This window comes from Pelodiscus sinensis, chromosome 9, assembly GCF_049634645.1.
Source record: "Pelodiscus sinensis isolate JC-2024 chromosome 9, ASM4963464v1, whole genome shotgun sequence".
In the NCBI taxonomy this organism is placed as follows: domain Eukaryota; kingdom Metazoa; phylum Chordata; order Testudines; family Trionychidae; genus Pelodiscus; species Pelodiscus sinensis.
In genome coordinates this window covers 3,493,358-3,565,446 of record NC_134719.1, presented here as the reverse complement: position 1 = coordinate 3,565,446, position 72,089 = coordinate 3,493,358, and positions in this window count along the sequence as shown.

The window sequence follows — 72,089 nt, the reverse complement described above, 5'->3', positions numbered from 1 at the left end:
AGGACATGGGGGATAACTCTGTGTGTCAAGATTTTGTATGAGAGGAGCCTACATCCTTCAGTAAGTGCCCTGATTTCAGTAAGCGCCTGGCATTTGTCACCGATGGACTCTCTCATCAAAGTTCTTGGCCTGTGGCATTTGTACCAACAGCCAATGCCTGGCTTTGACAGCAGATGTATCCTATCCTATAGAGTCCACTGGAAGGTGTCATGTGACCTCTGTTGCCTTTTCTTGAGACCTAACATGGGCCAAAACTTGATCTGAGCGCTTTTGTTTTGCAAGGGGATGCTGAGTGTGAAGATCAGATAGAATCATAGAATACTAGGACTGGAAGGGACCTCGAGAGGTCATCGAGTCCAGTCCCCTGCCCTCACAGCAGGACCAAGCTCTGTCTAGACCATCCCTGATAGACATTTATCTAACCTACTCTTAAATATCTCCACAGAAGGAAATTCCACAACCTCCCTGGGCAGTTTATTCCAGTGTTTGACCACCCTGACAGTTAGGAACTTTTTCCTAATGTCCAACCTAAACCTCCCTTGCTGCAGTTTAAGCCCATTGCTTCTTGTTCTATCCTCAGAGGCCAAGATGAACACGTTTTCTCCCTCCTCCTTATGACACCCTTTTAGATACCTGAAAACTGCTATCAAGTCTCCCCTCAATCTTCTCTTTTCTAAACTAAACAAACCCAATTTTTTCAGCCTTCCTTCATAAGTCATGTTCTCTAGCCCTTTAATCATTCTTGTTGCTCTTCTCTGGACCCTCTCCAATTTCTCCATAACTTTCTTGAAATGCGGTGCCCAGAACTGGACACAATACTCCAACTGAGGCCTAACCAGCGCAAAGTAGAGCGGAAGAATGACTTCTCGTGTCTTGCTCACAACACACCTGTTAATGCATCCCAGAATCATGTTTGCTTTTTTTGCAACAGCATCACACTGCTGACTCATATTCAACTTGTGGTCCACTATAACCCCTAGATCCCTTTCTGCCGTACTCCTTCCTAGACAGTCACTTCCCATTCTCTGTGTGTGAAACTGATTGTTCCTTCCTAAGTGGAGCACTTTGCATTTGTCTTTATTAAACTTCATCCTGTTTACCTCAGACCATTTCTCCAATTTGTCCAGATCATTTTGAATTATGACCCGATCCTCCAGATTAGTTGCAACCCCTCCCAGCGTGGTATCATCTGCAAACTTAATAAGCGTACTTTCTATGCCAATATCTAAATCATTAATGAAGATATTGAACAGAGCCAGTCCCAAAACAGACCCCTGAAGAACCCCACTTGTTATACCTTTCCAGCAGGACTGTGAACCATTAATAACTACTCTCTGAGTACGGTTATCCAGCCAGTTATGCACCCACCTTATAGTAGCCCCATCAAAGTTGTATTTGCCTACTTTATTGATAAGAATATCATGCAAGACCATATCAAATTCCTTACTAAAGTCTAGGTATACCACATCCACCACTTCTCCCTTATCCACAAGACTCGTTATCCTATCAAAGAAAGCTATCAGATTGGTTTGACATGATTTGTTCTTTACAAATCCATGCTGGCTGTTCCCGATCACCTTGCCACCTTCCAAGTGTTTACAGATGATTTCCTTAATTACTTGCTCCATTATCTTCTCTGGCACAGAAGTTAAACTGTAGTTTCCTGGGTTGTTCTTATTTCCCTTTTTGTAAATGGGCACTATATTTGTCCTTTTCCAGTCTTCTGGAATCTCTCCTCTCTCCCATGATTTTCCAAAGATGATAGCTAGAGGCTCAGATACCTCCTCTATCAGCTCCTTGAGTATTCTAGGATGCATTTCATCAGGCCCTGGTGACTTGCAGGCATCTAACTTTTCTAGGTGATTTTTAACTTGTTCTTTTCTTATTTTATCTTCTAAACCTACCCCCTTCCCACTAGCATTCACTACGTTAGGCATTCCTACAGACTTCTCGGTGAAGACCGAAACAAAGAAGTCATTAAGCATCTCTGCCATTTCCAAGTTTCCTGTCACTGTTTCTCCCTCCTCACTGACCAGCAGGCCTACCCTGTCCTTGGTCTTCCTCTTGCTTCTAATGTATTTATAAAAAGTCTTCCTGTTTCCTTTTATTCCCGTAGCTAGTTTGAGCTCATTTTGTGCCGTGCCTTTGCCTTTCTAATCTTGCCCCTGCATTCCTGTGCTGTTTGCCTATATCCATCCTTTGTAATTTGTCCTACTTTCCATTTTTTATAGGGCTCCTTTTTTATTTTTAGATCATGCAAGATCTCGTGGTTAAGCCAAGGCGGTCTTTTGCCATATTTTCTATCTTTCCGACACAGCGGAATAGCTTGCTTTTGGGCCGTTAATAATGTCCCTTTGAAAAACTGCCAGCTCTTCTCAGCTGTTTTCCCCCTCAGTTTTGATTCCCATGGGACCTTACTTATCAGCTCTCTGAGCTTACCAAAATCCGCCTTCCTGAAATCCATTGTCTCTATTTTGCTGTTCTCCCTTCTATCCTTCCTTAGAATTGTGAACTCTATGGATTTAAATAAACATGTCCGCCGCTTTTTTCCGGCTTGGGGAAAAGCTGGAAAAAAGCATCTAGACTGGCCCGATCCTCCAGAATAAAGCCCTTTTCCGGAGGATCTCTTATTCCTACTTTGAAGTAGGAATAAGAGATCCTCCGGAAAAGGGCTTTATTCCGGAGGATCGGGCCAGTCTAGACGCTTTTTTCTGGCTTTTCCCCAAGCCGGAAAAAAGCGGCGGACATGTTTATTTAAATCCCGCGGGGGATATTTAAATCTCCCGCGGATTTCCCTATTACGAAGTTTAAAATTAGCATGCCCCTTTTGTAAAAGGGGCCAGTGTAGACGTAGCCTATGATTTCATGATCACTTTCACCCAAGCTGCCTTCCACTTTCAAATTCTCAACCAGTTCCCCCTATTTGTTAGGATCAAATCTAGAACAGCTTCCCCCCGGTAGCTTTTTCAACCTTCTGAAATAAAAAGTTGTCTCCAATGCAGTCCAAGAACTTATTGGATAGTCTGTGCCCCGCTGTGTTATTATCCCAACATATATCTGGATAGTTGAAGTCCCCCATCACCACCAAACCTTGGGCTTTGGATGATATTGCTAGTTGTTTAAAAAAAAGATGTAAAGAGCTGGAGAGAGGACGCCATTTTCTGGATGCACGGCAAGAAGTTTTATGGCCCCAGCACCTCCAGGGACATTGAAACATTCCTGAGCGACCTGTGCATCCCCTGGGCTCTCTCTGTAGTCGCCAGCGAGAGCAGCCACTTTCTGGTGTGGCTGCCCAAGGCGCTGTGGAACAGGGTTGTGCTTTTAGTACTGAGTTTATCCCCCCCCCCCCCCGAAAATGCCAGGGTCTGTGTGCCAGTGGCCGCTGAGTGACGGGCTTGATTCTCCACGTTTAGCCTCATCTTGTGACGCCAGGCAGGGTTGTTATTCCTATGTTACAGATGGGAAACTGAGGCACGGGGAGGCTGAGTGACTTGCCCACGGTCACAGGGAGTCTGCAGCAGAGCAGGGATTTGGTCCAAATGTACCACATGCCAAGTTACTGCCTTAGCCACTGCATCGTCCTTCCTCTGCCTATCAGCGTCTCCCATACTCTGTCCCTCCCCGGCCATAAGTGCCTGACTGATCCCTAGCAGGGGTTGTGTCACAAAAGGTCTTCAGCAGGGGGGTGAGCGAGGACAGGCAGAAGCTCCAGCATGGCATTCCGAGCACTGCAGAAAGCTGGGAGGTTGCAGGGAAAGGGCAGGGCCTGATTTAAAATGTCAGACCTGCAGTCTCTGGGGTTTGCGGTGGACAAGGGACTCACCACCAAGGTACCTTGGCCCATTTCTGTTACAAACACCATCGTGGAACCAGGCCCTGAGGCCCAAAAGGGCCATAGACGAGTCCTCCAGGAGGCTAGAGTGGCGACAGAAGAAAGCAGCCAATCAGGGGCCAACAAGGCCTCTAAGAAGCAGCAGCAGGAGCAGCCTCAGCTCAGTGTCGCTGGAGCCCTGAACTGGTGAAGACAGGCTGGCTGGATGCGCAAGCAGCTGCACCACGGAGAGCTCCGTGTGGTGAACCAGTGCGGCGTACGGTGGACTCTTTGTGGAGACGGAGCAAAGGCCCTGAGGTAAGGGCCAGGAAGCCGTCTCCAGGAAGGGAAGCCCTGGAGGCACCACTCTCGAACAGAGCGGGGAACAGACTAAGAGATGGGCCCCTGTTAAGCGTGTACCACAGAAGGGGGTTGATTTCACACAGGAGTGTGACTCGGCCGGAGGGTTGAGCTGCCGAAGAGATTTTGGGCTCTCAAATGGAGGCAGAGCAGGCCCGTGTCCTCATCCTGATGGGGGCACACACAGGAGGTGAGTGCCACCCTGTTACACCAACCTTCCTCTGGCTTTCTTTGTCTTCCCCCATTGGAGGGGCTCCTCCTATACTCCATATAGTTCCGGTGTATGCCGCAGGGGGATCAGGTTTATTACGGCAGGAGTTAAATGGCTCAGCACATGATCACCTTGTCATGACCATGCAGGCTAGGGGGAGAGGGATAACTCAGTGGTTTGAGCATTGGCCTGCTAAACCTAGGGTTATAAATTCAATCCTTGAGGGGGCCATTTAGAGATCGGGGCAAATCTGTCAGGGATGGTTCTTAGTCCTGCTGTGAGGGCAGAGGACTGGACCTGATGACCTCTCAAGGTCCCTTCTAGTTCTATGAGGTAGGATGGGCACTAAGGCTATGTCTAGACTGCAGGTTTCTTTCGAAAGAGCATCTTTCGAAAGATCGCGTCTAGACTGCAGGCGGATCTTTCAAAAGAAAAATCCGCTTTTTCGAAAGAGACCCAGTGAGTCTGGATGCTCTCTTTCGAAGACGGCCTCTTTACATTGAAGAATGCCTTCCTTCGAAAGAAGAACTTTCGAAGGAAGGTGTTCTTCCTCGTGAAACGAGGTTTACCGCCGTTGAAAGAAAAGCTGCGTTCTTTCGAAATAATTTCGAAAGAACGCGGCTTGAGTCTGGACGCAGGAGAAGTTCTTTCGAAAAAATGGTACTTTTTTCGAAAGAACCCCTGAGTGTGGACACGGCCTAAGAGGTTAACCTAGCCAGGTATCTGCTCAGCCAACAGAAATGCAGATAGTGATTTCAAACTAAGACAAATTTTAGGGTTTTTTCCCTCCTTTGTCTCTTGAGCCAGAGTTTGTGCTCTAGATACTGGGGGAGACAGCAGACATGTCTCTCTCCAAGAAAAATACTCTTCATAATGTGTAAGTAGAGTAAAGTCTGGATAAATCCATCAGGTTTTATTGTTTTCTGGTCTGGGAATTTGGATCTGATGTCTGTGCTGTTAGAAATGGTTTTTCCTCTCTTTTGCAACTAAGTCCTGAGCCCATGGGAATCCTTCATGAGTATATTAATTGGTGATGCTTACCATCTAGCTATTCCAACTATGCTTGTAACTGGGGCTATGTCTAGACTGCAGGCTTCTTTCGAAAGAGGCTCTTTCGAAAGCATCTTTCAAAAGAGCCTCTTTCAAAAGATCGCGTCTAGACTGCAGGCGGATCTTTCGAAAGAGAAATCCGCTTTTTCGAAAGAGAGCACCCAGCGAGTCTGGATGCTCTCTTTCGAAGACGGCCTCTTTACATTGAAGAACGCCTTCTTTCGAAAGAGGAACTTTCGAAAGAAGGCGTTCTTCCTCGTAAATTGAGGTTTACCGCCATCGAAAGAAAAGCCGCGTTCTTTCGAAATAATTTCGAAAGAACGCGGCTTGAGTCTGGACGCAGAGGAAGTTCTTTCAAAAAAAGGCTACTTTTTTCGAAAGAACCCCTGAGTCTGGACACGGCCTGGGGTATTGTTTTAATAATAAAAGTTCTTCCTTTTTTTTAAATCAACCTGGTATTGGTTAATTTCTGTATCCTGGAAAATCTGTCTCTGGATATCTGCATACCTCTAACTAGGGGACTCCAGCTGTATTTTCTCTTTTCTTTTTTAAACTCTTTTGGGGAAAAGAGCTTGGAGTACCCCTGGGGTTGATTTCAAGTTTCCACCCCTTGTTGTGGGTTTAAAAGCACTTGATGGTGGCAGCGGATTCCCCAAAATCCAGAGATTAGGATTTGGGGGGGAGTTTTTGTACCAAAGCCTGTAGAGATCAGGTTTGGGGGTTGCTTTTGCAGGACCCCACATCTGCGTTCATTGTGCCAGAGCGGGGAATTAGCCTTGACATGCCTTTTAAAAAATGAATCTTTTCTGACTTGACCTGCCATTGCTGAGTCATTTGACAACGAGGAGAGAGACTGAAATGTCTGGACTAAGAACACAGACTCATGGGCTTGTCAGGGACTCTAGCCCAGATGGCTCGGTTCGTTGTCTGACCTCAAAGAGACAGGCAACACCAGCAAAGTCCAATCACAAGCTTTTTATTGAAGAGTGCACACAACAATAGAGAGCGGCCCGTTTCCAAAGAGAACCAGCCGCGATTTTAGTAACAGGTAGGCTTATAAAGACAGTTCCATCGCGTCATACGCTCTTCACCCAAGCAACCCACTCTCCTTTCTAAAACTTTTTGTGTTTATGCCTATCTTGGCCAACCATTCATTGTGGCCAGAAGCGCTTCATAATGCATCAGCAACTTTCTTATCAATCACAAAAGGCAGGTACCAGGAACAAGGAGACAAGGGAGTTGGGCACAGACAACGGGCAAAAGTAGGAAGGTAAGATTAGTGAAGGGGAACAGAAACAGGGAGTTACTTATCAGTTCCCAAACAAGCTGTTCTACTTACTGTAGGTACAAATATGTAATTTATCACTTATCTTACTTTTATAACCAAAGCCAGCATGGAGCGTGTGCCTCTGTTTGAACCACATTCCTGGTTTGTCGCGAGAATCACAGGTCCGATGATAAATACCCAAGGGGAGAAGGACAGAACCAGGTGGACAGTTTTATCAAATAAAAAATATTTATTTATGACAATGGTGAATGTATAGTATTTATTCTAAGATTTTTAATAGACCGTGTTAATAATGGATTTACAGTATTTATTATATTTATTCTATGGCTTCTAGTAAAACGTGTCAGAGATATAAGGATGGGAATGGCAAGGGGAATAGTCTCTAATCTGAAAATATCCAGCTACACTAATTAAATAACAGTGATAACTACAAACTCTTATGTACTACCCCAAAACAACTACAACACTAAGCTTATACAACAGGAAAAAATCAAATCATACATACCAACTTACACAGCACATGGAACATTTCACAGATATCGGTTCGGTTGCGAAGGCCTTGGTTACGCCCGAGAGTCGGGGTAGGTGGCTGGTCGGCTGATCAGGCCGGCAGCGCTTTGAAGTATACGAGAAGGCACACGCACGGTGGTACGTGTGTTGCGAAGACCTCCTAGAGCAAACTGTGCCATGGGTATTTATCCGCAAATCTGCACATCGCTTTCCCGCGCTTGTATATTACCATATATGGCCCAATGGTCACCAAGTGGGGGGGAGGGGTCTGTGTCCCAGGGGTTGGGCCGAAACTGTGCAGGTTTCATGCGACCAGGTAAGCCCCGCAGTCCTCACGCCAAGGTGACTGGTGGGAGAGTCTGAGGCTATTTTCCCCTTTTCACACCTTTCCTTTTTCTAAAGGCAATGGTATGCAGGAAGGGTGCGGCCGGTTTCTCTCAAGGAGTACTGCAGAACAAGAGAGGCCTGGCCAAACTTTTTTACTGGGGGGGGGGGGGCAGTTTCTTTTCTCTGACAGTTCTGGTCAAGAATACTCAGAGGCCTATGAAATTAGCCTTTGTTAACTTTTCTTAGCATAAAGTTGACCAGGCCTTGTTTTTCTGGGCCCAACAGGCTGATGATGGCTTTTAAGAGATTGTAAGAGCCCAGCAATTTTGTGAACCTGGCCGACAATTTGGCGGCTCACTCGCTAATACCCCTTTTGCTTCTGATTTAATAAGCTGAAAGCCTAGCCGTTAAGGCAGAGGTGAAACTTGTAGCTGACAAATAGGTGGCTGGCTGCTTTTCCCGATGTACGACGGGCATCACAACGGGACAGAGGCTCAAAGTAAATAATAACAGGATCTTAGAAGCTGGATATTCGGTCAAGGTGGACAAGACCAGCTAGATCGGGGTGGGCAAATACCAGCGGACCTCCACTGCTATATTTACATGCCCTTAGGCAAATACAGGTGATCATAGCTCCCATTGGCTGCAGATCGCTGTTCCTGGCCAATGGGAGCTGCAGGAAGTGGAGTCCCGCACTGCTTCCCAACACTCCCATTGGCTGGGAATGGTGATCTGCAGCCAATGGGAGTTGCGATTGCCAGTGCCCACGGAGGTGCACTGGGGAGGGGGAAGTGCGGCACTTCTGGCTGCCAGGCTGCCTGCGTGCAGCTCCGGCGCAAGGAGGCGGGGCACGAGCCAGATGGCGGGACACCGGCAGATGCTAGGACGCTGGCATGACGTGGTGTTGTGATGTCATGGCCAGCGACCGCCGGTTCAAAAAGGCTCCGGCAGCCCCGCAAACTGAAAGGCAGAAGCCAGGTAGGGGAGGGAAGGGGCTTGTGCTGAGGGGAGGGGGGCAGGTCAGGAGAAAGGGGAAGGTACCAAGAGGCAGGGTGCAGGAGAGACAAATGCCAGGGGGCCAAGTGGAGACAACGAGGAAAAGGGCAGGAGGGGAGGTGTTAGTGGGAGAGGGGACAGGGTGATGCTGGGAGAGGAGAGGGTAAGGACGTTGGGAGCCATATGTTGTACAGGCCTGATTTAATTGAAAAATTCTTAATAACGTATCCCCCCCCCCAAAAAAAACCTACCCTTGCAGCCCACAGCTGTTTTTGTTGGAGTAATATGGCCCTCGCCGCTTTCTGAGTTGTGCAGGCCTGGCCTAGAGATTATTCAATTGCGGCAAGAGAGGTTTAGGTTGGACATCAGGAAAAACTTCCTGTCAGGGGGGTTAAACATGGGAATAAATTGCCTAGGGAGGTTGTGGAATCTCCATCTCTGGAGATATGTAAGAGCAGGTTAGACAGACACCTGTCAGGGATGTTTTGATGCTTGGTCCTGCCAGGAGGGCAGGAGACTGGACTCGATGGCCTCTCGAGATCCCTTCCAGTTCTAGTGTTCTACAATTCTATGGATGATTTTAAGGAGTCATGTTGCCTTAATCCTCTGGCTTTAGATCCTTCTAAAAACTGCCAGAGGTTCTCTGCTGCTGAAACTTTAACCTTATTTTCCGGTACAAAAGCTGCTGTGACAGAGAGCGTTCGTTTTGTACTCCCCTCCCTGACCCAGTGCTAGAAGGATACGTGGCGAAGTTTCCTTTGAAGTCAGACATAAGCTGATTTTTTTCTTTGCTGCTGTGCGGAAAGCATGGCAGCGGCTTCTCAGACAAATTCTCCCGCCCCGTTATCTTGGCACAAAAAGTGTGTGATCTTTAGGAAACCTTCTTATCCCGGCCTGAGCCAAGCAAGCGTGACTCCATCTTTAGAGGCTGATATTTCCTTGCTCATTGTTACAAACTAGCGTTTTATCTCTTAGCTGTAACTGGGCATACGCTGCTGGGTTTTAGCTTTTCAGATGGACTTAGTGCCCTGGAAGGCCATCGTGCTGATGGCCCCAGAGAATCTGGATTCTGCGTGAAACAGGAGGCGCGTGCATGAATGGGCGTTGCTATTCTGCAGATAGAGAGACTTAGTTGCCAGGCGGTGTATCTGGTCCCTTTCATCGGAGTGTTGAGTTTGCTGGGGGAAACAAACAATTCTCAAAACGCAGCCCTGGAGCTGCCAAATGGAGAGCCAAGCTCAGGGAAAGATCTTTCCTTGCAACAGCTCATGGGATGAGATCGCTGTCTAACGAGGCATAGCTCTGTGGGGCATGCGATGTTGAGCATGAAAATCCTTGATGACTCCCCTGGGCTCATAAGTGTCTTTAAAATGTTTTATGTTTGCAGACAATGAGCAGTCCTGTGGCCCCTTAGGTTAAGTCTACACTGCGGAGCTATTTTGAGATAACGGAAGTATCCTGAAATAACTATTCCGCGTCTGTTGAAGCAGCCTGTTATTTCAGAAGAGATTTTGAAATAATGGGCGGCTTATTCTGACATCTCGGTAACCCTCGTTTCTCAAGGATTAAGGGGCATTTTGCAATAGCGAGTTATTTTGAAATACATTCGAAATAAGCGACACAATTTGCATAGCGCAAATTGCGTCGCTTATTTCGAGCTAAGGATGCTGTGTAGATGAACTGTTAGGGTACGTCTAAACTATATGGCTCCGTTGACGGAGCCATGTAGATTTGTTTGTTTGGCAAAGGGAAATGAAGCCACGATTTAAATAATCGCGGCTTCATTTAAATTTACATGGCTGCCACGCTGAGCCGACAAACAGCTGATCAGCTGTTTGTCGGCTCAGCGTGCTAGTCTGGACACTCCCCTGTCTACATGAAAGCCTTTTATCGACCTCCCCGGTAAACCTCATCCTACGAGGCATAATGGGGAGGTCGATAAAGGGCTTTCAGGTCGGCATGGGAGCGTCCAGACTAGCGCGCTGAGCCGACAAACAGCTGATCAGCTGTTTGTCGGCTCAGCGTGGCAGCCATTTAAATTTAAATGAAGCCGCGATTACTTAAATCGTGGCTTCATTTCCTTTTGCCGATCAGCCTAATCTACATGGCTCCATCGATGGAGCCATGTAGTTTAGACACACCCTTAGAGACTAACAAAAATATATACATAATATCATAACTTTCATGGATAAGACCCACTTCATCAGATGAGCTGGAATGGAGCCAACAGAATCCAAGATATATATATATAATCTTGGATTCTGTTGGCTCCACTCCAGCGCATCTGATGAAGTGGTTCTTACTCACAAAAGCTCACGACGTGATATATTTTGTTAGTCTCTAGGTGTCACGGGACCACTCGTTTTTAAAGTTACAGTCTAACACAGCCATCCCTCGGAGACATGTTTACAGGGAATTTTTCTGTCCAGAGTTTGCTCTTCGGCCCCTGTGTCCAAGGTTTTGTGTTTGCAACAGAAGGTCTGGGAGCTGGGATTCCTGGTTTCTAGCCCCATCTTTTCCAGACTGGCATTGGTTTACTGAGGTGCCTAGTGCTAGGGGCTGAGATGTAGGTTGTCTTCTCCAGTGGTCAGTGCAGGTGTCCTAGAATCCCAGGGCTGGAAGAGACCTCAGGAGTCATCATGTCCAACCCCCTGCCCAAAGCAGGACCAATCCCAACTCAATCAGCCCAGCCAGGGCTTTGTCAAGCTGGGACTTAAAAGCCTCTAGGGATGGAGATTCCACCATCTCCCTAGGAAACCCATCCCAGCGCTTTACTACCCTCCTACTTAAATAGTTTTTCCTAATATCCAACCTAGACCTCCCGCACTGCAACTTGAGCCCATTGCTCCTTGTTCTCCCATCCGTCACTACTGTGAACAGCCTCTCTCCATCCTCTTTGGAACCCTCCTTCAGGTAGTTGAAGGCTGCTACCAAATCCCCCCTCACTCTTCTCTTCTGCCACCTAAACAAGCTCAAATCCCTCAGCCTCTGCTCGTAAGCCATGTGCTCCAGCCCCCGGATTATTTCTGTTGCCCTTTGCTGGAGTAGTGGGCAGGGCGGACATGCAGTTTGGGGGAATGATGCCAATTACCAGAGCCAGAGCTCAAGCCCGAGTCAGAACGAGGACTCGAAGCTGAGGGTTGGAGCCGAGCTCAGTCACCAAAGACTAGAATCAAGGTCCGAAGTCGGCGTTGGAGCCAGGGCTGCTCACTGAGGCTTGGAGGGGAGGAGTAAGGCCTGGAGGAGAGGCCAGGTTGCCTTGGTTGGGGCGATAACCCTAGTAGTGTCTCAGCCCAGCAGGTTTCAGTAGTCATTGGGTGGAGGCCAGGAGGTGGCCGCTGTTCCAGACCCAGGACACCCCACCTCGCTGGAGAGAGGCAGGTGGGATGGCTGGAGAGCAAGGGCTTGTGGGTAAGACACTGGCGTGGGGCCCAGGGCATTTTTCCACAGTCCAGTGCACCATGTACCATCCTCCCTCCCTCACTCACTTGGCTTGCCTAGTCATGGCATGTGGGGCTTTGGGCTTGCCCCATAAGACACTGCTTCCAGTGGCACTGCATGTGCATAGAGAGAGAGGAGACAGTCCAGGGCCTCCTGTCAGGCTTGGTGACTAAGTCCCAGGGGGACAGGTACTCTTTCCCCAGGGCTGCCTCTTGTACAGAGGAAGGGCACATGTTGCAGTCCATCAGCTAACCCCTGGCTTGGACTGCTGGGTCTCTGGCCCTCACCGGGCCTGCGTGTGCGAGGAGGGCCGTACCCTGCTTGGCCAACAGCAGGCTGACTGTAGTGCTGAGTCCCTGGCTCTCTGCCTGCTCTCAGAACCGTCCCCATTTCCTGGCTTCCCCCACCCACCTGTTGTGTATCCTCCTGACAATAAGTTCAGCCCCTCTGCTCGCTGCTTCGGGTCTCTGGTCATGCGTGGCCATGTCCTGTGTCCTCCTGGGGGTGGCTCCTCTTTGCTGCCCTCTTCTTAGGGGGGCCAGAGGAGGATCAGCCTGTTACCAACCTTCTTCCTTCTGGCGGCCGGGCTGTCCTGAGCCGAAGGGAGGCCCTGCCGTTCCGCTGCCTTAAGGAGTTGTAAGGGTGCAATCCAGACCAATGGGGGGAGGGTTGTTTGTGCTGGACTGCTCACACCAGCCACCATTATGCAGCGTGCACTGGGTATGGATGTGTAACTGCAGCCTGCCAGTCGCAGTGTGGCTCTCACCAGCCTTGGTGAAACAGCAGGGTGGCCCCAGCATCCCTCCCCATTCCTGGATCTTCCTCCAGAAATGCAAGCCCAGCACTGCCCAGCCCCCTCCAGACAGTACAGATACCTAAAGTCTGTTATTCCTTTGACGGTATCAATACACAACAGCTTGAGATCTTAAATACTCAGCCAGGGACTTTGACATAACACACAACGTTAGGTAAAACATGTTTATTAACAAGAGAGAGAGGTTGTAAGTGAGTCCGCGGTATGAGGCATAAGAATGAGAAATGCTCACCAGAAAAAAAAAGACCACAGGCCTTTTTGCCCCAAACTTAAAAAACGGTATCAGATTCGAGCAAAGATTTTCACCCCGCCTGGGTTTCCTGACCAAAATCTGCAGGGCAGGACCTCTTCCCCGGAGTCCAACAGCTATTTCCTTTGTCGTCTTGGGGGCAGAGAGTGAGGCGAGATGGGGGAGCTCGTTGGAGGGTGTTTCTCTCTCCTTGCCATCCTTTTTTCATTTCTCTTTGAAAAGCATTTCCTGCTGGGCACCAGGGGTGTGTCTAGACTACATGCCTCCGTCGACGGAGGCATGTAGATTAGCCAGATCGGCAGAGGGAAATGAAGCCGCGATTAAAATAATCGCGGCTTCATTTAAATTTAAATGGCTGCCCCGCTCTGCCGATCAGCTATTTGTCGGTAGATCGGGGCAGTCTGGACACGTCGCGCCGACAAAGAAGCCTTTCTTGATTGGCACAGGTATGCCTCGTGAAACCAGGTTTACCTGTGCCGATCAAGAAAGGCTTCTTTGTCGGCGCGGCGCGTCCAGACTGCCCCGATCTGCCGACAAACAGCTGATCGGCAGAGCGGGGCAGCCATTTAAATTTAAATGAAGCCGCGATTATTTTAATCGCGGCTTCATTTCCCTCTGCCGATCTGGCTAATCTACATGCCTCCGTCGACGGAGGCATGTAGTCTAGACACACCCCAGGACTCACCCAGTCTGAATAGAAAGATGTCCCCGACTGTTTTTTTTCTCCAGCTTCCTTTCTCTCTCTATCCTCCTTGCTGACTGTTTCCTGCGTAGGTGCAAATTAAGACATGCACCCAGTCTTTAGGTGAAGACAGATCTTTTGGATGCCTTTTGCCTGGGCAGAGCTACGGAGGGTTTCAACATGGGCTAGTAACATTATGCAGGGGAATTTCAGAACCTTACCTGAGACCAAGAAGTGGGGCTTCACTTTATGCCCAGGAGCAATTCCTTGTGGGGCAACATAAAGCAAGCCATGGAGAAAAGCATGAGCACGGTTAAGGCCCAACTTAGGAGCAGGGCAGGGAATAGACCTCACCCCTCTTGCTTTTGTTTGCCCCGATCTCCCTAAAAAAGACTTCACTGCAGAACACCGTCGACCCTCTAGACCCGTGGTCACCAACCAGTAGATCGCGATCTACCGGTAGATCTCAGGGGCTCTAAGAGTAGCTCTTGAGCCCTCTCTGAACTGCGCACCTGCGCAGTACATTTACATTAGATTTCCTCGTGTAATGTAGGCGGGGCTTCAAGGAAGGGGCGGGGCAGTAGATCTTCGCCTGTTCTGAGACTTAAAAAGTGATCTTGGGTGTAAAAAGGTTGGAGACCACTGCTCTAGACAGAGGGCTGGCCATGTTTGGGGTTATGAGCTGTCGATGGAAACTTGGCCATCGACTGCTCCAACTCAAATGCTCCCTATCACGAGAGGAATGTTGACCTTGCGGTTAAGGCAAAACATTACCAGCCTGTGGTATAACAACAAATCTTTCCACCTCCCCCGCTGTTGTTGTTCTAGAAAGAACAGAGGGTTCTTAAACAGACTCATAGATTTTTCAAGAGCTGACTGGAAGAAGCCACACAGTTTTCCTGAGGGAAAAATACTAATGAAAACATTTTTTTCTGTGGGAAATGTTGTTAGAATGCCAAAATACCGTAGTTTGTTCGACTGGAAACATAGACAGTTTCTGTTGCAAGCAGCCCTGTCTCGTCTTAAAAACAATTTAGTCAAATACCCAATGTTCGGAGGAAAACCATTTCGACAGGAATCAGTTGACCAGTACTAGTTCTTAAACATACTGGGCCATGTTTGGATTAAGGATGTAAAAGACTAGTCGACTAGTCGATATCGATATAAAATAGAGGCAGCAAAGGGGAAGGAAAGGGGTATTTCAAAGGGGCAGCCGTGGAGCCCGGGATCAGCTGGGGATTGCCCAGCTGATCACGGACTCCGCATGGCCTTTCTCCAGATCCCAGGATCAGCTGGGAATTCCCTGGGGCTCCTAGCGGCATGCAGTGTTGCATGGAACCCTGTGTCAGCGGGGGACTGTGAGTCTCCTGACCCTGGGCTCCATGGCTTCGAAATGCAAAAGAGCCCGCACTAGGGATGCTTGTGCATTCAAAGCAGGTGCCTGAGTGCAGTCCGCAGGACTTCCCGCTAGCCTCGGGCTGTATGCGGAGTTCTGCATTCCTCCCAGTGGGGGCTCTTGTACATTTCAAAGGAGGAATGCGGAAGAGCCTGTCGACGGAAATTCCATCGACTAGTCGGTTAACTGCATTTTAACGTCCTTAGTTTGACAGCTTCAAAGCGGCTCCATCTCCCGGCAGGAAATGGAAGTGATCAGGAAATCACCCAAAGGGCGTTTACAAGACCAGCCTTATTGGTCTACCTAGCCCTGTATTCTGTCTTCCAACAGTGCCCAAAGCAAGGTGCCCCAGAAGGGACTTTGAATGGTCATTGAGTCCAATCCCCTGCCCTCACAGCAGGACCAAGGATCATCCCTGACAGATTTGCCCCAGATCCCTAAATGGCTCCTTCAAGGATTGAGCTCACAACCCTAGGTTTAGGGGGCCAACACTCAACCCCCTGAGCTATCCCTCCCCCCAAACTACTTGCCCTCTAGCCCCGCCCTCCAGCAGGGATGGCCCATGCTGGAAAGATGGGTGTGCACTCAGGAAGCCAGCAGTGGCGCAGAATTTCAGTGACGACTGGGCTGTGGTGACCTGCAGCCGCCCCGGATGTGGCGTGTAACGTTGGTGGGCTGGTTTTCCTTTGGGAAGTGCAGCAAGAGAGACAGCCAAACGGCCTGGGATAAGGCGGCAGGATGAAGAGACGGGGACGAGCCAATGCGGGGTATGGCTGCTTCTGTGGAACCTACCTGTGAAGAAGAAGGAAAAATGCATACGGAGCCTGAAGGTGTCTGGCCGGGAGCTGGGATGCTCACGTGAAACGCAGTCACGCATGGGCAGTGGGTGAAGGCAGGGCCCAGGCAGGCATGGCTCCAACCCCACCCTTTCTCTGTAAGCCCCGCCCCCACAGAAGCCAAGCCCCCTCCCCCGCCCCAGCTCAGCACCACATGGAGGTGGGAGCCAGCCTTGCCGGCCCTGGAGCACAGTGAAAGGAGGCATTCAGGGGTAGCAACACTCCGCCCCCAGAACACCTACAGTAGGGGTGTGGGCGGGGCTATGCCTGGCGGTTTGGGAAGGCAATGCCTTCCCCTGCCTATGATACCCACCGCCCCTGCAGTCACAGTCACTAGACACCTGGCTTGGGGCTAACACAGATTCAACACCGCCTGCCAGGAATCGCCACTTTTCCTAGATGTGACGGGGCTATCCTGCTCCGCACTGAGCAGGAGGAAGGGGAGCCCATTTATTGGGCAGAACACGCCCCTCCCTCACAGCCCTACTGGGCATGCTCGAAGTGCAGCCTCACTATAAAAGACTGCTGGGCTGCTCAGTTGGGGCAGAACGCTGGGGAGGCAGGAGCTCTGGCCCAAGCTGCAGGCCCGCCGCCGGACCTGCCACCAGATCCAGAGCCGGGGGAGGCTCCGATGCTGCTGCCACCAGCCCCGGGGCGAGCCTGCCCCCAACACCGACGCCCATTGGCCGCCCACCCCGCTGCAGAACGCCCGGTGCAGCTGCCCCAGGAACAAGACCGTCGGACGAAGCCGCTGCCGGCAACCCAGCATCGCCAGGTGGGACCTCCGTCGGCTACCAGATTGGGGGTAGGAAGCAACATAGGGCAAGGGGCCGGGAACCCCCCCCCCCCCCAGTGGGCTTAGCATGTTTTGGGGGAGGACCCCCCCGCTGAGCCGGTGGTGGGAACCACCTACCACCATTAGGGCCCTGGGTTGGGGTCCAGTGGAGAGGGAGGGCCCGGACCCCCCTACCCCACCCTGCAGCGCTGGACTAGGCCGCTGGGCCTGCTGCGAGTGCTGGACTAGGCCGCTGGGCCTGCTGCGAGTGCTGGACTAGGCCCCCGGGCTGGGGGTTAACGCTTTGTTCCCCAGGGGAAAGGGGACGGAGGCGGGTGGTACCCCACCACACTAGACAAGAAGCATAATTCAAGAACTCAACGGCCACTTCACACTCCAGAGGTATCCCAGCCAAGTGGCTCGGCCTGCGATTGAAATGGGCTGGCGGTTCACTTGGGAACCAGGCTGCCCCCTGGGGGAGACCGTCTCACGGTGCGATAGAAACAAGAGTCGCCATCAATTTGATACAAGAGGTAGCGCTTGTTTCTGTGTAGCGAAACGGGGTAAATTGTCACCGGTCCTCTCACGGCTCCCTCTGGCTGTCAACCGGCAACAAACAAGAACAAATGCTGCAAAACTGAAGGCTAGTGATGGATGGCAGAACAAGGAACTCAAGGGGGAAAGGTCTAGATTGGATCTTAGGAAAACGATTTCCCTAGGCGGATGGGGAAGCACTGAAATGGGTTCCCTAGGGAGGGGGTGGAATCTCCATCCCTAGAGGTGTTGAAGTCCTGGCTTGACAAAGCCCTGGCTGGGTTGATTGAGTTGGGATTGGTCCTGCTTTGGGCAGGGGGCTGGACTCGACGACACCTGAGGTCTCTTCCAGCCCTGGGATTCTATGATCCCCCTCTCACCCGAATCGGGGCTCACGTTTGATCAGTGCAGTGAAGTGGGACTCTTCTCGGTAAAAGCCTGTAGGAAGTGAAAGCGAGTCTGTGGCATGTTCCTCTAATTGCTTTCATTCGACTCGGCAACAGCCCAAGAGAGCCAAGATCCGCCCCGGCTGGAAAGATCCGCCCCAGCTGGAAAGATCCATACAACCGCCTGCAATTAACTCACAATCACAACACTGACTTCAGCTTCCAAGGGTGAACGTGGCAGGATGGCTGGCAGGCACCGGCTCTCTAGAGGTAAATCAGATCCGCTTGATTCGGCAGTGCCTGTGCAGAGGCAGACCGGGCACTCTGCAGGCTGGAGCAATGTACGGATGAATCCAGGGAGGATTTTGGGGGAACCAGTCTCCCCACAATTTATAAATTCCACTGGATCTTGGACAATCTCGGGGACCCCATGATTGTAGATTTGAGCCTTGCCCACTGCTGAGCATCACCCTAACCCTAACCCACCAGCTGCCCCATTAGGAAGGCTGGATATGGGGCACCCTGAAGGTAGCAGGGGGTGTGGTGGGTTCTTGCATGGCCTAGGGGTTAAGGCATTCTCCTGGGGACCCAGCATTGTGGGTTTAAGCATCACCACGACCAGCTGAGTCTTTCAGAATCTTCATCAAACTGCAGATTTCATTTGGACCAGGGGCCTGCTGCCCTTTCACTTTCACATTGGACTGAAATCCCAAGGAGGTGGTGATACAGGGCTGACGAAGGGGAGCCTGGAACTGCAATGGTTCCCCTCAAGGGCAAGCCTGCTAGGATGGCTGACAGCAGGCGATTCCCTGAGTGTGAAGAAAAGCCAAGTGCAGGAGGGGCTTGGGGGCTGGGTTCTTTCCAGGACTCTACCCAAAGAACCATCCAGCGTGGGGAGGAAGCAGGCGGGGCCATGCACATAGGGGCATTTATTATTCTGCTATGAGCGGTGTAGCTGCAGTGCTGGCCAAGCCACGAGTAACTGTGTTTCCGCCCCTGTGTTGAGATTCGTCTGTTGGCTCCACTCTCATGAGCCCCAAAGTGTTAAACTGTAAACAAGGAGGGAGATACATTGTTCTCCTTGGCCTCTGATGATTGGACAAGAAGCAATGGGCTTAAATTGCAGCAAGGGAGGTTTAGGTTGGACATTAGGAAAAACTTCCGGCCTGTCAGGGTGGTTAAGCACTGGAATAAATTGCCTGGGGAGGTTGTGGAATCTCCATCCCTGGAGATATTTAAGAGCAGGTTAGACAGACATTGATCAGGGATGGTCAGATGGTGCTTGGTCCTGCTGTGAGGGCAGGGGACTGGACTTGATGATCTCTTGAGGTCCCATCCAGTTCTAGTGTTCTAGGATTCTAGAAACCCAGAGCGACTACTTGGTAAGCAAGATCCACCGTATGTCCTGTGGGCAAAGAGGATGGAGACTCCTTGGCCATGGAGGAGAAATGTCCCAGAGCGCCTATTGGCCTGCCCAGAACGTTTAAATCCCGATGACCAGAAGGATTTGGATTCGGGCCGCGTGTTGAGAACAGCTCGAGAGGCCTCGCTGCAACCGCGCCCCAGCAGGCGTAGTCTCGTGCTGAGACGTCACCGCTGGAAGCCCCTGCAGGGAGCCCGGGGTGTGCGCGTGCGACTGTTTGCACCAGGCTGTGCAAGGAAAGCGCTGGCATCCCAGCGAGGAACTTCCCGGCACAGAGGACCAAGGGGGCCATTGAGAAAATGTGATTTCTCCTCAAGTCAGTGATTTCTCCTCAAGTCTCTTGTTAGGGCCAGACTGAGCCATTCCGGCCCCCGGGCAGACAGTTTAATTGTGCTCTGGGTTTTGGGAGGGCGCATGAGTGGCCCTGCCCCCATGCCAGCGCGTGCGGGAGGGCATGCGGAGCTGGTGGCAGCAGGATGCACGTGCCCGGCCCAGCCCAGCCCAGCCCAGCTACCGCTGCTGGCGTGCAGCCCGGGGCCGCCTGGGGTGGACTGAGCCTGGCCGTGCATGGCCCCACGGCCGCGGGTGGAAAGGCGCTGCGGGGGTTAAAGCAGCCCCCGTCCTGGGCGGCTGCTGCAGGGTGGCTGCTGGGAGCTGCTGCCCCTTACAGCTGCCATCAGGCGCCCTCCATAGGTTGGCTCCCTGGGCAGCTGCCCGGCTTGCCCATGCCTTAATCCAGCCACCATGGGGCTGGAGCACACAAAATCTACTTGCCTAGGGGGTCAGCAGCCCCCCACCCAAACAAGGTTCCCACCCCTGCCATTGCCGAGTGGATCCCAGGCTCCTGGGTAATGTCGGGGGGCGGGGAGGGGGAGGAGCCACACTCCTGGAAAGGGTAGGGATGGGACAGCCAGACCTCAGCATCACCCAGATGGTGCAGCACCCCTCCCTCCGCTGGCCCTCAGAGCTGGCGGGAGCACATGGGGCGGGGCTTTGGAATCGCTAGTCCCAGGGACTGCTGCCCTCTTTGCCCCGCCCTGTCAGTGAAGAGCGAGGCCCGGGAGCTGCCGGGATGGGCGATGCCCTGGGAGCGGAAGGCAGGCCGTGCCCAGGGGTGATCCCGTTCCTAGGACTGGGCGCCTCCTCCCTCTGACCGTTCTAATCGCCCCCTTCGTCCTTCCCTGGTGCCCAAGACGTCGCGCTGTTCAAAGCCGTAAGGGGCTGGATCCCGAGCGGGGATACATCCGGTGCCGCTCCGCTGACTTCAGTGGCGCTTGCCGACTGGTGCCAGCGAAGGGCCCGGCCTGTCGTGAGGGGTGAGAGGGAAGGATTCCAAGCCGGCGCGAAGCAGCTGGAGCAACCCACCATGCAACCTAACCCGCTCCAGATGCCGAACTGGAGAGAAGTTGGGCTCCGTTTCCTCCATCTGTCCCTCTCGTCCGTGCAGGGCTGTCCCCTAGGTGGGCATTGTCTGCTGCTTCCCCCAGTCTGGCTTCAAGACCTCTGAGTCAGGAATAGGCCTGATACGCAGGCCCCTTCTTTAACTGCTCCGTGTCGCATCTGGGCCACCCTTGGGGGTGCCCTGCACGGCCCGAGCCTCTACCCCCTGCCTCCAGAAGGGCTGTGGGGCCACAGGGCAGGAGATGGGGGGACAGGCCCCAAGCTGCAGGGGGCGGGTGCAGGGAGGAGGCGTAGATGCCCAGTGGCGAGCAGTGCGTCTTAAGCTGTGCACCAGCAGCTGGCAGGGGTGGCCGCCCTGATGGCCAGAGATGAGCGGCACAGTGGGTACAGCCACTGGGGCAGCTGGGGGCTGTAGCTGAGGCACACAGATGCCCACAGAACCACGAAATGTGGGCCCTGGTGCCCTAGACAGCCGCGTATTCGCCTGAAGCGAACGCAATCCAGCGACGCGACCACGGGCACGACTGATTCAATTCCCCGCTCCCCCGACTTTCCTCGGGAGACACTGCATTTGTATATTCTGGGTCTCCCCACCGTCCCTCTCTACAGGCCGTCCTGAGTGCCAAGAGGTCACCGTTGTCCTCTGAACTATTGTGACCTGCTTCCCGTTCGACCCATTAGGACGTAGTGCTCCTGGGAGCGTGGGTCTAGATAGGTGGGCCAAGCCCCAAACCGTTCCTGAGGGCTTCCAGGGTTTGGCACCTTCCATAGCGCTGAAGGTCAGGGGAGAGCAAATCATCTAGTCTGACCACATTTACCTCACAGGCCGTTAAATCTTCCCCGGATACCCTTGTTCTGAGCCCACAAATTTGTGTATTATTTGCAAAACAGGCCTTGTGGAGGGGCAGACTGGAGTGACAAGGGTTAAAACAGCCCTGGGAGAGGACTGAGGCTGGGAGCCAATCAGGAAAGGGTTTGAGGCAGCCAATCAGGGCCTGGGTGGGCCCTATAAGAAGGGCTGGACAGAAGACACTCACTCTCGCGCCACCTGTGGAAGGAGAGAGTCCTTGCTTCCTGCCGGGGTACCTTGGAAAGAGCAGTGCGGAGGGAAGGCAGGGAGAGCCAGGCTGTTTGGGCCTGAATCAACCCCAGTCTGAGGCCTAGTGACACGGGCCCACCGAGGAAGTAGGGCTGCAGAGGAGCAGCCAGGATAGGAGAAGGCCTGACCAATGATAAGGTGGTCAGTTCAGACTGCAGTTTGCCCCTGAGAGAAGGGACTAGATGAGGAACGGCAGCAGGCCACTGAGGCAAGCGGTGGCTTATAGGTACCAGGGTTCCTCAGAGGGGTGCCCTGAGGGAAGGGTGCTGCACTCTGGGAGGGATGCGGGTCCTGGCACATGGTGCACAACAGACATTGGCTATGAGAGAGACCTCTGAGGTTGCATTGAGCTAATCCCTGGAGTGGCCAGCAGGAGGTGCTGCAGCGGTCAGTCCAAGCATTACAGGCCTCCGGCACTGAGTGAGACAGCAGCTATTGTGAGCTGCCTACCTGGCCTTTATTTGAATTCCTCTCTCCTCTGGCCCTTTTTACAACACCCTCCTTTGGCTGCAGCCTCAGCCTTGTAGCCGCGTTGGGTCCAGGCGGCGAGGGAGACGAGGCCGGGGAGGTCGTATCTTCCCTGGGGCCAGCTTCAGTTAGTGAAATTGGCAGCTCTGTGTCGATGCAAGCACGTCCCTCGCACCAACCAAAGAGGGTCCAGTGAAAGATCTGTTCTCCCCCGGCCTGGTTTTGCTGTAGGCGTTTGTGCTGGAAAAGCATCGCTGCTCAGATGTGACTTTTACGTATTCCACGTGGCCACAAGACTCCCATCTTTCCAGATCCCAAGAAGAAACTCCCCCCTTTCCCTGTTTGGAAAATGGAAACCACTTTGAATGGGAAATGAAATCACCAGGGTTTACAGCTTAAGTTGGGCGGGGGAGAGGGAAGAGTTAAAAGCTCTGTCCTTCACCTTTCTCTCTCACCGAGGCCTACCTGTATTTTCGATCCTGTAGGAATCGTGGAATCAGAGATCACTAGGGCTGCGTTGACACTGGCATGATTTTGTGCAAAAGTGGCCGCTTCTGTGCAAAATCTTGCCGCCTGTCTACACTGGCCGCGAGTATTTGCTCAAGAACACTGACGTTGTAATGGACAAAATCAGTCTTTCTTGTGCAAATACTCTGATGCTCCGGCTCAGGGATAAGCCCTCTTGCACAAGTATTCTTGCACAAGAGGCCAGTGTAGACAGGCAATGTTAATTTCTTGCACAAGAAAGCCCAATGGCTAAAATGGCCATCGGAGCTTTCGTGCACAAGAGAACGTCTACACTGGCACGGATGCTTTTGCGCAAAGGCACATGCCAGTGTAGACGCTCTCTTGCGCAAATACTTTTAATGGAAAAACTTTTCCGTTAAAAGTATTTGTGCAAAATCATGCCAGTGTAGACGCAGCCTAGGACTGGAAGGGACCTCGAGAAGTATATGGACCCTCTATTGAGCATGACCTGCTGTTTGCTCCCGGCACGTTCATTCTACAATAGTTAATGATCCTAGCACTTAAAACCTGAGCTTCCCTGTAGCACCTATGGTGACGCGTGCTCCAGAGATATCTTAGAATAGAATGAACTTCGCCTTTTGTACAGTTCCAGCTTCCACCCTGCCACCGCTCTAGATGGTGGGCCAGAAACGCCGCGTTAAGGCCAAATTCTGCTCGTAGGGTACGTCTACACTACACCGTAACTCGAAATAAGAGATGCAATTTGAGCCACACACATTGCGTATCTTATTTCAACGCTATTTCGAAATAGCGTATTTCGCCATTTGGCGCTGGCTGCACTGCGCCAGATTTCGAAATAAAGCGCTCTTCTGAACGTCCCTTACTCCTCGCAGAATGAGGTTTACAGGGCCGTCGGGATAGCAAGACCGAAATAACAGGCTTGCTGGGAAGACGCGGGATAGCCATTCCGAGATCCCGAAATAGCATTGCAATATAGACGTCCCCAGGGTGTCTAGCCCCACTTGAGTCGATAGGGTTGCACCAGTGTATCAATCTGGTCCGTAATCACACAGATACACTGGACCGAAATCACCGGCACTTCGCAGCTTGCGATGAGCCCACAAATGCCAGATGGTGGATGTTAGTTACAAGTGGACGTAAGGAGAGAGGCAGACACGTGTCTGCCTGATCATATGCCAAGGCCACTAAGCCGAGAGCTCCTGCTCACACAGGAAGCGTTGATCCCAGGGAAGAGAAAACTAATGGCAATGGGCTGGCATAAAGGGATAGTTCAGCTGTGCTAAGAGTTTCCTTCCAGAGCACGAATCAGTGACAACACGGCATTTGCCCTCTCAGTGTATGTTGCCATGGTATCTAGAGAGTGGTTTCATAACCAGCTTGGCGCACGAGAAGCGATATCGATCAGCTGCCCGAGCGGGTTACAGAAAGTGTGTGTGTTGGGGGGAGAGGGAAGACACCAATATTTATGTCTCTTGGTTTTTTTTGTTAATTCAGGCAGGGGGAGAAACGGATGAAAGGTCACGTCTCCGGCTGTGTGTGCCACCGGGAAAGCTTGGAATGAGGCCACCCCACGCCCTCCAGTAATATGGATCCTGAGGGATTTTACCCCAGTTTGAACTGCCCCGTGAGAAAAATGTGTCTCTGGGAAAGATCAGACGGGGTTTCTTGCTCTACTGAGTGAAGAGATTACTCACTGGATTCCCATTGTGCCTCGAGGCCCCAGATGAAATCTGGGTTCTTCCCCTGATGGGAGCTGTCTAAAAACTTGTCCTGGTGAATGCCTGGCAAGCGGGCATATAAATCTACAGCACCCTGGCCTGGCCATGTGGATACCGGGACTACACGCTGACCCACGCCTGTTCCAAAGGGGCGCAGCAAAAAGCATGCTGGGGAGCTTTTAGTGCGTGCTAGCAGAGGCCACAGGGTCTGCTAGTGTGGGGCACGTTGGAGCACTATCGATTTGTTGCCACGAACTTCCTCTGCACAGGCCCTTAGAAAAGACTCTTCTTCCAATTTCACAGAGGGGAAACTGAGGCACTGATCCTCCAAAGGAATTAGGCACTGAACTCCCATTGGTTTGATGGCAGTTAGGCACCTCTGTCCTTTACTTGGGAGATGGGCATAGCCAGGAATTGAATCCAGATCTGTCCCAAGCCAGACCCATGCTGGCTTGAAATAAGGGTGTATCGAACCATGGTGGCAGGTGAAGGCCCAGCTAGGGCCCGCCCCTTCTGCCCGAAGCCCCTCCCCTTCAGCAACCTTCCTCCGTGGAGTTAAGCCCTACCCAACCCCAGCCTTGAAGCCTGATCCTTCCTGGCCAGCCAGAGGGCCAGGGCTGCCATGCTGTGGTCCTAGCCCTACCAGGTAGCCAGGGAGGGTAGGCAATTTGGGGAAGGCAATGCCTTTCCTTGCCTACATTACTCACCGCCCATCTATATAAGCATAAGCGCAGCTGGGCTAGCCAGGTAAAATTAGTCTCTGCTTCTTTGCCAGCCTCCAATTTGTCTTTGTTGCATTCTGCCAACCACGTCACTACCACCACTTGCAGAAGGTTTTTCTCTTTCACCTCCTGCCCCAAGCAACTGTGTCCTGTTGCAGCGAGCTGTTCACAGACTTGCTGGGTTCCACCTCAGAGGTGGCTGCATTCCCCAGAGGGCAGATGTTGTTCTTCGTGGACGAACACTGCAGCGTTGGAGCGTTTATAGCTGGCTCGGCATTTCAAGCCCCTTCCCCCACCGAAAGCTTGGCCGCAATTAAACATGGCGGTAGGCTTCGGCCTGACGCAGAAGGAGAGGCTGGCGGCTCTTTGCTGAACCAGATTTGGATGGCGTCTGAATCTGTCTCGGGGTTTGAGCCTGTCATCTTTCGTCCCTCCAGATGAGACTGAGTCAGTCTGGAACATCAGGGTTCAACTCTGATGGAGAAAGAAGCGCTTCCTAGGAACCTTTCCATGGATTTTCGTGGGCTTCGGTCTGGCACCCTGCTTCCTGCAGCTTTAGAGCAGTTTTAAACCAGGATCTCTAGGCTAATGCCGTGAAAACAGCGCTGCAAAAATTCGACCTTGTACCATGGTGCCCCCTCGTTGTACGGCACCGTTCCAGACTGGCTAGCATTTCCTGCCCTGGGCACCCTCCTTTCCAGAGGCATTCGTGCACCCACGCTAACAGGTGTGAGCTTATCTAATTGCTGTGGCAATATTAGCCTGATTACAGAGGCTGGAAGCCTGCCTGGAAATCTAGTCAGGGCCCCAGATTGCTACTGATCAAAGAATTGAGGAAGGGATTGTTAAGAACACAGTGTGAAGCTGCGTGCTTGATGCACAAACCTCTGTAAAGAATTTATATGGCCCTTGTCACCACAGAATATGAGCATTTATCCTGACAATGCCGCTGTGATGCATCCCCATGCCACAGAAGGAAAATGGCGGCACTGAAGCTAAGTGACATGCCCAAGGCTGTTGAGAAAATCTGTGGCAGAGGAGGGAATTCAATCTTGATCTCCTGAGTCCCGAATGAACTCTCTAACCACTGGACCAGCCTTCCTCTTGAAACATTATAGCTTCAGCCCCAGCACTATTCACACGTCGCCTGTGCTTTTTTGCTGTCGAGGCTGGCACTGATTTGCTGACAGTCCTTAGGAGATGGCACTGGAGGGTCCTATGTAGGGCCCGGATCCTTTCTTCTGCTTCCCATGATTGGAGAGGAGCAACAGCCGGCGATGCTGCCTGTTCTGCAGAAAGGGAGCGGAGCAGCTGTCATCCACCACCCATCGGCTGAGCTCCTGCAGTCTTTCCTGCTGTGTTCCCCTCTGCTTACTACATCCCTTCTGAGGAGGGTGTCAGAGCGCCAGCCTGGGAGGAGAAAGTGCCGGGATATGCACTGCCTCGATGGATGGGAAGAAGAGCTGGCAGACACAGGGGTGGCAGAATCACAGACTCATAGAACACTAGGACTGGAAGGGACCTCGAGAGGTCATCAAGTCCAGTCCCCTGCCCTCACAGCAGGACCAAGCACCCTCTATATCATCCCTGACAGGTGTCTGTCCAACCTGCTTTTAATTATCTCCAGCGATGGAGATTCCACAACCTCCCTAGGCAAATGATTCCAGTGTTTAACTTCATTTACAAGTTTGATTCCTGTCAAAGAGGACTGAACAAAGCTACTGGCCAGCTAACACGGTACCGTCCACATCCTAATGACTTCACCAACCAACCAATGGGTACTTAAAGAGGTGCAAATTGTTCTAATCGGCTTCTTGTAACTTGAACAATCTAATTCACTCCTTTCCCCCTCTTTTCTCTGTTTTTTTCTTTTCCCCACTCCTTTTCCTCCACCGTCCCTTATTTATTCTTGGAGCTGGACTTGTAATACTCCGGTCATCTGAAGCCCAGGAAAGCTCATAATACCAGCTACATGTTTGGTGAGTCTCTAAGGTGCTGGTAGAGCATTCGTTGTTTTTTAAGTTTTTCCAGTTACAGACTAACTCGGCTCCGCCCTCTGAAGTATTTTAACCACCCTGACAGTTAGGAAGTTTTTCCTAATGTCCAACCTAAACCTCCCTTGCTGCAGTTTAAGCCCATTGCTTCTTGGCCTGTCATCAGAGGCCAAGGAGAACAATTTTTCTCCCTCTTCCTTGTAACACTCTTTGGGCTACGTCTACACTGCCATGATTTTCCGGAAATGCTTTTAACGGAAAAGTTTTCCGTTAAAAGTATTTTCGGAAAAAGCGCGTCTAGATTGGCAGGATGCCTTTCCGGAAAAGCACTTTTTGCGGAAAAGCGTCCGTGCCAATCCAGACGCACTTTTCTGCAAAAAAGCCTCGATCGTCATTTTCGCGATCGGGGCTTTTTTGCGGAAAAGAAATCTGTGCTGTCTACACTGGCCCTTTTCCAGAACAGTTTTCCAGAAAAAGACTTTTGCCCGACCGGGAGCAGCATAGTATTTCCGGAAAAGCACTGATGATTTTACATTAGATCGTCAGTGCTTTTCTGGAAATTCAGCGGCCAGTGTAGACAGCTGGCAAGTTATTCCGGAAAAGCGGCTGATTTTCCGGAATAACTGGCCAGTGTAGACACAGCCTTTTAGGTACAGGAAGCCCCTGACTTGTGATGGGTGGTCACATCTCAGGGACCTCCTGTACTTGAAAACTGCTATCGTGTCCTCTCTGTCTTCTCTTTTCCAAACTAAACAAACCCAATTCTTTCAATCTTCCTCACAGGGTGTGTTTTCTAGACCTTTAATCAGCTTTCTTTCTAAGGGAGAGGGGAGTACGTCCCTTTTCATAATGAATGCAGAACACTGGCCATTTAACAGCCTTATTTCCATATTCTTCCATGTCCTGGAATTGATTGCTGCTGAGCAAGGGGAATAAGTGAGCGGAGCTATGGATTTAGGCTCCCGCGAGTGTCTACCTCCTTCAACTTCAGCGATTGCTTCCTAGGGGAGCAGCCTGTTAAGAGGAGACAAAAACCTGCCCTTCAGCATAAGCTTAAATACAATTGGCGTGTCAGCCTTTCCCACTGGGACTGCTCCCGGCGCTTGCAGACGCTCCAAGCCGAGCCGAGCAAGCTGGGCCGTTAATAACATCCTGCTAATCAGCCTGTGCACACCGCTTGACGTTTTGCACGCGGCCCGGTGCGTGTCCAGCAGGCCCCAGGAAGCGGCTGGGTTTTTGGAAGGGCTCTCCGGCTGCCACCCAAGTCGGGTCGGCTTCCTTTTCTCGTTTGCTGGGGTGTTGCCACGGCAGAACGCCGGCCGCGAGCGGCAGGGATGCGGCTTTAATTTACAGCTTTGCTGTGCTCGTCCTAGCCCTGCCGGTTGGAGGGAGGCATGTGGCTGCTGGGGGGTTGGGGGGAAGGGCTGTTTCTTTTCATCTTGGTGCAGTGCAAGTGGCTACTAAACAGAGATCCCTTTGGAAATAGGAGACCTGATTCTCAGTCCTATGGAAGCTCTCACATGCCGCTCTGGCCGCATACAGGAGCATGGGCAGTGGGTATCACAGGCCACAGGAGGCTAAGCTCCCCCACCCCACAGCAGGCATGGCTCTGCCCACGCTGCATCCTGAGGCCATGTCCTGCATCCTGCTTTTCCTCAAGGCTCCAGCCTGCTCCTCTCCCTGCCCTTGCTCAGCCTCTCCCGCAGAGTGGGCAGGGATGAGGCTGCCCAGCACTTGGGCTTTGAGACGGTGGCTGAGCTGGAGTTCAGGGCTCCATCAGGAGGTGGGAGAGGAGAGGAGAGGCCGGGAGTGGTGGGGGCGGGGCCTGGGGCTAGCCGCTCCCACACGTGCAGGCGATAAAGGCGGGGCTTCAAAGGGGAAGCAGAGAAGCTCAGAAGCAGGCAGGCAAAAAAGGAGGAAGCCCTCTGCTCCTGGCTGGGGAGGTGCTGCTGAGGAGCCCTCACGTCCCTTGAGACCTGGAAAACCAGAGGACCCACCGCAGAGGCTGTTTACTACGGACAGAGTGGCCACCAGGGCACCTGTGCTTTTTTCCTCTTTCCTCTTCTTGTGAAAGAACTCCCTCTTCTCTGTCCACGTGTGCCTTTTTCTGAAAGAGCTCTTTCGGAAAAAGGCTTCTTCCTCGTAGAAAGAGGATTACCAACACTGGAAAACCCCCTCTGTTCTTTCGAATTTCTTTTGAAGGAATGAGATTGCAACATGGACGTATTTGAAGGGGGGGGGGTTTGGAAAAAACAGCTGTTTTTCCGAAAAAAAACCTCTGTAGTGTAGACATACTCCTAGTCTTCACAACATCCTCTGGCAAGGAGTTCCACAGGTTGACTGTGCACGAGTGTGCCTTGATCTGCCCTATTCACTGCCTATGGGACATACAAATCTAGGCTCCTCGGGTTTAATTTCAGCTGTTAAGTGTAGTGTGCAGGAACCAGGCAGAATTGGTGGCTTGTGATTTACAGAAGGTCAGACTAGATGAGCCGGTGATGCCTTCTAACCTTAAACTCCATGGCTGTGTCTAGACTGCACCCCTTTTGCGGAAAAGGGATGCAGATTAGACACAGCACAATTGCAAATGAAGCGGGGATTCAAATCTTCCCCGCTTCATTTGCATAAACATGGCTGCCGCTTTTTTCCAGCTCGGGGCTTTGCCGGCAAAAAGCGCCAGTCTAGACGGGGATCTTTCGGAAAATAAAGCCTTTTCCGGAAGATCCCTTATTCCTTTTAAAATCAGGAATAAGGGATCTTTTGGAAAAGGCTTTATTTTCCGAAAGATCCCGTCTAGACTGGCACTTTTGGCTGGCAAAGCCCCGAGCTGGAAAAAAGCGGCAGCCATGTTTATGCTAATGAAGCGGGGAAGATCTAAATCCCCGCTTCATTTGCAATTGCGCTGTGTCTAATCTGCATCCCTTTTCCGCAAAAGGGGTGCAGTCTAGACACAGCCCATGACTCTAAAATGGCTTTATATTTCCCGACACCAGCACAATCTGTTAGAAACCAGGAGGAGTGCCTGGATTTTTATTGAAACCGGTGCCTTTTCTGTACATGGCTGAGGCCTTCCCTCCCCGCATCCCAGAAAGGGGGAAATCACAACAGATGAGATTCTTCTTCCTGTGGCTTGAAACCCGTGACTCAGTTGATATCATTTTGTCAGGTCCCGTGTACATCTGGCTTCCCGTGCCGCCTCCATGAAGTCAGCACATATTCCTGCACCACCATCTGCTACTTATTTTTCCTTTTAATTGACTTAGTGCGATTTCTTCTCCATCTTGAGCTACCGTTTGGCAGCCGGGATGTGAATTGTTGACTGATCTGCTGCTGTGTTGAAGAGGTTACGAGGGCCATAAAACTACCGGAGGCTGATCCGAAAGACACATAAAAGAATATGCAAAAGGAAAGTCAACTTTCTGCTTGAAAAAAACCAGGAGAGAACAATACCGAGGCCTAGAAACAGGAGGCTGAAAGGAAAGCCGTTTTTATTTAGATACAGGCAAAGCATCTTGACCTGAGCGAGGAGTTATATACGACACCATCCAGCTGGGAATTTAATTGTGGAACAAGGGCTTGAAGTGCAGACTAAGGGGTCAGAAGATGCAATGGATGCTGATCCGTTGCACAGGGAGCCTACATCGCAATGCGGGGCGTTTTAGAAATAATTAGCAGCTTTCCCCTTTTTTTTTCTGGTTGATTTGGTTTCGGAGACCTGCATTGGTACACTAATGATCAAAAAGGCTTTAACGAGACAGGTGGACTTGCATAATGAGGTCTACGGCCCAGGGAAGCCCTGGCGCAGAACAGTCCTTGCCGCTTATGGTAGCGGTCAGGATGCCTTGTAATTTTGAAGTTCACTGTGTGATGCTGCCTAAACTAATTTCCCTGGAGGCGGAGAGGGAGGATTATAATGGGTAGAACTGGTCAAAAAATGTCATCCAAACACTTTTCTGTTGGCAACATAAGAACGGCCGTACTGGGTCAGACCAAAGGTCCATCTAGCCCAGTAGCCTGTCTGCCGACAGTGGCCAACACCAGGTGCTCCAGAGAGGGTGGACCGAAGACAATGATCAAGTGATTTGTTTCCTGCTATCCCTCTCCAGCTTCTGAAACAGAGGCCAGGGACACCATTTTATCCCCTGGCTAGTAGCCTTTTATGGACCTAACCTCCATGAAATTATCTAGCTTCTCTTTAAACTCTATTATAGTCCTAGCCTTCACAGCCTCCTCTGGCAAGGAGTTCCACAGGTTGATTACACGCTGTGTGAAGAACAACTTTCTTTTATTAGTTTTAAACCTGCTACCCATTAATTTCATTTGGTGTCCTCTAGTTCTTCTATTTAGGGAACTAATAAATAACTTTTCTTTATCGGCCCTCTCTCCACCACTCATGATTTTATAGACCTCTATCATATCTCTCCTCAGTCTCCTCTTTTCTAAACTGAAAAGCCCCAGTCGCTTCAACCTCTCCTCATATGGGACCTGTTTCAAACCCCTACCCCGTTCCAAACCCCTAAGGGTGTTTGGATGAAGCTTCTTTTGCTGTTGCTGCAAAATCATATCCGTTTTTTTTTAAAGCCTTGTTTTAGTGTAAACCCATTTAATTTACAGGACTTACAGGAAAACCCAATTTGAAAATATCAACAGGGGACATGTAGACATTTTTGAAACCAACCTTCCTCCCTCTTGATTTCTTTTTTTTTTAATGTTAAAAATAGAATTCAATTACAAACTCTAAACAAAATGGATGGAGAGGGAGCCAACAGGAGAACGCTTCAGGAATTTTGTTCCATAAAAGAGTTTGAAATCTTGACATTACATCCCGGCTTGGAACAAACTTTGTTTTTCAACCCCTCCGTGTTTTTTTGCAGGATATAAAATCGGATTTCGGACCGGCTATCATAACAGCACGGTGAGGAAGTGGGAATTTTATTCTTCTGGTTATGTGGCATGTGATTTCTACTGTCCTGTAGTTACCCCAGGTGTGTGCCTCAGTTTCCCCGGGCACTGCACCAATCCCTAGGTGGTGATGGACATTTCAGGTGTGATGGCCTCCTGCACATACACTTTGAAACTTGAGCCCTGGATGGAACAACCGGATGACATCTTTTGTCCAGGAATCAGGACAAGGGCTGGAGAAGGGGCTGGGCTGGGGGGCTGGGAGTGGGTCAGTCTCGGCTGGCTTGGGGTGCAGGGAGGGGATAGGGGCTATAGGCCCTCCCTCCCCAAGGCAGATTGCACCCACTGCTTCTGGGTCCTGAGCTGACAAGTCTGTTCTACGCTGTGTCCCTGTGGACTAATGAACCTTCTGTTCTCCCTGCCAGCTGACAGCCCCATCTGGCTTTGGATGGGGGTGCAGGGCCTGTGATTCCCCCACTCCTCGGTGACGAGCACGTCCTAAAAGCCCATTAGAGCCTCATTCACCACAGCATCCCTCTGGCTTTATACTGGGCACCGCCATCGCCTCCAGTGAGTGCCGTGTCCTGCCAGATCAGGACCGCCACTTTGGAGAAATGTTATCATGCAGTTAGCTGAGTCCCCCTCTCCTTGTCGTGTGGCTTGCACCAGCTCGACTGGTTCCCAGGATGCTTAGGCTACCAGCTGGTTGCTCGGTACAAGCCAATACTCTCTGAGCCCCTTTCGCTGTTTCTTCTTGGATACTGAGCTCTCTCCTCAGCTTGCAGACTCGGCAGCAGTGAGGCTGCTGGTAATGAGAGCAGAGCTCCCTGGCCATAGGAAATGGAAGGGTCAGGTGTTGGAAGCACCAGCAGGGACCTCACCAGGAAGATAAATCGTTGCATCCCAGGGACGGGGTGGGGAGACAGCAAGAAAATGTGTGTGGGTAGGAAGGAAGGAAGGTGCAGGAGAAAAGGGAAGGAAAGAAGGACGGAAAGGGAGAAGGATGAAAGGAAGGAAAGGGTGAAGGAGAAAAGGGAAGGAAGGAAGGAAAGCAAAAGGGGTGAAGGAGACAAGCGAAGGAAGGAAGAAGGAAAGGGGAAAGGAAGGAACGGGAAGGAGAAAAAGGAAGGAAAGGGTGAAGGAGACAAGGGAAGGAAGGAAAGCAAAAGGGGTGAAGGAGACAAGAGAAGGAAGGAAAACAAAAGGGGTGAAGGAGAAAAGCGAAGGAAGGAAGAAGGAAAGGGGGAAGGAAGGAAGGAAGGAAGGAACGGGTGAAGGAGAAAAGGGAAGGAAGGAAGAAGGAAAGGGGGAAGGAAGGAAGGAACGGGTGAAGGAGAAAAGGGAAGGAAGGAAAGCAAAAGGGGTGAAGGAGAAAAGGGAAGGAAGGAAGAAGGAAAGGGGGAAGGAAGGAAGGAATGGGTGAAGGAGAAAAGGGAAGGAAGGAAGAAGGAAAGGGGGAAGGAAGGAAGGAATGGGTGAAGGAGAAAAGGGAAGGAAGGAAGAAGGAAAGGGGGAAGGAAGGAAGGAACGGGTGAAGGAGAAAAGGGAAGGAAGGAATTCAAAAGGTGTGAAGGAGAAAAGGGAAGGAAGAAAGGAAGGAATTCAAAAGGGGTGAAGTAAGGAACAGGTGAAGAAGAAAAGGGAAGGAAGAAAACTGGATGTATTACAGTCCCGATTCCTCTGCAGCCTCCCTCATCAAGTCAGCCCCTGGGCAAAATCCCTTTCTGCTCTGCATAAAGTTTCTGAATCATTTAATCACTGATGAATCATTTATGGAATTGGGATTATGGTAGTGCCCAGTGCTGGGAGCCAGGGGGCATTTTAATCCCTTAATTTTTTGCCGAACTATCTCAGGTTTTGGCCGTTCATTTGTATTTTCCACAAAAAGCAGCCACTTCTCAGAGAATCTTTGTTTAGCCGGAGCCCAAAAAAACCAGCTTCAATGGGTAATTTTCACCCCATCCGAGTGACATATTAAAATTCCCCCTGCAGCTTGGCACGCTGCTCAGACTCCAGCCCTTGGCTTCTAGTGTTGCTTGTTCGCTTGTATACATGCGTCATGCTTCACCCCAGAGGTGGCCGCATGCCTTGACAAAGTGCATTCCTTAGTGCGCACACTCAGTCCAGGAAGTTGGAAATGCCTTTGGAGGACCACCTGGATGAAAGATCCACTAGGAGCATAAGCACCGCAGGGGCCTGAGTTTTAGCCAGGCAACAGCGGCTAAATATGGACTTGCTGCTGGGGGGGCACCCTGCTGCTGCAGACCCACTGTCAATTAGCATTAATGTTAATGAACAGAATGATCTATGCATGTCTGCGCAGAGGAGCAGACCATCCACTGTGATGCATATTGAACTGCGGGAAGCTGCAACCAGCCCGAGCAATGAACCTAGCACACACTGTCGAGCTGAGATTAGCAGAGCTGCGTATATGAAGAGAGAGCCGTAGCATGAATGCTGGAAGATGCTCTGAGACGATCCCTTTGGTTTTGCAACGGCTTATGCGTCAGACACAGTAGAGGCGCCGTTTTCATCATCTGTCTCCCAGCTGGGGCGCTAGACATGGCTCTGGTGTCGGACAGGGACTCGAAAAAGGCCCACATCTGGCCCGGGAGGAGCATGGGTTCTCCAGCCCAGGCATTGTCTTATGCAAGTCATGCCCCAGTGGTGCCAAGGGAAGGACTTGTGGATAGAGTAGGGGGGTTGTTATGCTATGTAGGGCAGTGGTGGGCAGCCCGTGGGCCCTATACAGCCCGTGGGCCCTATACAGCCCGTGGGCCCTATACAGCCCATCGGGGTTCTATGTGTGGCCCATGAGACATTTTGCTGACTGCTGCCCCCGCGCAGGGTGGCCGGATTGTGCTGTTTTCTGTCCACGTTGTTTCTTCCGACTGGTGTTACTAAGGTGACACATAGAGCCAGGCTACGTGATGGGAGGGATGTGTATGCACACAACGTTGACGGTAGAGCCGGGCGCTCCCTCTGCCTCCGATCCAAAGCGCTGCTACGGGTCAGTCGGCACAGCCGGCACGTTCTAGACACACCAACGCAGTGAGCAGCACAACCCTGTCCTGGGAGAGGTCTTGGTTGCGACAATCTTGCGGCCCACGGAGCTCACTAGCCTAGGTGGAGGTGCACTTCCCTCGCTCAACCATTGAGCAGCTAAAGTTATACCAGGAGCCTCAGGAGCAGCGAAGATCCAGCAGTCACAAAGTTGGTAGAAAGTCCCCTTTGTCCTCCATCCTCCAGGGCTATGTTGACACGGCAGAGTTTTTGCACAAAAACAGCTGGTTTTGTGCAAAAACGTGCGGCGCGTCCACGCTACAAGCACGTTCTTGTGCAAGAAAAAGTACAGTAGATCGTCAGCACACAGGGCTTTTTGTGCAAGAGTGAGTCCGCTTTCTATGAGGAATAAGCCTTTTTGTGCAAGAGCCCAAGGCTGTGGAGTGGGTTTGCTTGTGGACTAGGGGATAGGGTGTCCTCGCCGGAGAGGGAAGGGTGGTGGGATCAAGTCTTGCCCACCTAGGGAGCTGCGAAACAGCCAACACCCAGGCTGCCCTTGGGATAAAGGTGGATCCCGAAGGGAGGATAAGGGACGCCCTGAAGGTAAGGTAGCAGGGTGGGTTCTCCTGGGGTATGTCTTAACTGCATCCCTCTATCGGCAGAGGGACACAGATTAGGCAGGTCGACACTGCAAATGAGGCAGGGATTTAAATATCCTGCACCTAATTTGCATAAAAATGGCCACCGCGTTTTGCCGACTCAGCACTTTGTCGGCAAAAAGCGGCAGTCTAGAGGGGCATCTAGCGAGAAAGAAAGCCTTTTCCGACAGATCTCTTATGTCTCCTGCAAGGAGGTTTACAGGATCTGTCAAAAAAGGCTTTCTTTCTCGACAGATGCCCCTCTAGACTGCCGCTTTTTGCCGACAAAGTGCTGTCGGCAAAACGCGGTGGCCATTTTTATGCAAATTAGGCACGGGATATTTAAATTCCTGCCTCATTGGCAATGTTGACCTGCCTAATCTGCATCCCTCTGCTGATAGAGGGATGCAGTCTAGACATACCCCTGTAGACCAAGAGCTCTTGTATAAAAAGGCATGTGTGAACGGGCAACAGCCGTTTCTTGTGCAAGAAACCCCTATGGCTAAAATGGCCATCAGAGCTTTCTTGCACAAGAGTGCGTCCACACTGCCATGGATGCTCTTGCGCCAAAGCACATGGCCGTGTGGACGTGCTCTTGTGCAAGAACGCTTGTGCAAAAAGTTCTTCCTCGAGAAGCCTGCAGTGCAGACGTAGCCCAGCCCAGGTTTGTGAATTCTGAGCTATGGCTTAGAAGGGTAAAACCACAAGGACCGCCTGGGTCATCTACGCTACCCCCTGCGTGTCTTCCGGGGGTCATGCCCAGACTGAGCTCAGAACCCGTGTCCCAGCTCAGACTCCACAGGGTGCCTGCCCCAATCTGTAACTATTTTCATGCTGTGCCAGTGAATCAGCAGCACGCTGAAGCAATGCAATTAATCACCTCATGCCTCTTTTTTTTTCCTGATGAATAAAATAACCCTCAGGCGGCTGTGATAATTCCAGTGGAAGAAAGATGCCAATCGGAGGGGGGAGCCATGCAAACCTGCAGGGAGCGGTTTCTTTTTCTAGTCCTTTCGTCTAAATAATGCGATGTTCCCCGCATCCTAATTCGTCAAAGCTCATTTCCCCCCGCCAGGCAAAAGTACTTGGCTCCAATTTATGCAGCAGAGGGATAGGTGAATGTTGGAAATTGGATCATCTCCGTCAGTCATTTGCAATGTAAACCCCTTTGTGCAAACATCCCTGATCACTTTGCAAAATTACCCAAATAATGGCGAGGCAATATGCACACGCTCATAAGGGAAACACAGAGATTAAACAAAACCCAGCGCAGGAGTAATTGCAATATCACACATGCAAATATGCATGGGGGCAGCTCTTGCAGCCATCACACAGCCCCCGTGCTCTAAACCAATATTTTCATTTGTTTATAAGTTGCTGTGTGAAATGCACCCTCCCCCCCCCCCAAGCACACGTTTACATTAATAAGACATCAGTAAGCAACACTGCAGGGTGGGTTGTCCCCAACTGGCCACCAAAAAATGCTCCCTGATTTAACAGCTGCACACTGTGCTCCGTTTTATACAGCATCACCGTCCTTCTTAAATAGTAGCAGGGTTTAAAGAAAACCTGTCCAAGAGATGACACAAACAGGCTTCCACCTAGCTCAACTTCCAGCTTTGTGTCTCTTGATTACCAGGGCTCACACTCTTCTTGGAACTCCAAGCAGCATGCAGAGACCTCTAGTGGGCAAATGATGTAAGTCAGCATAGCAGTGCACAGGATGTGATACAATTTAAACACAGGAAGAGGAAACAGCAGTTATTCAGAATGAGTATTCTCCACTCATTACCAAGAACAAGCCCCCATCCAGAAGACAGTCACCTGACTAGGGTTGCCAGGTGTCCGGTATTGACCCGACAGTCTGGTATTTTTGCCTCCTGTCCAGTAAAAAAATTCAGAAAATACCGGACACCTAAAATGTCTGGTATTTTCTGATTTTTTTCCTGTCCAGGAGGCAAAAATCTCGGGTGCTCACCTGGTTCCGCAGGGGAGCTGTTTGGCCCAGAGCAGGAAGACAAGATGGTGGCCAGCCACAAGCAGCCTGTTAGGACCAAAAAACCTAAAAGCATTTTTTAAAAGGGCCATGCTGGTTTTTTTTTTTTTTTTTGGCTTAACGCTCAGGGTCCCCCTTTTTTTTCTGAACAACTTTGGTCTCTCCCCTTTTTTTCTCAACAGAATTTTTCCCCGGTGTTTTTTTTGGGGGGGGGGGGAAGGGGGTCAGTATTTTTGGTTAAACCATCTGGCAACTCTAGTCACCTCTCATTCAGTATAAGGCCACCCTAGCGCTTCCCCATACTGCGCCCATCAGTAAACATTCAAAGAAACCCCTTCAACAGAAATCATTTCTCATCACCCATCAGTTGGTCTCTGTACCTGGATTTCAGGCCAGCTCTTTCTTGTCCTGGTCTCTGCTGCCAGAGTTGGCTGCCGACAGCATGGAGAAATAGCTCCCGTGGGGAAGGTTAGGCGCTAGGTTCATTGCTATTAAGAATTACAAGTTGGCCTTCTCTCTCCGTCAGCGTGGCCTTGTCCTTCCCAGTGCCCCTCGATGGCCTCCTCACAGCTCTGCGAATTAGTGAGGCTCCGGGTGCAGTGCATTGTGGGATTAATTAGTGTCACCTATTGCTTTCTTCCCAGAGCACCTTGCACCGTGTGCCAGCTGGCATCAGCACCGTGGCTCACCTCTGTATATAGTCCCACTGTGCGATTGATGAATAAATTGCCAAGGGAGGTGGTGGAATCTCCCTCTCTGGAGATATTTAAGAACAGGTTAGATAGACATCTGTCAGGGATGGTGTAGACGGAGCTTGGTCCTGCCTTGAGGGCGGGGGGCTGGACTCGATGACCTCTTGAGGTCCCTTCCAGTCCTATTATTCTATGATTCTATGAAGGAGACTTTATTTGGAGATGAACCACAATAGACTGCCTGGCCAGGCGGTGAAATTCAATACAACTGCCAGAACCCGGGGGAGGAGGCGAATAATGCCTGTGAATGACCTAAATGTACCAGGCAGACTTCCACGGCACGAACGCGGCGCATGAATGAAGCATGCGATGAGTAAACAGAATGGAATGTGTGTAATATCAAGGCAGTCACAACAAAAGGCCTTGACGAGCTATTTTCAGCAGGCACATCCGCAATCGGGCATCGGCGTGTTCTTACCTTGTGACATAACCCTCCCCCATACGCTGCAGTGGGGGGAAGCGGGCCTGCAAACAGCCTCCTCCTGCTGCCCCATGTCTTGTGCTGGGTTGGGCGCCATTAAGCAAACGTACCCTCATCTCTCCATCACCTCGGCCACAGGGTGCGCATCAGAGTGAGGCCTTGTCTACACTGGCATGTTCTGTCACCGAAACTTGCCTTTTGGTGATAAAACAGTGCGAGTGTTTACACTGCATCACGGCTTTTGTTGCCAGTTTTGGCCACAAAAAACTTCCACTCCCGCAACAGACTTTTGTCTTTTCCCCTCCCTTTAGTGCCCACAAAAAGCCAGTGTGTACTCTGATGCTTGATTTGTCGAGAGAACTGGCTTCTGCCAGTATCCCACAATGCCTGCCCTGGTGGCTGTGCTCAGTGTTTTGTGATCTCTGCTGCCCTGCAGGTATGTGCCCCTCCCTTTTCAATGCTCTGAGAAGTATCTGACATCTGAGTGAGCTGCTCCGTCTGGGGGAAAAAGAGAGCAAATTATTGGAATGCTCCTGTTCTGCCCTGCTAGGAAAGAGGAGATACGATAGAGGTCTATAAAATCATGACTGGTGTGGAAAAAGTGAATAAGGAAAAGTTATTTACTCATTCCCACAATATAAGAACAAGGGGTCACCAAATGAAATGAATAGGCAGCAGGTTTAAAACAAACCAAAGGACGTTTTTCTTCACTCAACACACAGTCAACCTGTGGAACTCCTTGCCAGAGGATGTGGTGAAGTCTAGGACTTTAACAGGGTTCAAAAAAGAGCTAGATAGATTCATGGAGGTTAGGTCCATCAATGGCTATTAACTAGGATGGGTAGGGATGATGTCCCTAGCCTCTGTTTGTCTGGGTATGGGTGACAAAAGAGGAATTATGTGGGGATTACCTGTTGTGGTCCCTCCCTCTGCAGCATCTGGTATTGACCACTGTTGGCAGACAGGATACTGGGCTGGATGAACCGTTGGTCTGACCCAGTATGGCTGTCCTTCTGTAGGAACACAGCGGCAGGCCGATGGCTGCTGCTGGCGGAGGTGGAGGGGAGCTGGAGGGACGGCTCTGATGCTTTCACATTCCTCAGCACGGGGCGCTCACACAGCCACAAGGGAATCCCAAGACGCGCCGGAATCAGCTCAGCCTTCCCACAGCACTGCCCTGTGGCGTGCTCACCCACAATGCTTTGCTCTGTCTGCCATGTGGTCACGAAATGTCGACCTCGGGAGGCAGAAAAACTGGTCCGAGCGGTTTTCACTTTTGGCCGCTTCTGCCTGTCGACAGCACTTTTGTCGCCAAACCTGCCTGGTGTAGGCCCAGCCTCAGAGATGGGAGTATGAGTTTGTAGCACACGGCACCACGGACAACTCCGGGCAGGTCTGGACTCCAGGGCAGGCCGTGAGGTGCTACCGTAAAGGACAGCAGCTGTGACCCACCCCGTGGGATATTTTGCCCCCCTCTAGTGGTGGTCGTGGCCAATCAGGTTGCAATAGCTGCAGCTAGGGTTGTTCCTGTGCCCAGGAAGACCCGGTTGTTTCCATGCAGGCATTGACGGCTCATGTCTTTAGACCCACAGGTCACGGGTTCAATCCCCACTGCGGATGACCCACTTAGAGGCATGATGTACTTAATGCAGACCTGGAAGCAGCTGTCAGTCCTCCTCTTTCCAAGGCCCACATCACCATGAGTTGTTCCATCTCCAGGAAGCACCTCTAGGAACCTCCACCTTAAATATGAAATCGGACTCCCATTGATTTGAGTGGGATCCAAATGTGACCCATCGCATGCTTAGTTCCCTCCTGTGTGCTGAGGCCAGAATTGGCCATTATTTCCCCGTTTATGAAGGGAAAACGCAGCGATCTCACTGTTCTTCCTGTGCACAGCTGAGAAATGAAAGCAGCGACTGTCTCCAGCTAGTTGGGGTTGGTCCTGCTGTGGGCAGGGGGTTGGACTCAACTTGCTACGGAGGTCTCTTCCAGCCCTGGGATTCTATGAACATAAGAACGGCCGTACTGGGTCAGACCAAAGATCCATCTAGCCCAGTAGCCTGTCTGCCAACAGTGGCCAGCGCCAAGTGCCCCAGAGAGGGTGGACCGAAGACAATGATCAAGTGATTTGTCTCCTGCCATCCATCTCCAGCCTCTGACAAACAGAGGTGCCAGGTACACCATTCCTACCCCCTGGCTAATAGCCTTTTATGAACCTAACCTCCATGAAATTATCTAGCTTCTCATTAAACTCTGTTATATTTCTAGCCTTCACAACCTCCTCTGGCAAGGAGTTCCACAGGTTGCGCTGTGTGAAGAAGAACTTTTGCTTATTAGTTTTAAACCCGCTACCCATTAATTTAATCGCTTCCTCCTTGACGGCCACATCAGTGGCTACATGTGTCGCTCCGCCTTCAAATGCCCCTTTTGTGGTTTTGAGGAACACACACTTTCTGCGACGGCAGCAGAAGCTAGATCTGCCCTCAAGAGTTTCCTCTGGAGACATTCATAATGGTCTCACCAGGCCTGATTGAGAATACACCGGATAGCTGGGCAGTCTGTTGATTTCATCAGCGTGATGTGGGTTAAATACGAGGGCCCTGGCTTGCAACTGCCCAGCGCAGCGCCAATGTTTTGGTGCGATGACTCCTTTGGTTGGAAAGGGGTCCCAACAGCTGACAAGTGGAGGGACGCAGTGGTGAATGGAGACCTATCGGTCTTAGTTAGCTAACTACCTGGAAAGCCAGGTCTGTCTACAGAGCAGACTGCTGTCTGTAAGGCTGGGGGTGGGGAACCTAAGGCCCCAGGTCCAGATGCGGCCCCCGGCTTGCTTGGATCCAGCCCCGGAGGCTCGGGGCACCCTTGTGGAGCTGGAACACACAAAATCTACTACTGGTGTGTGAGGGGGGATATGGGGAGGGTCTTTCTCCTTCTCAGTCAGGGGCCACGTCAATGAGGGGTTATTTTCACTCATGGGTGGCCCCTGGCTGATTTTTCTGTGGGTCAGCAGCCCCCGACCCACAGAAAGTCCCCTGCCCCTGCAGTAAGATATGACTGAGCAGGTCTGGGACATCACAGCAGGTGTCACCCCTTGGGAATGCCATGGAAACAGCTGCAAAGGAGAGCACACACCTCCCCTGGGAGGCAGGTCAGGGTTATTACAGAGGAGGAAAAGGAGACACGTTTTACAGCTAGTGGAAGACGAGGGACAGGCCACAGGGCCACCGTGGTGTATGTGGAGGGCCAGCTCTGCGTCCCCTGAAGGGGCGGGGCCTCGGGTGAAGGGGCGTGGCCGCGGGTAGACGGGGCGGGGCCTCAGGCACAAGGGGCGGAGCCTTGGGCAGAAGGGGCGGGGCCTCTGGCAGGCAGCCCTTAGCGCTGCCCAGACTGCAGTGCTCCTCTCCCCCAGCCTCCAGAGCAGTGTGGCGCACTCTTCAAAGCAGCTCCGGGCCCCTTTGAACCTCCAGGCCCTGGGGCAATTCTCCCCCCTCACCCTCCTCCTTGGCAGACCTGAGCACAGGCAGCTGGCTTGACCCATCCAAGGTAACACTGCTAATGACTGTCAAAGCCAGGTCCCGGAGTACCCGAAGGCCAGTCACACACTCGGTTCAGGGGGCCTGGCACATGCACTTGCTTTTCTCACGGGGGGCTCGGCCAGGTTTCGTGGGAGTGAGCGCTGCCTCTCCACACGCTCAGGTTGGCGGGCCACGGTCCTGGGGCTTAAACTGCAGCCAGGACGATGTCCGTTGGACCTTAGGGAAAACTTCCTACCTGCCGGGGTGGTGAAGCACTGGAATAAATTGCCTGGGGAGGCTGTGGAATCTCCATCCCTGAAGGTACTGAGGAGCAGGTTAGACACACACCGGTCAGAGACGGGCAAGAGAATAATAAAACACGTGATTCTGGGAAGCAATGCCGTTCTTCCTGAAAAGAATCGGCGCAGCGGCATTGCGCAAGGGGGGGGGGGTCGTGCGCAAGAAGGGGCAGTGTAGACAGCTCCTTCTGGCGCAAGAGCCTCTTCTGCAAAAAGGGCGGCTCGTTCGGTATGCAAATGAGGCTCGGCGATAGTCCACGCTTAGCCTCATTTGCATATTTCTGGCGCAAGACGCCGCGAGTGTAGACATAGCCAGAATCTGCCCGGCAACCAACAGGGAGTGAGATGCCCCTCCCAGCGAGCTGAGGAGAGGGGAGAAACCATTTTTTGTTTGAGTGAGTCTGGAGCCAGTCAAGACAAGAGCAGGACTAGCTGTGTGGGGGGCTGGTAAGCCCCAGGCCTGCATGCAGGGATCCCCCTGAGAACTGGCCTCTAGAGACCAGAAAGCAAGGTCCCTCAGTTGGGCTTTTCCTTTCTCCACTCCTGATTCCCAGTTTGTAGAGCCAGGCCGAGTTAGCCCTCCAGCTCCCTAGGTGAGACCACTCCCCACATGGTCAGCTTTGCTCTGTCGGCTAGTTCAGGGCTGCTGCCTGCTGGGTGTGTGTCTGGACACTGGGCTAGGAGACTACTGTTTGGATTTTAGTACAGTTGTGTAATCTGCACCTTGAGCCATGCACCCCTTTGTGGTGAGGGGAGATCCTGGGACCGAAGCTGCCTGATCCCTGCCCGAAGAGGATCCCTGCTAGCAGAGATCAGCCCTCTGCAGTGACTGAGGAGTCCAGAGTCAAGTCTCAACGACTTGATTACCTGCATCCTGCTTCAAAGACCTTTTCAGCCCACACTTCAAAGAGAATCCTCTGAACTGTCATTCATGCTTAAATTCGACACTTTACACGTAGGTTTAAACAAAGACATTAATTATCTTACCCATGACAAAGATAGCTTCCCCAATTATCACCTCTAATATCATTAGCTCACAGACATTTACCTTCCCCTCCATCCCCCTTCTGTTCTGAAATTTGATTTGTCCTTTTCATATGTGTTCATTTTTTTTAATTGTATCCCTTTGGTATATATGGTTGTGACAATTTTCTTCCACTATTTGATCTGAGGAAGTGAGTCTGGCCCACGAAAGCTCATCACCTACTAAACCATCTTGTTAGTCTTTATAGTGCTACATAGTCCTGTATTTTGAGGAGTCCAGAATCATCTCTGAACCTGAGGCTCAGTCATAGAGTGTGTGAATGCCCCATCTTTTAGTTAGGGCATTTGTTTTGGGGACCTCCTACCCCCTGAACTGTGTCCTCAAGCCAGGGAGTAAGGGTTTGGGGATTTTATAACCTGCTGCATCTTAAACCTGCGGAGGGATTTACCACCTTCTCCCGCTTGTGCGTTCTTTGGGCTGTACTGGACCCAGGCAGCCACCCTGCTAAACCACTGCAGAGCAGAATTTTGTGGTCATAGGTCATCAAGGGCCCCAATAAAGGACGCGTACCAATGGGACACCGATCTTACATTTGCTACATCAAGTCACGTGAGTGGGGCAAGTCACAGGAATTAGCAGCGTGGGCACCGGTGAACCTAAAAATAGTGGTTTACCCTGTTATGTTCTATTTGTCTGCTGTTTAATATAGTTATTGTGTTGACTATATTGTATGTGTTTGTGTTATTTCTTGGACGTCTCCAACTAGCTGGCAAGTAAGTGGGGATTACCCTGCGGTTAGAATTTTCTTCCCAAGCATCTCTGGCGATCCTTCCAGGAAGGAGTGAGGAGGTGGAGGCACCGCCAAATAAATTCATAGTGAAAAATAAAGAGGATACACCCTGCCGAGTGGGTGGTAAGATCCAGAAGAACCCAGACATGTCCATCAAAACCTGTAAGCAATTTGGCAGTAAAGAAGGTAACTGGGTGAAGAGGGGGGTGCTACACTTACAACATATTTCAGTCCCACACGCAGAGCAAAACGTCATGCCTTCTCCTACAAGGCGAGCCCATTCACACCACCAAGGTACTCATAGAATCATAGAATCATAGGACTGGAAGGGACCTCGAGAGGTGATCGAGTCCAGCCCCCCGCCCTCAAGGCAGGACCAAGCTCCGTCTACACCATCCCTGACAGATGTCTATCTAACCTGTACTGATGTTCACCCGCTCAAGACTGTCAAAATAATCCCTCCCAAGCAGTGTTCCCTCTATTTTTTCCACCCATGTGCAGAATAAATTTTGTTACGGCGCACTGAGGTATGTGCAGGTGTGCACCACCATAGAACACATGGTGCCATCTGTGGGTGCTCGGCTAATCGGCTGGGTGGCGTATGAATCTTTCCTGGGTGGCCGCCCAAGCGCTCAGCTTAGAGGGACAAGGCTCACAAGGTAGACTGTGTGCCAACCAGATCATCATTCTTTCACCATGGTGAATATGGGGGTGCAGCGTGTCACAGAATGGTTTCTGGGGAAGAAATGACAGGCGATGGGAGAGCCCTATCGGCTACATTGCATGATGCCAGGCGATTCTGCTGTTTGTGCGACAAGGCAGATCTTGATGCCTGACATGGGTTTTCCTTATTAAAAACTTAATAAAAAAGCCAGAACCTCTCTCTCCCTGCCCGCCCCCCAGACTTTCACCCCACTGGGCTTTTATTTGCATGGGGTCAGATAAGAGCCATGCTTAGCCAATGCGCTGCTCCACTTTGGTGAGCAATCAAATTCTGTTCCGATCTTCCTACTTGGCAGCCGTGGGCTGCCCCGATTTTAATTAAGTGATAAATCTTTGGTTCGTGGCAGAGATCAGGCCATACACAGGAGCCGATGAATACATGGGGATTATACCCATCTCTTATCTGCTGTCAGACCACTGCACAATTCCACAAAGCAACACACGCTGCTGTCTCTGAATTCCAGAAATAATGGAACAGACAAGAAATCTGCCCTCTGCTGTGATTAATTTCACCGGGTAAACACAATAGCATTGGGAAAACATGTCATTTTCTTTGAGCAGGCTTAAAAAACACGCATGCTAACGATGACATTAGATAGGTCTGCGTGATATAATACAGGATCTCACAATATGTACTGCTTGCTTGTTGCATGCAAGAACACATATTTATATTTACAGTGTTGATTCAACTCTCGTTCTGTTTATTAACCGTAGTGGTAAATGTCCCAAAAAGTAAGAGAAAACACTTTTTTTATTGCATTATGATAGGGTGCTGAACCATGCAAAACCAAGCTGAGAATGGGTGACGTTTTGATGATCCCCTGTTCAGTTCATTCCCAATGAAATACCTGGCTTTGGCCACTGTCAGCAGACAGCACACTGGGCTAGATGGACCTTTGGTCTGACCCAGTGCGGCCGTTCTTACGGTCTCTGTTGTGGTGGGCTTTGTCCACACACATTGTGAGAGACAGTCCTTGCCTGAGAGAAGTGACAAGATCAAGAGAGAGCAGAGTTGGAAGGGGAAACCGAGGCACAGACTGGGGACCGTGACGTGTCCCATGTCACACAGCTAGTTGGTGTTCTACCTTTTGGGCCATGTTGAGCCTTCCGGAGCCGTTTCAGTAAAAGAATCGCATTATGCCGGGCTAGAATCACAGTAGCTTTGCGCACAGGGAGGACAGGCCATGGCATGATTCACTGAGCCCCTCCTGTCAGCCCGAACGTCTGCCAACACTAGAATCATGCTCACTGGCACTGAAATTCAGCTGAGCCACTAAACCAGAACTCCCTGGTCCGGCAACATCCCTGGTCCGGAAGGCCACGCCCCCTACTCTACCTCTGCCCCCTCCCTGCTTCCCCAACCGCTGTCGCTGCTGTACAGAGCAATGCGAGCTGGAAAATTCCCAGAGGAGTGGCGGGGCTGGCACAGGGGGGCAGTAGTGGGAGCCAGAAAGCCCTGGCAGCTTGCTCCACCCTGTCCATCCCTGAGTTTTTTCACAGCGAGAGGAAGTGAAGCGCCCAGGGGCCGGGGCACTTTGCTCCCCGCTGCCACTGTGAGGCTGAGGGCAGCAGGCAGGGACAGGGGCGGGGTGGGGCAGAGCCTCTGGGGACTGGGTTGTCTTGCAGACGCCTCTCCTGCTCCGCCTTGGGTCCCCCCGCAACACTCAGTCATATCACACCAAAGGAGCCTGGCAAGATCACGTCCATTTCAGGGGCTTCACGGCTGGGAGCAAGGAGCCGGGTTCCCACTAAGCTGAGCACTTGGGTGGCCACCCAGGAGAGAGTCAGATGCTACCCAGAGGATTAGCATTTATTCTACTGGTGGTGCACATCCACACATGCATTGGTGCACAGAACAAAATTTATTCCACACATGGATGGAAAAAGGAACGGGATCATTGACAAGGAAGCCTCAGATCCCTTGTGAAGCCCAACTCTCCTGAGCAGGAGCAATTCTCCTGAGCCTCACTTTACAATGTAGCCTCTGAAACACCCACTCAGCTGTGTATCGCCCCAAATATGATACACTCCCATGCCCAGGCTCCAGTGTCCAGGCCTTAAAGGGGCACTAGCTAAAGGTGAGGTCCACTGGCATGTGATAGCCAAGCACAGGTCGGCATCCATGCTATTGCTGCTAAAATGCTGACAAACCCAACCCACCTCTCTTTCCAAGCCCAGCATTGCAGAAGAGCGACAGCCAAATCAAGTAGTGAGTGTACAACCAACACACACCGTGTAGGAGGCGGCGGGTGATATTTGCCTCCCTTCAGCAGGGACGCGCCGAGACGCTGCTGACAGGCAAGGACAGAGAAGGCGCAGCATTGATTTTATTAACAAGTGTTATTAATTTACGGGTAGTCCCCGCATCGCCGTACTACCAGCCGCACTTATGACCAACCTCCCATTAAGCGTGGTCCCACTGAAATGAATGGGATCTGACTTACGAACACATCGAGGTACGCCCAACTGCCTGCTACGTAACTCGTTCTTAAGTCGGGGACTATCTGTACAGGAAAAAAACAGCAAACAAACGGTCTGGTAGCACTTTATAGACCAACAAAACATGTAGATGGAATCATGGGCTTTTGTGGGCACAGCCCACTTCTTCAGATGACCGGAGTTATGACTAGGGGTTATGCAAATTCAATTCAATTACCAATGGACTTAATCAAGATATGAGGTGGTGGATTTATCGCTGAAGGTGCTAACAGCTTTCTGAATGGTATCGTTCCTGCCTTACCAATCTATCCACTGACTTTGATCTTTATCTGCTCAGGTTTAGCACCCTTTCTCCTGATACTTTGGCTGTGTCTACATTGGCACCCTTTTCCGGAAAAGGGATGCTAATGAGACACTTCGGAATTGCAAATGCCGCGAGGATTTAAATTTTCCCCACGGCATTTGCATGAACATTATTTTAAGAGGAATAAGGGATCTTCCGGAAAAGGCTTTCTTTTCCGAACGATCCCTGTCTAGACTGGCGCTTTTCTCCGGCAAAGCCCCAAACTGGAAAAAAGCGGCAGTCATGTTCATGCAAATGCCGCGGGGAAATTTAAATCCCTGCAGCATTTGCAATTCCGAAGTGTCTCATTAGCATCCCTTTTCCGGAAGAGGGTGCCAATGTAGACACAGTCTTTATGTATAGAGGTACGGGGGGTGGGCGACAGAGCATCTTTCTCTCCCCGCTCCCGTTCCCTTCTCCTTTTTACATAAGAACATAAGAACGGCCGTACTGGGTCAGACCAAAGGTCCATCTAGCCCAGTAGCCTGTCTGCCGACAGTGGCCAACACCAGCTACCCCGGAGGGGATGGACCAAAGACAATGACCAAGCCATTTGTCTCATGCCATCCATCTCCAGCCTCTGACAAACAGAGGCCAGGGACACCATTTTATCCCCTGGCTAATAGCCTTTTATGGACCTAACCTCCGTATTTATTTCGAGTTTTCTTATCCCCTAGTCATAACTCTGGTCATCTGAAGAAGTGGGCTGTGCCCACGATACCATCTACATGTTTTGTTTGTCTATGAAGTGCTACCAGACCCTTTGCTTGCTGTTTTTTTCTGGAACAGACTAACTCGGCTACCCCTTGACGTATCTGTACAGGGTTTGCTATGCCCCTTCCCAATACTGAGTAACCCTGCCAGGAGGCAGCAGAGGCGTCTAGGGGATAAAGCAGGGAGAGGGCTGATTCACACGACCTGGATTCTATTCCCGGCTCTCTCATCAGCCTGCTGGGCAATTTTAGCCAAGTCCCTTGGCCTCCCTGTGCCTCAGTTTCCCCACCCCGTGCTGTTCTCTGAACACTCCCATATCCCTCATTGTAAGGAACAGAGGGGTGTTTAAAGACCTCTTGAAACAGTGGGGGACTCTTTCCCTCTTTGTTTTACACACACACACACACACACATACGCGCACACAGAGCTGTTCTCTCTCATTGGAGCTTTTGAAGGTTATCAGCCCCCTCGTCAGTTTGATGGGACCGCCAGGCGTTTGAAGCCGGCGGTCTAGCAAGAGCAGTGTCATGACTTTGCTAGGAGAGTGACTCATTCAGAATTTCAAACTTCCAGGGAAACTTTGTCACTGGTTGCTTCTTACAGCGTGCCAGCCAATCCTCTTCGTGGGATCTATGCAAGAAGGGAGTCTGGCTGTTCGTTTTCACGTGGAGACATTGTCAGCAGAGGGCGCTCTATCACCTCAAATGACAGATTCCCAACAACTATGGGTGCTTCACTCCTGAGCTTTGGTTCTTCCCCCCTACCTGCAGCAGGTGTCGCTGGGAGACAGGACAGCTCTGCCGTCATCAGTCTGTACAGCCAACCCTGGGTGTCAGCCACTGGTTAGGCTGAAGGGTTTCCCGTCTGAGTGAACCAGGCGATGTTTGCAAATGAATATGGACCCGCTGGAGCTACAGTAAACTAAGCTGCACAAACAGAGCTTTTAACACTAGTAATACCACTGCTATTGTAGTATCTAGCGTAGCAATGTAGTGTCTGTTCCTGGAGCCCCATTAGGCCGGCCCTGTACACACGTAACCAGAACTTCTCTGCCCCAAAGAGCTTACACTCTCAATCGAACATAAGTCCAATCGCATTGGGTCAGACCAAAGGTCCATCTAGTCCAGTATCCCATCCCTGTCCATCCTGGCTAATTCGCCTATCCTCCATGAACTTATCTAGTTCTTTTTTGAACCCTGTTATAGTCTTGGCCTTCACACCATCCCCTGGCGAGGAGTCCCACAAGTCGGCTGTGTGTTGTGTGTAGAAATATTTCCTTTGGTTTGTTGTAAATGTGCAGCCTATTGATTTCATTGAGTGACATCTAGTTCTTGCATCGTGAGAAGGAGTAAATAGCACTTCATTTACTTTCTCCACACCTGCAATGATTGTATAGTAGACTGTTACCATATCCCCCTTTGTTGTCTCTTCCATGCTGAAAAGTCCCAGTCTTATTAATTTCTCTGTGTAGGACAAGAGCAAACCCAGGCAGGACAGGAGAGGCACAGAGGAAGGAACACACAGGAGCATGTTCACACAACAGCTCAGTGGTAGAGGTGGGACTAGAACTCTGGCCCCCAGGCTGTGCAATAGCCATTAGACAACCTTACAGCTAATTTTTCAAAAAAAATTTCACGGGACTTAACATAAAAGTCTAAAATCTACTGCCCAGCTGTATGGCAGATTTTGATATTTTATCTTCTCTTTTCTCTCCTGTGTGCCTCTTTCTAACATTGTTAATGTATTCTCAATACGGGCATTAGTGCAGAGGGCCAACAAAAGACATACAGGCCCCTTACACCCTAATCAAGCCTTATTTTGGAGCCCTACATGGGGATTTACACAGGGCCTCGGTATTGGATTGGCCCTCCTCCATGGATGCATTTCACCCTATCAGACTAGTTGTGTATTTGTGTTGTGGTAGTGCCCATTGTTCTAAGTGCTGTACAAACACACAATGCTATCTCTGAACATGTGCAACCAGGTGTACGACGCAGACCCACAGCTACACCAATGTCTCACACGGCAGTCTACTTGCATCTGTGCGCTGGCACATCTGTTGGTTAAGCCAAAATCTGGATACCTTTGGGCTATGTCTACACTGCGAGGGTTTTCCGGCATATCCCGGAAAAACCCCACTGCATCCAGGGAATGCGCTTGCTCTTCCGCTTTTTTGTGTGTGTGTGGAAGTGCAAATGCACTCTTTCGGAAGCCCTGTCCTCTTCATTCCAGGAGGAAGAAGGGTTCTTCTGAAAGAGGAGGGTTTTCCAAAATTTGGCCCACTGTAGATGGGCCAAATTTCGGAAACGCCTCTTCTAAAAAAAATCAGAAAAAGCTACGCAAAATGTGGAGCACATTTTGCGTAGCTTTTTCTGATAGAAGACTGTAGTATAGTCCTAGCCTCAGCTAGGGAACAGGAATACAAAATAACCCACACGTCACCAGAGACAAGAACACTACCATGCCTTTGTTAAGGCAGTATTTTTGTCCATTTCATCACAACAGCTGTTAATATTCTTGAATCGTGTCTGATCTTCCACTCCCAAAGCCAGATGGCTGTCTTACACTAAGGCTACATCTACACTGGCGCGTTCTCATGCAAAATCTCTTTTGCGGAAGAGTTCTTCTGCAAAAACTCTTCCAGAAGAAAGCATCTACTCTGGCATGTGCTATTGTGCAAAAGCATCCATGCCAATGTAGACACCCTCTTGCGCAAGAAAGCTCTGATGGCCATTTTAACCATAGGGCTTTCTTGCACAAGAAATTCATGTTGCCTGTCTACACTGGCTTCTTCCAGAAGAGCTCTTGCACAAGAAGGCTTATAGGAGTGTCAGAGTTCTGGTGCAAGAAGCCCTGATTTTATACAATAGAACGTCAGTTTACTTGTGCAAGAACACACGGCCAGTGTAGACAGGTGGCCACTTTTGTGTGAGATTGCACCAGTGTAGACACAGCCTAACTGTGATTATTTAACACTTCTGTCTGGGGCGGATGTTGGTTTTTTTTTTTATCTAAAGACTTTGCACGAGAATTGGCTTGTTTTTCTAGAGATAGGAAAATGGAAGTATAAGGCAGGATTTGCAAAGTGCTCAGTACTTAGAAACTCCTCCTCTGACACTTTGACAATATGCTGAAAATCCAGCCCATGGCAGTGCGTGTCTTTTTTGTTCTGTGTTTTTGTACCGCTCCAACCCAATGGCATTTTGGGCCATGACTGCACCTCCTGGGTGCTATCAACATAAAATAATTAAATAATAAATACATACATTATTATTATTAATAATAAATACAAGAAGTATCATCTGTTTTAATCACAGGTGTTCTCTGTCTTCAGAACGCTCGAATTTTTAAAGTAATACATAAAGCCAACGCTAGATGGCGCTAGAGACATTCTACTCCTCCACTGAAAAGCAAAAATAAAAACTTCGAAAACTTTGGAAAAGTCGAGGGTATTGCTAAGCCTCTTAATTTAAATGCCACTGCCAAGAGTCCGGTAGCAAGTCCTGAGTCTCGAAGCTGCTGCTTCCTTCTCATTGAATAAGAAAGGCCTCTTCCTTGAGTGATCCGCGCAGGGCTGGTTCTGGGGTGCCCGAAATAGCCAAACATGCAGCGATTTGTGGCAAGGCGGAAGCATGTTTGGATTTCATTGGCATGCAGTAAACTCTGTCTCTTTCCTGTGCCTTTCACCGGGAGAGATTCCAACATCTTGTGCTCACTAGAAATCACATAACCTGCCAGTGATGGACGAGGGGTGCTCTGCAGACTCTAGAAAAGGTTCTACTGACAGCTAGGATCAGTGCCTCACTGGCCAACCAGGTAGTTTGAGCCCCGGGCATGGCTGTCTCGGGTGCTGTTGGTTTTCCATTTTTTTCCCCATCACACCTGTGCCGATTATCTACATCGGGTTCTCATGCGTCATCACGCCGTGGCCAGCGTTCCCTGGAAGCTGTGCGCTCTGGTGGCTACTCAGGAGTGACTCCAATGCTGCCCAGCAGATTCACAGAGCGCCCGCAAGCTGGCAACGTGTGTTTCTATTGGTGGTGCACATCCACACACGACAAAGTGCACAGAACAAAATGTATTCTGCACACAGATGGAAACATTTAGCGGGAACATTGACTGCAACCCCCTTCTGAGAACAAAACCTACTTCATTACCCCAGGTGGGGGGATAGACTGCTGAGCCCTCTCAAGCCATGTTGCCCCAGGTGTATGTGGGGGAGAGGGGGCAAATTTGAGCTCCACCACTCTGGGCAGGGACAGGGGGGCTGCAACCTGTATCCTGCCTCTGAGGGCTGAAGTCCTTGGGTTTTGGCTTCAGCCCAGGCCAGTGTAGTTCGATCCTGGGCCTCAGAGAATCTAAGCCACTGTCTCCTTTTTTACAAAAAGTAGGCCACACAAAGCTTGATTTCTGTACATCCTTGAGTCGATTCACCTATTAAACAGACCTCAACGACTGTAGCCCTTAGAGCCAAGTGTTACAGAAAGGAACAAATCATAGAACACTAGAACTGGAAGGGACCTCGAGAGGTCATCAAGTCCAGTCTCTTGCCCTTACAGAAGGACTAAGCACCGTCTGACAGAAGGTGTCTGTCTAACCTGTTCCTAAATATCTCCAGAGAGGGGGATTCCAAACCTCCCTAAGCAATTTATTCCAGTGTTTAACCACCCTGATAGACAGGAAGTTTTTCCTAATGTCCAACCTAAACCTCCCTTGCTGCAGTTTAAGCCCATTGCTTCGTGTCCGATCCTCAGAGGCCAAGGAGAACAATTTTTCTCCCTGTATCATTGCAGCTTTTGCTGATAATATACATATTCAGAATCCAAAAATATGCCTGAGGCATCTTTTTTGGGTTGAGAGCCCCTGACCCATAGAAAAATCAGTCAAGGGCCACACACAAGGAAGAAGCAAAACCAAAAAACAAACCTGTCTCTGACGTGGCCCCGAGTGAAAAGGAGAAACACCCTCCCTGTATTTCCCTCACACACCAGTGCCGAGGAGGGCCCAGACTAGTAGATTTTGTGTGCTCCAGCCCCATGGTGGGCACTGGGGGTGGGGGCTGCATGTGGTACCCGAGTCTTAGGTTCTCCACCCCTGGTTTAAATTGATGATAACTTTCCCATGCGCTAGTGAACTTTTTCTTCTTAGACATGAAGTGAGAATCGGAGATGATCCGATAGTGGCAAACGGGGGGGATCTGGTTTTTGCCAACAAAGTTAGGGGGAAATGAACCGTTCCGTGATTTCATTTCAGGTGCTGCCTGAATTAGGGTAGCAGGCCCAAGGGAAACCGCTGCCGCACTGCGTCCTCCTCCGCAGTAGAATCCCTCCCCAATGGAGTTGTCTCACGTGACGTTACTGGGTGGGTAACAGGGATGGTAATAAATGTCTTTGATCTCAAGGCTGCTTTTGTGTTATTAACACGGGTTGTATTTGGGAGAAAGTTGAGTGTTAGACGTGCGTTAGCAGTGATCTAAGGGTCTAAATGCTTTTGAAAGTCTTGGCCTAACTCCTGTTAGGCACTAGAGAGTTAGGCACTAAGGGTACGTCTAGACGGCATCGCTCTGTTGGCAGAGGGATGCAGTTTAGGCAGGTCGACATTGCAAATGAGGCAGGGATTTAAATATCCCCCATCTAATTTGCTTAAAAATGGCCGCCACGTTTTGCAGACTCAGCACTTTGTCGGCAAAAAGCGGCAGTCTAGAGGAGGATCTGTCGAGAAAGAAAGCCTTTTCCAACAGATCGCTTATGCCTCCTGCAAGGAGGTTTACAGGATCAGTCGAAAAAGGCTTTCTTTCTCGACAGATCCCCTTCTAGACTGCCGCTTTTTGCCGACAAATTGCTGAGCCGGCAAAACGTGACGGCCATTTTTATGCAAATTAGGCACGGGATATTTAAATCCCTGCCTAATTTACAATGTCGACCTGCCTAGACTGCATCCCTCTGCCGACAGAGGGATGCAGTCTAGACATACGTTAAGGCTACGTCAAGACTGGCATGATTTTCCGCAAATGCTTTTAACGTAATAGTTTTTCCATTAAAAGCATTTGCAGAAAAGAGCGTCTAGATTGGCACGGACACTTTTCCGTGAAAGCACTTTTTGCGGAAAAGCATCCGTGCCAATCTAGACGCGGTTTTGCGCAAGAAAGCCCCAATCGCCATTTTCGCCATCGGGGCTTTTTTGCGCAAAACAATACCGCATTGTTTACACTGGCCCTCTTGTGCAAAAGCATTTGCGCAAGAGGGCTTTTGCCCGAATGGGAGCAGCACAGTATTTCCGCAAGAACACTGACAAACTTACATGAGATCGTCAGTGTTCTTGCAGAAATTCAAGTGGCCAGTGTAGACAGCTGGCAAGTTTTTCTGCAAAAGAGGCCGCTTTTGTGGAAAAACTTGCCAGTCTAGACGCAGCTTAAGTGTACAGGTCAAACCTCCCTGGGCCGGACCTCTCTGGTCTGGAGCATGGATGCTGCTGGAAGACCAGAGACCAAACGGTGTTCATTTTTTAAGCCACATGCATCCTGAATTAAATCCTGCCTTAACCAGTGCAACTTAGATTTCAGCCTAAGAGGGAAGAGGCTTTAAACTGCCTAGGATTTGTGCAACCTACAGGGATTATTTTGCCAGGCTGACCCAACAAACGCAGTTGCACCTTGACACGGACTAATTGCACTGCGAAGCAGAATGATACCAGGTACTGTGGCTTGTATGCGCTCACCACGTTGATTGTGTTAGCGTTTATTTGTTAATGCTCCCCACATGCTATATGATAAAACGATGCATTCTGCCATCCTTCAGGGCTTACGTCTCACTCTGTCTCTGTTTTTGCTGGGCCCTGTCTTGCAGTTCTGTGGAATGCTTCACCACTGCTTTCAGTCTACAGCAGCTTCTTTATAGGCACATGTGCTACTGCACTCACCTGGATGGAATCGGAACTGATCCTCTGTGTGTCATAGGCTCCATACTGCTAATGGCTAGTGCAGATTTTTGTTTCACTCACTTCAAAGGGCTTGTGTTTTGGAGGTCTCCGTTTTAGTCTTGCTGTCTCCTTGAAGGTCTGAGCTAGTGCAGCAGAGTGGTGCCTGTGACGTTTTAGGGCACCAGGGGTCTGTTAGAATGTTGATTGCATCTTAAACTTAACAGTCTCGGTGGAAGACAGATGTGGTAAAGGGATCCATTCAAAATTCTCCTAGAACCTGATCCAGTGCTCAAGAAAAGAATTAGTACTAGGGGCACAAAGAAAGAAGCATTCACATAGCTTGAATTCCAGCTTTGTCTCCTTTGTTTACCAGGGATTACAAATAGGCTGTAATCTCATCTTTCATTTCAATTAGCTTTAGATCAGACCCTTAGAGAGCAAAAAATCCTCTCTCTCTCTCTCTCACACACACACACACACAGAGTTTTGCATTCCGCTAACAACTGCACTGGAACAATGAGTTTGGAATTTATTGTGTGTTTGCTAACGTGGCATTCAACAGAATCGGTGTGTATTCATTGGCCACAGAAGGTAAAAAAAATCCACGTCGCTGTGTATCCATCTGTAGCTGGAGTTGCTGCCTCAGCATAGCTAATGATAAATCTAAGGGTGTCTGAATATGTCTAACTTGGCAATCGGAGTTTGGAACTGTATGTATGTCTCAGGTTAACAGTGCCCCTGTATTTACAGGCCACTTTGACTGCCTGTCATTCGGGGACAATTCTTGCACCACATTTCAGCAATTCCTACTATGCCTTCAGTCAGGTAAGTTGGGAACCTGGTGGGTTCATCTCTTAATGTGATGTCACTGGCATTTACAGTCAAGATTGCTGGCGGGAAAAAGCACTGGTGACCCAACAAGAGTCTGGTGTATTGGTTATTTATATTTCCTACATTCAGGTATGGCCAGAGGTGGTGACTTCCTCCTGGCTTTGGTGGGGGGATTGCTTAAAGCCCCCACCCGTCTGCCCTAGATCCTGCCCTCACCTAATCTCTCCCTGCAAATCTCCACCCCCGTCCCACCTCTTCCCACCCTTTCTTCGTCCCTCGTCCTGCCCCTACCCAGACTTTCCCTTGAGTCGCTACCCTTGACGTGCCTCATACTGTCCCCGCTCCACCTCTTACCAGCCCCTCCCTGAGCATGGCCTGTCCCCTCTGCTTCCTCTCCCTCCCAGAGTCTCTTGCATGCTGTGAAACAGCTGAGCTCCAGCAGGCAGTGCTCAGAGGCCCCGGTATACAAGCTCACAGAGATAGCCTCAGCCCCAAAGACAAGACACCAAACGTTTTACTACTACATGTGGCACAGAGACACTGATTAGCCCAAGATCACATAGTTCGTCAGTGGCAGAGTTGGGAAATGAACCCTGATCTCCTGAGCAGAGCTGGCTGGGAACTTACTGTTGGAATGCTATTTTTGGATGGGCAAAGTAGTTGTTATAAGACAGACATTTTTCATGGTAAAAATACAATTTTGGTTTTTTTTGTTCAAAATGTCTGTTGGGAAAATCACAATGAAACATTTTGCTTGAGGCTAGGTTGGTCTGACATGAAATATTTTGGTTTGTTGAACTGACTTGAAACGGTGACCTGTGGAACTCCCTGTCACTAGATATTATGCAGAGTAAGATTCAAACAAGGATTTGAGATTGCTGTGGCTAATGAGATCACCCATGGCTGTGTTAGACAGGCTAATAAAATATGAGCTGCACACACTTAATTTCAGGTCGGTTCAACAATGCATCGCAATTCGTGATTATAGAGCACTGCCTCATGGGAATTGTAGTTCAGTCCCCCATTTTTCATGATGGGCTGGGCTCCTTGGCATGGCTATGTCTCCTATTCTACAATCTGTTTTCTCCTCTATCCTATCTGAGTGGTGCATCATGGGAGACTTAGTGGAGTCAGGGGATTTGGCCCATGAGAGAACATGGCAGCATATAGCCCCTGAACTACAATTCCCATCAAGCAATGCACAGCCATGAGGCAATGCAATTTAATTATGTAATGACTCAAAATGAAGTGTTCTGGGGCAGGTCAACCAACTGAAATAAGTGTTTTGTTTTGAATGGAAAATGTCAACACAGTCTGCTTTCCCATTTCCAAATTAAAATATAAGGGAATGTTGTATTCTGTCCTGCCAAAAATGTTATTTCCACTTCTTTGACCTGATTTGGGGTGAGAATAAGTGTTGAAATAGCAGAATTTCCCACGGGTTTGAAATTCCAAATATTTCTCACGCTGCTCTATGTCTTAGTCGGCACCTGGAAAGGTTACACGGTACCAACCCACGTATTCCTAGATCTCAGTGGTTGGCTGTAAATCCTGATCTGCAAACTAATGATGGCGTAGGTGAGATAGATCAGACTCTCCTACTTACCTCTTTTCCTAATACAAGCACCACATTTAAAACAGATAGAAGGAAATCCTTTTTAGATAGCATACAGATGACCTGTGGAACTCCCTGCCGCAAGATGTTATTGAGGGTCAGAGCATAGTATGAGTCATTTTGGGAGAGAGGAAGATCTTCCCTCTGAATATTTTAGAAGTTTGGAACTGTTACATCTATGAGGAAGATGAACACAGTAGACCCACCCAAAATATAACCCAGACAGTCCAGGTGAAAACCAAATAGGTGGGGACCCTAGAGAGAGACAATCTCAGGAGCGACTCTGTTCCCTGTTGCAACACCCAACACTAAGAATACGACATGGTGATGCGTTAGCCGTTCCACAGCAGGAACCTCAGAATTTGGACGTGAGATGGGTTTGAACCCAAGAACTCTGCCCCTAAAGTCTGTGTATCTTTGGGGAAGGGTGCAGGTTTGAACCCCTCTTCATTACTAGCCATTTACATGATTAAAAACAGTGCACTGAAATACAACATAACAACGTAAAAACGGCCAGACGGGGTCAGACCAAAGGTCCATCTAGGCCAGTCTCCTGTCTGCCGACAATGGCCAATGCCAGATGCCTGAGAGGGAATGAACAGAACAGGGAATCATCAAATGATCTCTCCCCTGTCACCCATTCCCGGCTTCTGACAAACAGAGGCTGCTGGCACCGTTTCTGCCCTTCTTGCCTAATAGCCATTGATGGATCTATCCTTCATGAATTTATCTAGCTCTTTTTGGAACCCGGTTATAGTCTTGGCTTTCACAACATCCTTTGGCAAGGAGTTCCACAGGTTGACTGTTCATTGTGTGAAAAAATACTGCCCCCTGCTGGCTATTAATTTCATTTGGTGACCCCTAGTTCTTACGATATGGGAAGGAGACAATAACACTTCTTTATTCATTTTTTCCATGCCTGTCATAATTTTACAGACCTCTGTCATATCCCCCTTAGTGGTCTCTCTTCCAAACTGAAGGAGACGCCTAAGGAGGGATATGATAGAGGTCTGTAAAATCATGACTGGAGTAGAAAAATAGTAGAAATCATCTAATTTAGGGATTTCTATAGGACCCATAACTGTGATATCAAAATATTTCCTTGATAAATTAGAGCTGTATAAATCCCCCACGTTCTGTTTATGGGGATCTTTTCCTTTTCCTGATTAGAGGATGTGTAGTGTGTAAGTGTATAAAATAACATTCCAACTATCAATATGCATTTACCTTTTCCATCTATAAACTATCTGGCTCTGCTTTATCTATATAGGATTAGGCTTTGCCCCAGAAATGTTGCCCCAAAATTAAACTGAGCTTTGTATCTGACACTTTTGCTTGTCGCTGTGAAATATACCAGTATTATCAGGGAATAGACGCAATATTCATGCATGAGCAATACTGGGATCGTTTGAGAAACAACCAACCCCATAATAGCTCCAGTTTGGGTCTTGAACGAAGGAGATGACCTCACAGAACCGAAATGAGATGAGCTGGATTTCTGATACAATCTCGCCTTCCTCCCTAATGGATATGCAGTTATTCCCCTCGATAATAAAGGTTTTCCTTTCTTGAAATGGGAAACGCAGCGAGGGTGAAAAGGGTATTGAAAATGCTTCTGCTCTAATATGAGGGTGCAATGCTTTCTTTCTCAGGAATGAGTTTGCAATGGAAGGAAAAAATGACCCTAGAGTTTCAGATTTTGGGGGCTCAGCAAAAGATACCAGAAAAGGGACTGATTGCTAGAAAGTGCTGCCCTTGAAAAAGGGGCCCTGTAAGGTGTCAAAAGATGGGACCTCAAAATTACTAGCCAGTTCTGAAAATGGTGGCCATTGGCCCTATAGGTCCTCAGCGTCACCTGCCTTGCTGCCCATGTAAGACGAGTGTGCAGTGAGTTCACCTTACGGAAAACGTAGGAATGTAGGACAGAGAACTGAAAGGGCTCATGAAATCCAGTTCCCTGTCGCTCCAGACAACCTCATCTTAGAACCCAATTTGTTAATTTATCAATCTCCATCTCTAAATGAGCTTAGTTGTTCACTCTTAGTTGAATACTCCTGCTGGGGGGCTATCCAGAGCCTCACTCCTCTGATGCTTAGAAATCGTCTTCTAATTTCCAGCCGAAATTTGCTCATGGTGAGTTTATGCCCATTTTGTTTTTCCTGGTGTCCACCTCCTGATGTGTTTATAGAGGACAATCAGATTCCCTCTGACGTCATGTCTTCACTTCCTGGAAGATCGATGTTGCGGCAGTTGATCTTTCGGAGTTTGATTAAGCAGGCCTGGTAAAGACCTGCTAAATCGAATGCTGAGCACACCCCCATTGATGCTGAAACTCCTACTCCTTGTGAGGAGTAAGGGAAGTCAATGGGAGTGTTTTTTCCATTGACCTTCCACTGTGCAGAAGGCGTCGAAGATCGAACTAAGGTACGTCAACTCCAGCTATGCAATTAACATAGCTGGAGCTGTGTATCTTAATTTGACCTTCCACACAAGTATAGACTAGGCCTGAGTCTTCCTTGTGCTAGGCTGGACAAGGCGAGTTCTTTTAGGTTCCATCCATGCTACGAGCCAAGGGTGTGATGATTTTTCTCCCCAGACTTGTGTGCATATATTCATGCCACATCTCCTTGAGCTAGCACAAGTACACAGAGCAGTGTCACCACAGTGGCACGGCTGGCAGCTGTGTATAAACCCGCGAGCTAGTGCACAGGCATGCACGAAAGCAGAGGATCACACTGAGAGCTGATAGGCTGCATCTGCACTTAATCTCCTTTCAACAAATTCCCCTCACAACCCTAATAGCCCATGGCATAGTTTGAATTCATCTTCCTTGAACAAGGATGACCAGAGTTGCACACATTCCTCCTTGGGGATATGACAGAGGTCTATAAAATCACAATTGTGGTGGAAAAAGTGAATAAGAAAAAGTTATTTACTCATTCCCACAATATAAGAACTAGGGGACACCAAATGAAATGAATAGGCAGCAGGTTTAAAACAAATGAAAGGAAGTTTTTCTTCACTCAACACACAGTAAACCTGTGGAACTCCTTGACAGATGATGTTGTGAAGACCTGGGTTCAAAAAAGAACTAGATAGATTCATGGAAGTTAGGTCCATCAGTGGCTAACCTAATGGTTAGGGCCATTAGCCAAGATGGGTAGGAATGGTGTCCCTAGCCTCTGTTTGTCTGGAAATGGGTGACAGGGGAGGGCTCACTTGATGATTACCTGTTGTGTTCCCTCCCTCTGGGGCATCTGGGATTGGCCACTGTCGGCAGACAGGATACTGGGCTAAATGGACCTTTGGTCTGATCCAGTCTGGCCATTCTTATGTTCTTGTGTTCTGTTGTGGTCTGGTTAGTCCCTTCTACAATGGCATTCATACTTCCCTAGCCCTGCTGGAAACAACTCAGGATCACATGTGCCTTCTCCATGGCCTCATCAGGTATTGGAGGCTCATAGTTGTCCTATGATCAGCTGCTACATCTGGGTCTATCTTTCTCCTCTGTCATGCCCAACCGATGAGACCCCAGCTCATCGCAGAATAGCTTGTTTGTCTTTAAGCACGTGACCTTGTGTTTTGTACTATTACAATTCAGCACGCGTCACTTATGCCAGTCCTTGAGGCCATCACAGCGGGGACTTCAGCAAAACCTGGGGCTTGGAGACTGAAAAGCTAGACAGCCACTGAACCCCCCTGGGCTTCTACTGTAGTTCTACGTCCTTTACTCTGCGCTGGTTAGGCCTCAATTGGAGTATTGTGTCCAGTTCTGGGCACCGCATTTCAAGAAAGATGTGGAAAAATTGGAGAGGGTCCAGAGAAGAGCAACGAGAATGATTAAAGGTCTAGAGAACATGACCTATGAGGGAAGGCTGAAGGAATTGGGTTTGTTTAGTTTAGAAAAGAGAGGATTGAGGGGGGAACATGATAACAGTTTTCAGATATCTAAAAGGGTGTCATAAGGAGGAGGGAGAAAACTTGTTCATCTTGGCCTCTGAGGATAGGACAAGAAGCAATGGGCTTAAACTGCAGCAAGGGAGGTTTAGGTTGGACATTAGGAAAAACTTCCTAACTATCAGGGTGGTCAAACACTGAAATAAATTGCCCAGGGAGGTTGTGGAATCTCCATCTCTGGAGATATTTAAGAGTAGGTTAGAGAAATGTCTATCCGGGATGGTCTAGACAGTACTGGGTCCTGCCATGAGGGCAGGGGACTGGACTCGATGACCACTCGAGGTCCCTTCCAGTTCTAGTATTCTATGATAGGCAGAAGATGCAGCTGCAGGGGGCACCTGAAAATTCGGGGCACCACTGGGTTTTAATGTCCATCCCCATGCCTCTTCCTCTCCATAGTCTGTGGCTCTGTTTCCTCTGGGGAAAGAATTTAGTTAACTTAAAAGGGAAAATCCCTGCCAATGCTCTTAGCAGAACATTTAACCTGTAAAAGAGCCATTCAAGGGGTCATGAAGCCTTTTCACAGGCATTTGCCCGCCCCAGATCTATACTGTCAGCTTCTGGATTTACTGCGGTAGTTGTCAGGCCCTTACTTTAAAAATTGCCTTTAAAAATATTTCATTAGTGTGTGGCTGAAGATTATAAAATCACACCTCTAAAAAAGTCATCATTCTTGCCCCTGAGGCTGTTGTTAGGTGGAAGGGCATCAGTTTAATAGTGCTGTGTAGGACCCCATAAATCCTAAGGATGGCTCCTACACAGAGGTTTATAGCCAGCTGGTCATCTAGGTAGTCTTTATACCCTCTAGGTTCACCGTGCTCCCCAACCTACTTATGGATACCCGCTCTTACTGTCACAGCATCTTCTGAGGAACATTGCCCCCTACTGTGCAGATGGTGTAGGGTCATCTGGCATTTGGAGGTGTGAACCTGACACGTCCTGATGTCCTGTGGAGTGGTAGGTTACAGGAGGGCTTTCTGAAACAGAAATGGCTACATATGGACAAACCCATGATAAAAGGCGCTCAAGAATATGCAGCATCCTTCCTGGGTTTTGTAGGCAAATGATTTCTGGTGTGCAGCGCTTTTTGTACAGCTCCTAACACCATTCACCAATTAGACCCCAGTGTTCCATTCTGCCCTGGAAGGGCGGAGGACCTGTGATGTCCTGGATGTGCCACAGGGGAGGGGGTGAAGTTAGAAGGTGAGGGGAATGACCAAACAGAAGCTCTTATAAGAACATAAGAACAGCCTTACTGGGTCAGACCAAAGGTCTATCTAGGGCAGTTCCTGTCTGCCGACAGCGGCCAATGCCAGGTGCCCCAGAGGGAGTCAACAGAACAGGGAATCATCAAGTGATTCATTTCCTGTCACCCAGCTTCTGACAGAGGCTAGGGACACCATTCCTACCTATTCTGGCTAATAAGTATTCATGGACCTAACCTCTATGAATTTATCTAGCTCATTTTTTGAACCCTGTTAAAGTCCCGGTTTTCACAACATCCTCTGGCAAGGAGTTCCACAGGTTGACTGTGCGCTGCATGAAGAGAAACTTCCTTTTGTTTGTTATAAACCTGCTACTGATTAATTTTGTTTGGTGCCCTCTCCTGCACAAAGTCATTTTAACAAATGTGAACATTCATATATAATTTCAGCCCGTGTGTAAACCTACTGTAGTCAATAATACAGAGATGGTGTCAACCCATGTAGCTTTCATTATCTCATAATTTCCCTGAATAATCTATCTACTCACATGGCCCTCATCATAATTAAGTGCCTGTCGACAATTGTAATTATAGAATGAGAACTCAATTTTCATACATTCATAGAGTCCAAGGCCTAAAAAAATCATTGTAGTCATCCAATTTGACGTACTCTATGATCCAAGCCATAGAATGTCCTGAAAATAATTCCTAGTGTTTATATAAAAAAACAAAAACAAGCATCACCAGCTCAGGGAAGTTTGTACTAAGATGCAGCACCCTGTCACTGTGGGAACAGAGCAGCATACCCAGAATGAGCTAAAGCAAAATGATCAAATAGATCTACTTAATGTTCTTATCTATCCAGCGTGTGGCGCATTATGGGTGGATTTATTGGTTAGTCACCCGTAAAGTAATATGATGAACCGACATATGTTCAGAAAGGGTGCAGGTGTGTGCATAAGATTAAGAAAACTCCAAACTGTTGTTCCAACTTTCGATTATGTATTCTTATCAAATTTAATAACAAACATTTAACAGATCAGAAAAATGAAAAAAACAGGCAGTGTGAGGGGTTGTTTTTTTTAATGTGCTTAAGATGTAAATTGTAATTTCCAATGAATAGAAGAAAGTCAGGAGAAAAACATAAACTAGTAAAGATGAAAATCCTAGCTATTTTAAGGGGACTTGCAGCAGACAGTCCTTGTTTACCAAGCTCAATGCTTAAGTTTTATTATCATTATGTTTAAATAAGTGTTTCATGTTAATTGTTTTGCAAGTGGCTCAGTTGAAGATGCAGGTAATAGAGCTTGTGTCGGATAGATGGCTTGAAATCTGCTGTCATCTCTGAAGTGAGATTTTTTAGATTAGGGCAGTTATTGGTACTTCTTTTCAGTGCTGATAAATACCTCAGACTCTGTATTTAGAAGATAATGAAATGTGCTTCAATAATCACAGCAATTAAAACAATAATTTTATCTGATGAAATATAACATCAGTCTACTGCCAAATGTATTTTTAAACATCACAGATCTCTCAGATCTAACGTAACAACCGATGAAGTAATAGAATTAAAAGCATAAATATCAAATAAAACAAGGCATGATTATTTGTTTGCATAATATTGACCATTCCTGTGCCTTGCTGTTATTCTGAAAGTATTTTCCCCTCTGGCTGAATTTTACAAATAGTTGAAATACTTATAGATCATAACAAAACTGACTTAAATACAAGTAACATAGGGTGTCTAAAGTGCGTGCTGAACCTTAAATAGATCTATTTTTATAATAAACAAAGGGCAGGATTGAAAGCCCACAATCAGACCCTAAGATTCAGGGAATTGCTAGCACAGACATTGCTTGAGAGTTTTACGGACTTTTATTCTCTTCATGATGCCGTGAGTGAACACAAAGAGAGAGAGAGATCCCAAAAGTATTCTACAGATTCAATTGTTTTAATTAATACAGTATGATATAACTTTTAAACAGAAAAGCTCCATTGTGCTATCCCATACATTCTTTGAGGAAGTATGTACCTATTTAATGTCAGCGGCACTAAGAAAAAAAATAATACACAGGATGAAATCAGCTTGTTTGTATCAAGTCAGAGAAGACAGACTTTAGAACCCGACGGATGAAAAGGCAGGAAATATATTCTGCTTTTTGACAGAGAAGGTACAGAAAGTCGCAGCGCACCTCCATACATAAAATAGACTGTCCTGTCAAAATAATCCTGATCTGCTTTTACACATCAAACCCGACACAAGACAAAAAGAAAAGAAAAACACCAACGGACGCTTCCTCATGATAAATGGGGAAATGGACATTCAAACGCTCTGGCATACATTTTTAATGGCCCAATTGCTCGATTAATTCCTTTCCCTTTCCCTTTTTAATGTGAAAATTGTCATAATTCCTCCCAGATTAGTATAGATACAGGCCGACAGTCTCTCCTGCTCAAGGTATTTGCAGGACATAATTCATTCATAAAGCGGTAATGCACTCATCTATCATCCAAATTTTTTTTTCCCCTCGCCCTCTCTGTTTCTGCTCCGGGCTGTCTTGGAGTCTCTAGGCACTGATGTATTAGCCAGCATATGCAAGCTATGAATTATCAACTGAAAGGAGTCAATTATCCACTCTAAAAATGAGTGTCTGGGCACCCATAGCCCGGGGGGCCTTTTTTGTATTTACGAAATGATTTCATGGCATGCAGAGGTGGGGGGGGGGGAGAGACTTATTCCTGCCCTCCCCTTCTCCTGCCCTGTCCTGCCTTAACCAGAGCAAAGAGGGGGAAAATGGAACATTTTGAACTTTTAATGCAATAATCCATTTTTATATACCCCTACTTCCATGACTGATTTCAGCAAGCTGTAAACTCGACTTGTCTGGTGGCCAGACTGCCCGGCCGGCCGCCTCCTCTATCTGGTCTCAGCTCAGCTTTCAATCAAAACCCAGCACCTAGGCTGACTTCAGCAGCTAATAGACTGAATAAGAAATGGAATACTGGATAGTTTTCTCAGTCCCCTGCTACTGGCCTCATGCCTTGTCATCTCTATAGACATTGATTTTTCTCTCTCTGCCCTTTTTTTTTCCCTCTCCTTTTCCGCTAAGAGGCTGTGGCCTACCGAGAGAGAACACCAAATCGGCAAAACTTTCATTGAGTGGCACAGGTTACGCTTAGGGAAATGAGGTCATTAGACGGAATTACAGCCGGTTTTGATGGCTCGGTAATAGGTTTTAATGATGGAATTTAACACCAGGCCCCCACCAGGGACAAGTTTGATATACATTCAGACAGGCCACTTAATAAACCTCCGCTCAGCACTTGAGCCAAGGAATTTCGGTGGCTCTCTAAACACAATCCGCCTTAACCAACCCGGTGTGTCACAGGCATGTGGTTTGCTTGGGGGGTGGGGAGGGCTCTTGATTATTGTTTTCAGAACAGTTGATTGACCTCCAATGTGTTGTCCCTTGAAATATGGAGAGGATGCATTTTTTGGAAACGGGGTGTCACTAGATTGCAGACATTTATATTGGAGGTTAGTGGCTGCCGTGGCTGCCGTTGTCTGGGAGCACAAAAAGCTCATTGTGCCGGTGCGGTAAATTGTTTGGAAGTGCTAAGCGCTTAGCTGTTCTTTAATGTGTTTGTTACTGACAGGTAAATTGCAGGTTAAGTGCAAAAGCAGCATTAGCAAAGAAGCACCAGCTTCCGCAAATCCACATTGGCCTCTAATCTGAATACAAAGGCAGGGAAGGAATTAAATTGGAGACCCCCCCCAAAAAGACTGCTTGTTCAATCCCAGACTTATTGAGTAAGCTCCTATCAGATGCCTCATGGTTGTTTTGGGCTCACCTCAAGCAGGTAAAGAATGCCCACAAAAGAGAGCTCTTGACAAGTAATTGACTGGCTCAAAACTGGTGCCGTTCCTTTCTATGGCCCAACAATGCGAGGGGCCAGGCACAAGGATTTCTCGGAGGATTGTTAATTTAATTGGTTTTCGAAAGGCTGTTGGGCCCTGCGAGCAGCTATGTGCTGGCACAGCTAACATGGGAAACTATCTTCTGCTACTTAGGCCTGGAATGATGAAGGATGGGGAAGGAGGGTTCAAAATTGTAGGCAAAAATGGGTGCCATGGACGTTGGTGCAGAGGGCCAACTCGAGACTTCTGTGACATTTGAATAGGTCTTAACTGGCAAAAAAAAAAAAAAAAAAAAAAAGCCTTAATTGGCTGCCTGCACAGGGGTGAATTTCATTTTATTATTTCCCCGTGATAGTCTAGAATTTCTAAGTGGCTAGGGATCCCGCTTTCTATCAGCCACTTGGAAGAACTGGAGCTCAACTAGAAAATTCTTGTTTCACATCCCCCAGAGTTGAATCGTGGCAGGAGGAAGTAGGGTGTTCTCAGTGGGGGGGGGGGTTAAACCTTGCCCCTCTAGAAACTCTCTACTGCCCGGCTTTGGTGTCCTTGGAGATGCAGAGTCCAGCCAGGCATTCTGCATGGTAGGGGAGTTCTTGGAGGGTGAATGGTGGTGGGGCTAAGAAAGGATAGTGACCCACACTTGACCACAGGCTCCGTGAGGAAGATGACGTAACAAATCCATCCATAAATAATAATATAATATAATATAATATAATATAATATAATATAATATAATATAATATAATATAATATAATATAATATAATATAATATAATATAATATAATATAATATAATATAATATAATATAGGGCTGGGAGAGACCTCAGGAGTTTTTAATTTAAATATTGCTATTGTGGAAACTATAATAAGTTTCTTCAAGTTCTTCCTACATTCTAGATATTAAGAAAAATGATTTCCCTAGGAGGGAGGGGAAGCGCTGGGATGGGTTCCCTGGGGAGGGGGTGGAATCTGCATCCCTGGAGGTTTTTAAGTCCCAGCTTGACAAAGCCCCAGCTGGGATGATTTAGTTGGGGTTGGTCCTGCCTTGGGCAGGGGGCTGGACTTGATGACTCCTGAGGTCTCTGCCAGCCCTAGGATGCTAAGGCAGAAACCAAAGGTTGGTTGGTTTCTTTAGTCCTGGTTAATGCCAATCCTGGCTCTGATCTTTGGACATACTAGCTCAGCTCGCCCTAGCATCTTTGTAAATTGGCATGTTTCAGCCCCTTTCCAAGGCGTTCAAGCCCACAGTATCACACTTGGATAATTAAAAAGGAATATGATGCCTGTGTTATTAAACTGTGGTGTGAGGAGCCTTGCGTGAGGAACGCCAAACGGATGATCCAACTTGGATAGTTTAGATATCAACAGCTATTTCCTAGAATCATAGGACTGGAAGGGACCTCAGTAGGCCAGCTCGTCCTGTCCCCTGCACTCAAGGCAGGACTAAGTATTCTAGACCATCCCTGACAAGTGTCTGTCTACCCTGCTCTTCAAAACTTCCAATGATAGAAATTCCGCAATCTTGCCAAGCAATGTATTCCAGGACTTAGCTACCCTGACAGGAAACTTTTCCTGATGTTCAACCTAAACTGCCCTTGCTGCAATTGATGCCCATTGCTTTTTGGCCGATCCTCACACGTTAGCGAGAACAGTTTACCACCTTCCTCCTTGTAACAACTTTTTATGTTACCGTTATCAAATCCCCATTCAGTCGTCTCTTCCCCAGACTAAACTAACCCCATGGTTTTCAGTCTTCCCTGATAAGTCATGTTTCCTAGAACTTTAATCATTTTAAGGACTAACATAAATTTGGGCATAAGCTTTCATGGGCAAAGACCCACTTTGTCATGAAAAAAAACCCCTTTTTCCACAAAAGCATATGCCCAGATAAATCTGTTAGTCTTTACGATACGACAGGCCTCCTCGTTATTTTTGCAGATATGGACTAACATGGCCACCCCTCTGCTATTAATCATTTTATTGCTCTTCGGACTTTCTCAAATGGCCCAGAACAGGACCCAACATTCCAGTTGAGACCTAATCAGCTTGGGGTAGACCAGAGGAATTACTTCTCAGCTGTGTCTAGACTGGCATCTTTTCTGCAAAATCATTTGATTTTGAGGAAAACCTTGCCAGCTATCTACACTGGCCGCTTGAATTTCCGGAAAAGCACTGACGATCTCATGTAAAATCATCAGTGCTTTTCCGGAAATACTATGCTGCTCCCATTCGGGCAAAAGTCTTTTTCCAAAAGACTTTTGTGCAAAAAGGGCAGTGTAGACAGCACTGTACTGTTTTCCGCAAAAAAGCCCCGATCGTGAAAATGGCAATCGGGGCTTTTTTGCGGAAAACTGCGTCTAGATTGGCCACAGACGCTTTTCCACAAAAAGTGCTTTTGCGGAAAAGCATCCTGCCAATCTAGATGCGATTTTTCCGAAAATGCATTTTCGGAAAATCATGCCAGTGTAGACGTAGCCCTCATGTCTTGATGACAATGTGGACTCGTATTTAGCTTATCATCCACTGTGACCCTCAGATCCCTTTAGGCAGTACTCCTTCCTACACAGTCACTTCCCATTCTGTAGGCTCCATCTACACTGCAGGCTTATTTCGAAATAAGCTATTCCGGAATCATTATTCTGAAATAGCTTATTTCGGAATAACACGTCTACACTGCAGGGAAACCTCCAAATTAGTCCGAGGCAGGCTTCCCTAATCTAGACGTGCTATCTTGATTTAGAGCCCTAGGAGGAATAACTTAGACTGGTCCTGGGGAGGGGCTATTTCGAAATAGCAGCAGTGGAGCATCTACACACACACCTAATTTTGAAATAGCTATTTCAGAATAGGTGTTATTCTTCATAGAATGAGGTGTACAGAAGTCAGGATAAGCCGTCCGTTATTTCAAAATTATTTTGAAATAACGGAATTGCTGTGTCGACGCTCGCATCGTTATTTTGGAATAACGGCCATTATTCCGAAATAACTGTGCTGTGTAGACACACCCTATGCGTGCAAATGATTGTTCCCTCCTAAAAGGAGTACTATGCATTTCTCCTTATTCTATTTCTTCGTATTTACCTCCGAGCATTCCTCCAGTTTGTCTTAATCATTTTGAATTTGAATCCTATTCCCTAAAGCAGTGGTACTGGAACTAATTTTAGGGTGGGAGTGCAAAGCTCAGACCCCCCCTCCCCTCTTCTGCTTGCCTCATTCCCCCAGGCTGGGGTCACCCCTAAGGTTGCCAATCTCCCCTATCGGACACCATTGCTGCAAAATGGCATCCGGTATGGCCGGTTTAGGAGAGCTGGCAAGTCTAACCGCCGCTGATGGTGGCTGTGGAGTTCTGGGACCCTGAACTGCAGCGGAAGCCTCCAGAGCCAGCAGCCTGGACCCCAGGGCCAACTGTCTGCAGACCCCGTGAGGACAAGTGCACCATTTCGGGTAGGTGGGGGGCTGCAGCTGCAGCTGTGTGTACTGTGTTGCTGCCTGCTTTTCATCCCATTCCCCTCCCAATCAGGGAGCGAGGGGAAAGTACACAGCGTGCACAAATTCCTCCTCTGCACCCTTCTCTCACCAGCCGGAAGGGAGAGGAATGCACCAAGCTGTGTACTTTCCTCTCGCTCCCTGATGGGCAGAGGAATGGGAAGAAGAGCAAATAGCATCCTGGGACATGTAGCTGCAGCCCCCTCTCCTGCGCCCCGAAAGGGTGCTCTTGCTGGGACAGGCAGGTGGCGGGATCCTAGCGGGTGATGGGGCCAGTGGGACCCGGGTCTGGCAGATCCAGAAGCAGATCGGCAACAGTGCTGGGAAGCCGGGTGCAAAACCTGGCGGTACGTCAGCACCCCCCCACACCCACGCGGAGCATCCAAAGCATTCTCAACCCCTCCCAGCCTGATCTCCTGCACAGACTTTATCAGCTGCTCTCTGTGCCATTATCTAACTCCCTAATGAAGGTGTTGACCAGAACCAATCCCTGCGGGACCACAGTCCTTATTTCAGCCGCATTCGCCTGGGCGGTAAAATGTAATGACTCCCACTAGTGCAGGACTCAGATTAATAAAGCCATCACAACCATTTGCACGGCTCTGCAGGGGCCCGTGACCCAAACCTTGACCCAAATTGAGATCCAAAGTCCCCCAAAGATGGCTCGGGTCAGTGGTTTTGGTTTGATGGAGCACAGGACTCTGTTCTGTTCTGCGACCATCCTGGAAAGAGAGATCAGAAAGTTCAGTAGGAGGGGTATATACCGGTGGGTTCTAGGGTGCGTGATCTGATTTGGGGACATTTCTGGAGGTGGGTGACAAGGGAGGGACCGTGTGAGGATTACCTGTTGTGATTCCTGCCTCTGAGGCATCTGGCATTGGCTGCTGTCGGCAGACAGGCTGCTGGGCTAGATGGAGACGTTGGTCTGACCCAGTCTGGACTTTCTAACGTTCTAATGTTCTGCTTAAATACATATCAAACAAAATGCTTTCTCTCTAGCATATTTCCAGTGCTATTTGCAATAATTAATATCCAAATGACTAACCCGAGGGACAAAATCTGAAGTTTTTACCCGGGGCCTTGTTCTTCTATATATGACAGCACATCTGAGAAGGCGAGGTAGCTACAATCACCTGGGCTGTTTTCTCCCACAGGTTGGGGGTGTGCATTCAGGACAATCGGAAGGAACCTGATTGGTGACTCTAATATGATGGACATGGAGCACATTGCACCTCGACCAACAGGATTCCAAGGGGGAGGGCAAAGAGGAATTCTACTGAGACTTGCTTCCCTAGACAGTCAGCAGATAAGGTACTGGGCTGGGAATCATGGGATAATCTATTCCTTATGCTTGCTGTGTGACCGGGAGCAGTTCACATGACCCTTGCATGCCTCAGTTTCCCCACTAGGAAGGTGAGGATAAGTGTTTTGTCCCTCCTTTGTAAAGCACTGTGGGTATGTCTACACTACCCTCCTAATTCGAACTAGGAGGGTAATGTAGTCATACCGCACTTGCAAATGAAGCCTGGGATTTGAATTTCCCGGGCTTCATTTGCATGAAGCCGGCCGGCGCCATTTTTAAATGCCGGCAGTTCGAACCCCGTGCCGCGCGGCTCGTGGAATGAGGAGTACAGCTAGTTCAGATTAGAAGCCT